The sequence below is a fragment of the Emys orbicularis genome, chromosome 11 (assembly GCF_028017835.1).
Source record: "Emys orbicularis isolate rEmyOrb1 chromosome 11, rEmyOrb1.hap1, whole genome shotgun sequence".
Lineage (NCBI taxonomy): Eukaryota > Metazoa > Chordata > Testudines > Emydidae > Emys > Emys orbicularis.
The window spans coordinates 54,545,350-54,617,438 of NC_088693.1; positions in this window are offsets into that span (position 1 = coordinate 54,545,350).

The following is a 72,089-nucleotide window of genomic DNA, read 5'->3' on the forward strand; positions in this document are numbered from 1 at the left end:
GCTTCTTGGCTTGTCTCTTGTATTCATTAAATGGAGCATCTCTTGTCACTGTCCAGCAATAGTCTGCAAGCATTGATGGGCTCCATTTGCCCTGATAGCGTTTCTCCATTGTTGCAATGTCCTGGTGAAATCGCTCGCCGTGCTCGTCGCTCACTGCGCCGCAGTTTGGTGGAAAAAAATCTAGATGAGAGTGTCAAAAATGTATCTTTAGTGACATGTTGCAACCAAGGCTTTTGTATGCCTTGAGGAGGTTTTCCACCAACAACCTGTAGTTGTCTGCCTTGTTGTTTCCGAGAAAATTTATTGCCACGAACTGGAAGGCTTTCCATGCTGTCTTTTCCTTGCCACACAGTGCATAGTCAAATGCATCATCTCGAAGAAGTTCACGAATCTGAGGACCAACAAAGACACCTTCCTTTATCTTAGCTTCACTTAACCTTGGAAATTTTCCACGGAGGTACTTGAAAGCTGCTTGTGTTTTGTCAATGGCCTTGACAAAGTTCTTCATCAGACCCAGCTTGATGTGTAAGGGTGGTAACAAAATCTTCCTTGATTCAACAAGTGGTGGATGCTGAACACTTTTCCTCCCAGGCTCCAATGACTGTTGGAGTGGCCAATCTTTCTTGATGTCGTGGGAATCTCTTGCACGACTATCCCATTCGCAGAGAAAACAGCAGTACTTTGTGTATCCAGTCTGCAGACCAAGCAAGAGAGCAACAACCTTCAAATCGCCACAAAGCTGCCACTGATGTTGGTCATAGTTTATGCACCTCAAAAGTTGTTTCATGTTGTCATAGGTTTCCTTCATATGGACTACATGACCAACTGGAATTGATGGCAAAACATTGGCATTATGCAGTAAAACAGCTTTAAGACTCATCTTCGATGAATCAATGAAGAGTCTCCACTCATCTGGATCGTGAACGATGTTGAGGGCTGCCATCACACCATCGATGTTGTTGCAGGCTACAAGATCACCTTCCATGAAGAAGAATGGGACAAGATCCTTTTGACGGTCACGGAACATGGAAACCCTAACATCACCTGCCAGGAGATTCCACTGCTGTAGTCTGGAGCCCAACAGCTCTGCCTTACTCTTGGGTAGTTCCAAATCCCTGACAAGGTCATTCAGTTCACCTTGTGTTATGAGGTGTGGTTCAGAGGAGGAGGATGGGAGAAAATGTGGGTCCTGTGACATTGATGGTTCAGGACCAGAAGTTTCATCCTCTTCCTCTTCCTCTTCCTCGTCTGACTCAAGTGAGAATGATTCTGGTGCATCAGGAACCGGCAGTCCTTCTCCGTGGGGTACTGGGCGTATAGCTGATGGAATGTTTGGATAATGCACAGTCCACTTTTTCTTCTTTGACACACCTTTCCCAACTGGAGGCACCATGCAGAAGTAACAATTGCTGGTATGATCTGTTGGCTCTCTCCAAATCATTGGCACTGCAAAAGGTATAGATTTCCTTTTCCTGTTCAACCACTGGCGAAGATTTGTTGCACAAGTGTTGCAGCATATGTGTGGGGCCCACCTCTTGTCCTGATCTCCAATTTTGCAGCCAAAATAAAGGTGATAGGCTTTCTTAATCATAGTGGTTATACTGCGCTTTTGTGATGCAAAAGTCACTTCACCACAAACATAGCAGAAGTTATCTGCACTGTTCACACAAGTACGAGGCATCTCTGCTCACTTTGGCTAAACAGAAATGTGTCCCTTTGCAAAATCAAACACTGACAAATAAGAGAGCACGACACTGTATGATTTCTAGAGCTGATATAGGGCAATTTGTTCGGCAGAGTGATGTAAGCTTCGTTATGATTGCATCATCCATGACTTCTAGGAATAACATGATGCAATTCATATCATGTATGACGCAATACCAGCTTCAGATTGCATCATTCATTGTTTTGCCTAAAAAGCAAGTACTGTCCAAACCCAGTCATAGATTTATTCATAGCTCCAGTCAAAGATGTATTTTAGTCATTTCTGGTTTAAATTGAGATCCCTTCTCTTTATAACTCACTTATCCTCCGCCATTCCCAAGTCAAGGGTCGTATATACTGACCCAATAGCATATCTTGAAAACTAGAGCCAATCAACAATTTTAAGCATCATTTTCGTTCTCAGTGACCCAGAATTAGTAAAGTTTGACTACATTTATTTCAGAAGCGTTTTGGCTGTAGAGCAGTGTTATTAATCATCCTCCACCATTGCCAAGCTCCACTTCCCACAGTGAATGGAATGAGGTACTCCCCAGTCTATATGTTTCATTTTTTAACATAAACAAAAAAATATCATTAGCCTTGATACTTCAGAACCTTCGAGTCAATTGAGGCCCATTTATAAAACTCTTACTCATGCTGAATTATATTTACTCCCATAACTAGTCCCACTGAAATCAATGGAACTCCTCAAGTGAGCAAGTACTCCTCAATGTGAGTAAGGATTGCAGAACTGGGTCCATAATGACTGACAACAGATCTTTCATCTCCTGAAATAGATTTAGGATATGATGTTTTTCAATAATATGTTTCTTGATCATTTCCCCAACTCTTTAAATTCACCTTTGCTTTAAATAGTCTGTCTATAGACTCAAGCATGGGAAGCACGGGTTTTGTTTTTTGAAAGAAAACAAAATTATTTGCCAGATTGGATTTCTGTCCTCAACCCCAAAACCTTCCTGATTAAAATGTTGTGGAAACCAATACATCTTTGTAAAATGTTTCACAAAACATTTGAAAAAACAGTATATTTTGCTTGAATTTCATTTTGGCCAAAATGTTTTGATCGGCTCTATTTTCCTGACAGTTCCTGTAGTCTTTAAAATAAAAAATAAAATAAATAAATAAAAGCTACACAGAAGGAGAAAGAGTACACGTAATAGCCATCAACTTGAAATCAATTATCGGTTCATTCCATCTAGTTCAGAAGATTAACCAAGAGGTACTTTGAGGAAGAATTGCTGGCCCTCTGGCCAGTATCCAGAACTGCAGATGTCTCTTGGGATTTGTCTCCAAGCAGGCAACAGAAAAGTTCTGTCTGATTCAGCACCTATCATACCTGCATGGGCATTCAGTAAGTGGTACCATAGCTCCAGGGTCCTATTTGGTCCATTATGCTTCTTTAGATTTCACCACCTCCTTAGTAAGGATGTGTGGACCACTTGCCCTGCTGATGAAATCAACTTTGAGATTCTTCGTACACCCTTCTGATTTCAGTTTACTAGGTGTTCAGTCTGAGGGACAGTTTTATTTGGATAAACCATGTTTAGGGGGTGCTCCATCTCAGGTGTTGCTTTTGGGAAATTTAGCTGTATGATGGAGTTGGTGGTAGTCAGGGTAGCTGGCTTAGACAGACTGTTCACTGGCTGCACAACTTTTTATTCCCAGTGTGGTCTGGGATTGGGGAGTGTTCACAACTGCTGATAATATTCAGTCATTTACAGATGCATTAAGGGTTCTGCTAGCCAGTGAAAAAAAAGAGGGGCCCACTGCCATGCTGACATTCTTGGACACTGAGCTGGATACAAAGCAGTGGTTCGTGGTTGCCAGAGGATAAACTAATTTGGAGAAATGCCAGTGGGCATAATGAGGGCCCTTCAGTAGCTCCAGTCTCTAGCTGGCCATTTAAACGTGGCCTGCCACATGGTTGCACCTGGCTGGATAATTTGTGCCTGGCTGTCAGCAGCTATAGCAAGAAACACCAGTCCACAGCATGTCTTGTGTTGCTAAATTATAGAGTGCACCAACTATAAAGTACGGTTCAAGACAAAATTCTGTGTAGGGAAAGATTCTTGTACCTAAAAAAAGAGGACAGGAAGAAAACAATGGAATGCTCTCCTTGTTTTGCAAAGATCTTCACCTGAAGCAATAAATATTATCCTGCTCATCAGAGAGAGAACAGAATTTTTTTAAACCAGTGATAGCACTATAAATAGACACCAAGTCTAATATGTATCTGCTTCTACTTTTCCTCAGACAATTTTTAAAAACAAAACTATCTTCCTTTTTCTATTTTGCAGATGCTTCAGAGATTTTAGAGTTCTCTCTCTCTCTCTCTCTCTTAGTATTTAAAATAATATAAAGCACTCAAACAAAAAGTAAAAAGCTAATAAAACAAAAGCAAAAAGATTCTAACTGCATTAGATGGAAATTAGACTAAAGTATTACCTCAGGGAACCTTATCTGCCTATCTATGTAGTTGTTTCTATCATACACATCAATGTAGTATCTGAACAGCTTCCAGAACAAGATAATCACAGGTGTGTAGTTGATAATACCACACTGCCTAAACCAAGTATTCTGTGTGGACAAAATACTCCAGTTTTCTACAAGCTTTCAATCCAGCACCTTTCAGAAGCACCAAAATATGGTTGCAAATTAGCATAGTTCCATTGACATCAATGGCTTTTTAATTCTTTAATGTTAAAAAGATGAAAATAAGAAGACAGCTGATTTTGTCAGTTTGATGTTATTAGCTGACTACACAGATGTTTATGCAGTATAGAAGTTAAAGAACAGTTTGCCCATGTCTTCAATTTCAAATGCACCCAGAGTGGTTTTAATTAGTTTGCATCCTAACTGATTATTAATTATTATTATTATTATTATTGTATTTCATGTGTGAAAAATTGGGGTTTGAAAACAATATGTGTCTTTGGGGCAAAAGAAGAGAATCATCTGCCCAATTTGGAAGACTTACTGGAATAGTATTTCTTTACTTTGCTTAATCTTGGGTCAGCTTTGGGATGCTGAGTGCATTGTTAGCTAAACACTAAGGAAAGGGCCCGATTCCCCTACATACACTGAGGAATACTATTGACATGTAGTCAGTGGGACTACCTGCACAAGTGACTGCTACTCTATATGAGTAAGAGTTGCAGAATTGTGCCATAAGACTGTGAAATTGCCTTCACCTTGAAAACAATCTTTCTATTTCAAATACTTTTTTCATCAGAAAAAATGCTAAATAGATATGTCAGGCCAGATTCTTTGCTGTGTGAGTCAGTGCTATTGAAGTAAATGGAACTACACCAATTTACAGCAAATGAGAGTCTGGCCCATGTGCTATTTTGACCATCCACTGTCCCTCCTCCCGCCTTTACATTATCCTTCCTAGAGATGGAAGATTAGCAGAAACGTTCACAGCAGGTTTCATCCTTCTGAGTTATCACTTGTTACAATCAGATGTGTATTTTTAAATAGAGTAGAAGATCTCCTTTGCCAAGTTATCTAATGGATGAACAGGTGGCCACATCATTCATCTGCTTCCTCTGTTTAGCCTTCTGACTTTTTGTCCTGAAAGACTTGGCACCTTCAGGCAGTGTCGGTCATTGCGACTCTAATCAGCTCTATTTTATTATTATTATTTTGCACCAGCATTGATCGCTTATGCTATAGCCTGCTACTGTGGTTGTATTTTGGCACCGTAGGCCTGCTTGGGTTCTGCCCTTATTCCCACCTTCTCTATGCCCTTTTTAAAGGCTTCCAGCTCAATTGCTCTTAATGATAATAGCATGTGTCAGAATAAGAGCTTTCTCCTAATTTATTTCAGTTTCATTTGCAACAGATCTTCAGGATATTTTCCCCTCACTCACCTGCAGTTGTTGGTTTCCTTTCATTAAAATAGTTACACTATTTTTAAAAGGTTCAGCTGTCCATCCTTCACAGTATGCAGCTATGTTCTTTTCTCTCCACTACCTCTTTAATGGCTGCACAACAGAATAATATATCACCCTGCTTGCTATGACTGCAGCTGGTCAGTCTGTTCATAGCAAATCATTTATCCAAAGAACTTAACTGACTTTCAGGTTTTGCAAAGTCTCCACAAAAAGGATGAGCCTTTTATTCCTTCATTCCCTATTTACAATGAATTGTTTTTTAGCTCATTCAGCTGAACAAATTCTTGCTTTCAGACTTTGCAAGATGTTCAGCCCAATTATTCATTCTTCACCTGGTCAAGGCTTGGTACTTTAGTCACATGGTATTATTTACTTTTTATGACGGCCTCCCCATACAGGCATTGAACCAGGGACTTCCAGAGCTAAAAGCTTGGATTACTTCAGCTTGAGCTAGAGATCCCGGGCTTGGTGGGGGAAAGCTCATATTCTTTAGAAGGGACACTGAGGGAGGCCTGTAATGCACACATACCCGTAGGTTACAGTTGGATGACCTCCAAGCTTTATAACCAGGGAAATGCTTGAACAAGCCATTCAGGTTTTGATTTTCTCAGGATAAGGGTAGCCTCGGGAATGCAGCAATTTCAGGAAAGATAGAGTGAGCTGCCAGGAGATAGTCAGGTGTAGGGAATTGCAGGACTTTACTAAGGAATTATAGGACAAATGTAAATGTTACCCCTTTATCTTTTGCACAGCACAAAAGCATTATATTTGTCTCAATATGTGCAGACTTTAAAATAGTTTGATTCCTTTCTGAGTGAACAAAAAGAAATGTATTTCCTATCTAGGAGATTTTCTGTTCAGTTTTCTGTTTTCATATTGACATCAGATAATTTTGTGCTTGATCATGCATTCTCTATGAAGGTTACAGCTCCTTGTCTGCCTTGTGTAACTGCAAAATACTAGGCCTAGGGCTGGGAGCATTCAGGAACAACATAGACTGTAAAACAGCATATGCTATTTTGCAGATCTGCTAAAGGCATGGATTTAAACCCACTGGTCTTTATTGTTTGTCACTCTGTTATTCATGAATCATTAGTTATAGTCATATTGTTAGTGCATAGTTTTGTTTGCAAAGGATATGTTCACATTCTCTTGTCTGTCTCATTACACTTACTGTATTTGTGTCAGGCATCTACCACTGAATTCATTGTTCTGTCAACCACTCAGAAAGATGGGTAAATGCATTTATTTGTATGGTCCTATTTGCAAAAGGTCCAATCATATATGCATGGCAGTCTAATTTGATTAACTGTGTTAATGTGCCCAAACTCTGGTTTTGGTTGAGGCATTTCCATCACTTAATTGTCATCTCCTCCTACCATTAATATAAAAATATCTAATATATAATATATTTTTCTACCAACTGCACTCATTTAGAATTCACAAGACTTGCACTGTCCATAAACATTTTGCTCTGCTCTTCCACACATATGCATTTTGGTTTATGGACCAGGTTTAGTTATACAATTCTAGAAGCATCTGATAGACATAATGTTTGAAGGGCCAAATTGATCCCTAAATAAATCACGTGAGGTCAGTGGAGTTACACCAGAGATAATTTGGCCTCAATATCTTTATTAAACAATTCTTGCAAAATATAGTACAGAATATATGTACTGTATATTCTACAATCTCTGGACCTGATTCTGATCTCTGTTAGAGTGATGAAAATCTGACTTCAGTGTGACCAGGCTCCTAATCTGTCTCTGGGGGTCGTGTAATATACTGCTTCCTCTAAACTTTATAAATACTACACTGATAGAGCAAGACAAACAACTCCCATTCCTGGAATTAAAAAAATAACACAGCAATAGCATATATTTGGAGTTTACTATTCACAAAGCAGAGTCAACCAAAGATTAAAAAGTTTGTACTTTTGTAGTTCTCTTCAGGACTGATTAGACAGTTCATTGACTTTTGAACTTCAAAGGAAAGAAATGGCCCCTTCGATCTTTGAAGGCAAAGGACTGGGCTTTGATGCTGTTTAAATGTGAGGAAAGCTTTGGAGGATGTACCTTATTCACAGGTTGCTGAGATTGCTGGGCATAGTCAAGGCCGGCCCACAACATTTTGGCACCTGAGGCGGGGAGCTCAAATGACGCCCCTATACCCCCACGCTTGGGCCAAAACTTTGAAAGATCTCAATTCTGCCTTCTTCCTATTCTACTCCTTTCATGGTACTGCTCTGCTACCTACCCCAATAAAGGCGAACGAACAACTTAAAATGCCTTGTTCAAAAAATTTAAGTAACACTTAACTTTCAAACGCCTGAACAGCAAATGTAACTTTTCTTGTCTGCATAGTAAACGCTGGCATTTTTATCTGTTTGAATAATCAAAGTGGTGCTTTCTGTGCCGCCTTGGTTGCAAAGATTTGAACTGCTTCCTGAAGGTCCACAATCTGGGCCAGCTCATGCTCTATTGAGATGGTTGCAAGGCCAACCAGCCTCTCCTGTGTCATTGTGGAGTGTAGATGTGTTTTTATTAACTTCAGCTTGGAGAAGCTGCGTTCTCCACTGGCTACTGTTACAGGAAGTGTTAGAAGTATGTGCAGAGCAACAAAAGCATTTGGAAAGAGGGGGGTCATCTTATTTGTGCACATATATTCCAGAACAGCCTTTGGCGTTGATCCTGCTGAAAGGTATCTTGAAAGGGCTTTCAGTTCATCACCTAAATCACTTGCATCAATATCGTGCATGTCATCATTTGTCAACACTGTCTCTAGTGCCCTGCATTGCTGGTGTAGGACTTCTTCAGGTATAGTGAGGAGTTTTGGAATATCATACAACATCCCAAATATACTGCTGTGTTCCTTGAGCTGCATTAAACATTCTTCAACTGCCTATACTGCACAATCTAGCACCTGGTTAAAGAATTCAACTTTGAATTGTTGTTTGGAGTCTCTTATGGGATTATCCCGTGCCTCGTAATCAAAATGTCTTCTTCTTCGGTGACTCTTGTACTCTTGAATGGGTGGGAAAATAGCTTTTCAGTGTGAAGTTCCTCTGCCAACTTCTGTGCACTCTTCAGAACATTTTGAAATCCCTCATCTGACCGGTAAGACTGTAGGTTTGACTTTGCTTTGTCCAGTTGTTCCATTACTCCAGATATATCAAGGTCAACACCTTGGAGTCTCTTGCTTACAACATTTATTTCAAACAGTATGTCATGCCACAACACTAAGCCACACAGAAATTTGAAGTTATGTATATTTCTGGTGATTCCATTTCCCTCTGCCACTGTTCTCCCATGAACAGTTCCTGTCATAGTATTATCCTCCATAATGGCAACTATGGCATCATCTATTTTCCCAATTTTGTGTTTGATAGGCTTTATCGCCTCCACTCGACTTTCCCATCGTGTGGCACTCAGTTGTTTCAGTGTCAGAGAGGATGTTCCCAGATGTTGCTTCAAAATTTGCCATTGATGAGTTGATGCAGAGAAAAATACATAGATGCTTTGAATTACATTAAAAAATTCAGCAGCCTCACTAGAAGCTGATGCTGCATCACTGACCACCAAGTTCAATGAATGAGAACTGCATGGGACAAAGAAAGCTCGAGGGTTTAACTCTCAGATCCGTGTGTGCACTCCTCTGTTCTTTCCTCTCATGTTGGCACCATTATCGTAGCCCTGACCTCTCATGTCAGCTATTGCAATTCCCATATCTTCCAGCTTTTTAAGAAGCACATTTGTCATACCAGCTCCTGTAGTATCATCAATGTCAATAAATTCTAGAAAATGCTCTCTGACAGTCACCATTGCAGGGACATTTTCACTTGGTTCTGTTGTTGTTGTTGTTACAAAATGCACCATTAAAGTCATTTGTTCCGTATGCCTGATGTCAGGTGTGCAGTCCAGAATAACAGAGTAATATCTTGCTGACTTCAGATCTGCCACAATCTTGTTTGACTTTTGTTGCCAGTAACTGTCTGATCTCATTTTGAATTGTTTTTCCAAGGTAGTGGTGTGTGTACATTTCTTGGGTGGTGACTCTTCTTAGATGCTCCTGGAGTACAGCATCAAACTCAGCCATCAGCTCCACAATTTTAAGGAAGTTTCCATTGTTTGGCACATACTGCTGATCTGAAGTGCCACACAGTGCTAGGTTTTGGGTAGCAAGCATTCTCACAATGGCAATGAGCCTTTTCAGAACATTTTGCCAGTAAAGAGACTCTGATGCAATCTTTTCTTAATGCTGATCATCTATGGTGGCCTTTAACCTTAGTCTCATCTCAAGCTCTTCCCACCTATGGAATGCTCTCTGGAGATTTTCTGCCTTCTCATGGCATGCCAGATTTCTAGCCAGATTTTTCCAGTCCTTTGTTCCTGTAGAACCCAATGTGGCTGGAACATTAGACAAAAACAGTATGCAGCTTTCTGGGTTTTTGAATACATAAGCCCTGGCCTCTCCGCTTTGTCACCATTGGGGATTTTACGCCAATAATGTGTTGGATGGAAACATCTATTTTCATTGTCTTTGGGAAACATGAAGTTTTTCACATGCTGTGGCCCATGCAGTACAAGGAAGTCCCTCAGGCTACTGCTCAAGTGGGTCCACAGTCGTGGATCACTAGACTTAAGGAACTAAACTCAGCAGCAGCTGTTTCTTGAGCCTCCACCACACTCTTCTCTGAGCTACACTTTTCTTCAGGAATGTGCATGGTTACATCCATTTGAGATGGAGATGTGGATGCTGCAGTAGCTGCCAGGTCATCTGCACTCCGACTAACTGGAAGATCAGGCCTCTCCTCACCACTCACATCCTCACTGGGGCCGGAAGGCTCACCTTGAACATTTTTGTCTGTGTATCTCAGGAGAGCTCCTTCCTGCTTAGATAGAAAAGCTTCCTTTGCTTGCTTTCTTTTTCTGAATGCTGCCCCAGAGGGGCGTTTTCTTCTTTCACTCATGACTGTTGTTCTGTGCCAGCTATAGTGGCTCTCAACACTCAATTGAAGGGAACAAATAAGCAGGCTGGTAGCAGGGCCTGAGTGAGGAAAGATATTACTAACTGGCTCCTACTACTTCAGTTGACTGCTTGTTCTTCTCAAGTGGGTTCAGGGAAGCAGCAGGAAACAGGAAGCTCCCTGAGAAGCTGGTGTTAATCTGTCCAGGCTCCTGGGGGTGCTAGAGAGGTACATAAAAGGCTCCTCCTCCTCTCTCTCCCTGCAGCTCCTGCAGCTTTCTGTTATTCCCTCTCACCTTTTCTCCTGCCTGCCTGTTATGTCTCTTGTGCCCTCCTTCCTCCAGCACAGCACTCCACCATCTCTGTGCATCTAGAGCAGAGAGAATACATATGCACCAGCAGCAGACACAATTTTCGATACTCTGGGTCCTAGTGGCGCCCCCCCCCCCCCCCCCCCCCACACACACACACAGTCTAGCACCTGAGGTGGCCGCCTCAGTTCGCCTCATGGTAAGGCCAGCCCTGGGCATAGTTTGTATGCTTACACATAAATTCACACAAAGCTTCTCTTTAAACCCTTGTTGAAGCACCTGTTTGTGAGGCAGCAAAATTTCAGCCTTAACACTCATTCAGCCTTTGGCTCCCAGCATTCTGGCTGCTATTGTGATTCTGTCCTTAAAGTCCATGTATTTGTTTGTGTTGACTAATTTAAGAAATGTGCTTTACTAACAATCTCTGAGCATATGTATAAACTAATTAAAAGCTTATTAATATCAAACCCAGAGGATTGCCTGCATAAATATCTTTGCATCCTCCCTCCCTCATTTACCCATGACAAACCTGAAGGAATATATAAGCTAGATCATGAGAAAGATAAGAATTACAACAAAAAGAAATCAAGATGTAATTTTTATGCACATATGAGCCATTTGTTAATTCTTGGGGTTTTGTTTGTTCACTTCTGAATTAATAAATTCAATTTCTAAGTAACAAAACTAAGGAAGAATTCAGGGGCAGAGGTTAGCTCTGGAACAGGAGTGGCTCAGGGGAACAAACGAGATTTAAGCAGGGATTTAAAGGAAGAGACTGAAGTTGCATCCTATGCATGATTCAGGATTGCAATAGATGGATTCTTGATGAGAGGCCTAACAATCACTGGTCCAAATCCAATTAATTTTATCCATGAAGTTAGCAAAAAAGTCCTCCTAATGAGAAATAATTGATTCTGTCCTGGACTGGGACATTTTCTTCATTACATGCCCAGCCACAATATAGGAGTTCATAATTCTTGTGTCACAGTACAGTCAGACTAAGATTGTGATATCTACCAGTTCTACAATCTATGACTGAAACACATACAATGTGAACATCAGGTTACTTATTAGAACGAAAGCTCTTTGGACCTGCCCCAGCACTCACTAATATCAATGGCGGGACTCGAATTGAGTCAGTGGAGGTTGGATTTAGCTCATTGGTTTTAAGGACAGGGACTATATCCTCCTATGCGTGGACAGCACCTAGCACCAGAATCCAAATAATTTTGCAAGAGCTTTCATAGTTCTTACATAAATGTAAATTCATTTAGTGTGCTCTTGAAACAGCAACATTGCCATTGCTCTCATTTTGATAACTAACCTTTGCTGTTGTAACTATTTTTAAATTGCGTTTCCTGCTTCTGTAAATCAGATTAACATATGTTCTCCATAATGAAAATCATCAAGCTAATATAGATGTATTCATTTTTATTGGATGCTAGCCACAGCTCTGCTTGCTCTGCAATGAGTCATATGAATATATTATTATATGTGGAAGGTCAGTTAAGACGGACAGCCATTTGTGTTATAACTACCTACATAAAGTTAGCCTTTTAGCCTTCAAATTTCTGTGCTGGTAGGTGGGATCTGCTTCAGCATCTACTGTTACTTCTTCTAGCATTGGTATAAAAATAATGGCAGAAGCTAATACGTTCTCCTGAAATGAGTTTGATGAAAACACTCTTTGAAGCAGCAAAGAGATTTTTACTTTTAGATCACAAACACATTCGGGGGCCCCCTTTCATCAGAAACCTGACAGATGCACTGTCTAGTAGAATTTTGTTTTCTTCTTTTTTTTCCTCTCTCAATGCCATCAAGCAGAAATTACAATAAATTTTTCATTTACTGTGTCAGAGAATATACATGTCTTGGGTTGGGCCGGGAGGGGAGTTGACCAAATGTGCATACTTCTGTGGAACAGAAGTTTAGCTCTTGTGATGAAACCCCTGGTTGTTTCCCCACACACATATTTCTCCCGTTTGATGTATAGTTGCCATTCAGTCTCTGCATTGATGGGTGTAAGGGTTACACAAGTGGCAACTGTCAGATAAGTACTAGGACAGTGACTTAGATGAAGGTTAATCATATAAAGGAAATAAGCCCCATCAATCAGGATGTTTTAACCTTTACCATGCTATACCTCATGAATTTTAAAGATGGGCCTGCTATTTTGGGGTTTGGGTTTTTGGATTTGATGTTTGATTGTTGTTTTTTCTCTATGGAGCAGTTAAAAAGCTCTAGGATCCAATTAGATCAATAGGATCTATATAAAATGACTGTACACCTAACGGCAATCAGGAATTAGTTGGATAAACAAGCATTCAAGATTTCACTAGATGGAAAAAGGAATGTTTTCCTCATCTGGCCTTTACAAAATATTTCTGTAGTGTTACACATTCTCTCTGCCTATAGAAAGGTCTACATGAAACAGCACAGTTGAATGACCACAAGTTCTCTTGAAGTTTAGAGGCTTAATTGCTTATGGTTTATCAAACTGGAAGAGAAAATAGATCAGGTAATTGTTTTCTTTATGTCATTTCTTTTAATCAATAAGAACCCCATTTGACCACCATTGCACACGTTGGTCCAGATCTTCAGCTGATGCAAATTAATTTAAACTCCCTGGACTTTGAAGGAGCTATATCAAGTTATACCAGGTGAGGATCAGGGGTTAGAACATGAGCAGTCTCATTGAAAACAAAGATAAAAGGGGTTTTTATCTATTAATGTTGTTTCCTATATATAATTTTCTTTAAAGTGTATGCTGCCATTTCCAATATAATCCTCCTATAAGCACACCACAGTAAAAAAAAGGTTTAGAAAGTATACTGACTGAAAGCTATACCTAGTCAAAGAACAATTTCAAACAAATTAATTATCTATTTTCAGTGTTTAAAAATCAGAAGATAATGGATTCCAACGATACCATGTCTGTGCAATTGTATTAAAACCAGCATTTTATAGGGAGAATTTGTCAAAAAGAGCCTACAATTATAAAAATGAGGGGTCGTTGCTCTAGAACAATAAGTGACCTTGCCAGTTCAAATCACATTTGAAAAAAATGTGCCACTGAGAATATTATATCAAGTTTTAGTCTGAAGTGAATTCAAATGACTGAGCTGTAAATTTCTATGAAAGAGGGTTTGGAGAAAAAACTGCTGACAGACCCCCTATATCCAGTGATGCTGTCAGGTGCTGTTATAATTAGATAGTTCTTTGCTTGCAAAGAACTGTTCATTTGTGCAAGCAGAATAAAAGACCAAGTCTGTTAATTTGAGATGGAACATTATTTCAATGCTTGGTCAACTGAAGAAGAATAAAGAGCTTTTGGAGCAGTTCTTTGGTGATGAGTAAACAGCCTCAGGTCTTGATTTTGGACTCCTGTAGTCAGCAGAAACTGGCAGTGTTCAGAAAGATCTAAGACTTTGCAGCTCAGTTTAGATTTATTTCATGAACTGAACCTACCAGATAGACTGTTTGAGAACCAGAAAATGGAAGAGAATAGTGAATTATCATTCAGTGACAGTGGAGTCAACAACAAGGGAGGTGCAATGTGAAAATCAGCCTTTTTTCCCCCTTGTTAATGATGAAAACAGAGGAAAGTAAGGAGAAAAACACAATGAAAAAGAAAACACTAAGGTAAAGGAAGGTTCCAAGGTAAAGTAGAATGCTGTAACAATCTACATCTTCCGTTGGTGAGAGAGACAAGCTTTCAAGCTCTTTGTAAGTTCAAAACCTTGTCTCCCTCACCAACAGAAGTTGGTGCAATAAAAGGTATTACCTCACCCACCTTGTCTCTCTAATATCCTGGGACCAACATGGCTAGAAAAACACTGTGTATAACAATATACAACAAATTCAGAAAAGAATGGGAGGTGCAGTCTTTTGCCAGTGGTAACAGCAAGAAACTGGATGTTAGCATTCCTGGGTTCTATCCCAAGTTCTACTATATACTCAGTGTGCAACCTGAACCTCAGTTTATTTATCAGCAAAATGGGTATAAAATGTTTCCCCACTGGGGTAGTGTGGGAGCTTTTATTAATAGTAGTGTTTTTCCAGTGTTTTGTGATCTTTAATGTAACACACCACTTAAGTGCAATGTATTATTTAAAAAAAAACACTTTAAAGAGGTATCCATATATTATAGTTCAAATTCTGCTGCCATTACTCTCACTCAGAAGGCCCACTGGATGAATAAGTTATTAATTGCAAACCCAATTTAATCCAAATTTAAGAGTTTGTGAAGCTCTCTTTGTAAGAAATTTCAAAATTCTATACTGAGGCTTGACTTCCAGAGTGTTTGTGATGGGTGTGCTTAACAATTGTCTATCACCAACTGAATGGGGCTAGTTAAGGTACATTTTTCTGACAATGAAAAAAGTAGACCTGATACTGATCCACTGGTTAATATCTCCAATGTGGAGGAAAACACAACCATCCTAGCGCAGAAGATTGCTAAAAGTGCTAAAAAGTACTTTGGCTTGGCTGAGAATCAGAAAGAAGAGGAAAAAATCAACAAGCATTTTGAAATGGGAGCAGAATGAAAAATATACTGGACTGATTTTTTTTCTTACTCACATCAGTTTTACACAAGTGTAACTTCCTTGATATCTGTGGGGTTATTCCACATTTACACAGATGAGAGATGAGAATTAGGCTTTTTATGAGGCTATCAACAGATTGATATAGTAGGTAAAGAAGAGCAAAATCTAGGACAGAGAGGCCCAACAAAGGAGCAAGATTCCTGAAAATAATGGGTATATTTTAAGCTGCACTGAGCTCTGTAACCTTTACATTCATCTGATCCCGGGGTCTCCAGGAGCCAGTTGCTCTAAGGCCAGGTCTACACCCAGCCGCTAGTTCGGCGGCTGGGAATCGAAGTTCTGGGTTCGATTTATCGCGTCTGGTCTGGACGCGATAAATCGATCCCGGAAGCGCTCGCCGTCGACTGCGGTACTCCAGCTCGGCGAGAGGAGTACCGCGGAGTCGACGGGGAGCCTGCCTGCCGCGTGTGGACCGCGTCTGAACCGTGGTAAGTTCGAACTAAGGTATGTCGACTTCAGCTACGTTATTCACGTAGCTGAAGTTGCGTACCTTAGTTCGAATTTGGGGGGTAGTGTAGACCAGGCCTTAGTTAAACCAGCTAGAGTGAAATAAGTTCTGGCCCTGTTTCCATCTCCCACCAGGCAGTGGGAATGTGGGAGCGGGTGACATAAAAACATCTCTGTGCCACACAATGATTCCCTTCAGTCAGAGGAATCCCTGGGTGCCCCTTAAAGTCATCTTATAGCTGCTTTGCACTTCCTCAGAAACATAGAGCAGCCCGAACACGGTCCGAAGTTATGGCCCAATAAATTACATTCGAAGAAGAAGAGCTAGTTAGAAAACTGAGGCAGGGGAGGAATATGAAAATGTTTTCTAATGAAAAGAAGTTCAATTTTTTTTTCATGTAAAGCCAGGGTTGCTGGAACAATATGTATAGTGGGGGGGTGCTGAGAACCATTGAACCAAACTGTAAACCCTGTATATGATGGAAACCACTTCAAAACAGGGAGTGCTGCTGTACCCCCAGCACTCCTAATTCCAGCACATATGTGTAAAGCTTTCCAAGCAACGGTAACACAGAGACACTGAGCTAGGCCTTCTCTCCACTGTTTATAAGTTGTCAATATAGTTCTTCTATGAAGTGATGTCATGGACATCTGAGGCCATTAAAATCACTCAGCGCTATGGAAGGATTTTCCCAAAGGTCTCCTTCATTTTCTCAAGGGAATTGGGAGGTGGCTCCTGTAAAAATGCTGAGGGCTATTTATTATAGTTATACTGATGGTTTGAGTGTGTGGCCATTACTACTGCGGCAACCTCAAAACAGTTCTGAGGTTTGTGATAGATAAGTTCTCATAATCATCTGAACTTCTGTATGCTTAACAGAATCTGTTTCATAAAGAAATTGGTGTTGCTGTCTTCAGCCGGCAGGAGGAGGGAGGATTTTTGCCCTTTTGACAGCAAAGGTACACATTTAAAAAAAATCAAATATAATCAGTAAAAAGTTGAATGTTTAAAAAGTTTGGGCTTGGTTTGAGTTTTGGCAGAAGATCATATTGGTTCTTGCTTTGTCCAAATTAGTTTGCCCATCTCTACTCTATAAATGTTCCATTAAGAAATGTCTTTGGTATCTGTTAGCACCATGCTATGAATTCTCTGCTAACTCCTGAAGTTCACATTCATCTCAAATTGCACCTAATTTTAAGACTTCTTTATAACTTATCTTGGTAATGATAAAGAATTGTTACTAGTAGAGCTACTAAATGACAAATTATTGTAATGAACCCCCAAACCAAGTGAATTTTCCTGTTTTAATATTTTGATACAAATTTGGGTTCAGTTTGCTAAGACTGACAAAACAACTGGCACATCTTGGCCAAGTTTTGAGCATATTGGGGGTAAATTCTGGTTTGGGGTTAAAGACATGTAGAATGCAGTGATTTCACTTAAAAAATGGCCTGCCTGTGGGATTTAAAATCAGACTGAAAAAAGTTGTTGCTTTGTTATTATTATTATTATTATTATTTACCATGGTGCTTCAGTTCACCTTACCCAAAGCAGAAAACATGTCTCCCCAGACCCTCTCCAGAGAGGATCTGTCTGAAAATCTTTACAAACTAAAGATATCATATATTCTTTAAAAATCAGTAATTACATGAAACAATTAGAAAAAAGGTTTTCCCCGGAAATGATCAGCACAGCCTGCTTCCTTCTAAAGCTCTCTCTAACTGTGAACTCCCCTTATTTCCCAGCATGTCTTGCACCCACTCAGGATTAATGTCACAATTGCCCAGGGACTATTTTACAGCCTGCTTTGATCTCCTGGCCTATGAGGGAGAGACTGGCTGGAACCACTAAAGGGAGAGGGGAGTTCTACTACTCATGGAATTCAAGACTCAGGCCCAAAAGCTGGAACCAGCACTATAGGCTTTTTATAACTCTACACAGCTTCCCTGAGACCATTTCCTCCCACTCAATGATTTTGTGATTTTGTCTCTTGGTTCCTCCAGCTATTTTTAGAGGCAAACCTGCAGCAGGGGTAGTGTTGGCCTGGGAAATATTCCCCACACCAGACTTGTTGCTATCGTGGGGGTTTTATTTTGAGTCTGATTGACACTGAAAACTCACAGAGAAACTCAGGGGATGAAGGAATCACATGACCACCCTCTCCAAAAAAAGATTGCCCTGAAGCCATTGTGAACAGAAACAAGCAGGATTTGACCACAACTTACTTGATGGCTTTTTATTTGAATTAAGTTTGCATATGCTTGAATCCTTTCAAACCTGCAGTGTTTTCCCCACTGTTTGAATATAAATCATTCTGTCCCACTCCTGGTAATGCAGCTGACAGATCCTGTGGCTAAAATTAATAATGAAATCATGTGTCTTTTGAAGTTAATTATCTTAGCCACTCTTAAAATTCCAATTAAATTCCTGTCTCCCCAAGAAAGATTTTTTTGTGTGTGGCCACTTCTGTTTATAGAAAAACTTGCTGGGGAAAGAGTGGGAGGCCACAAAGGTTATAGTTGGGAAAATAAAAAGACTGTAGCTTCAGATGAGTGTTGCACATATGCATGCTGAGAGGCAATGTGAAATGTCTCTTCGTAACAGAGCTGACCATCTGTTGCTCCATGAACAGTTATAACATGGAAATAAGGTTTGTTTTTCTTTCTCCGAAACAGTCACAAGGCATCATGATTTTCCACTGATAAAGCTCCTGTAATTTTATTCTCTATTTTTTCTTTTATATTTGTGAAAATGTGTGTGGGGAAGCACATCCTATACAGCAGTTCACAGAACAGATGAGATCCCAGGGGGCTTAGCATCTTAGGGTTGGCAGATTATAAAGAAGGAAGGTTGCTTTGATGAAAGAATTTGAGGGAGCTGAATGAGTAATGACACCTACCACATACAGCAAGCAGTCTTTTTTCCCCCATACACTTTTTGACCATGCATAAACATGTTCTGACTTGTCATCAAGATAAAGAGCTTCAAGCTGTATTAATGATCAAAGTGAAATGAGAACTATAGCAACAAAAACTTGCATTGTGCCACTCTTTCCTTGAAGTCATAGCAAACCAGAAAGGTGATGAATGAAGGACAAGAACAGAGAAGATGGAAGATCATGAACAGAAGGAAACTAGATATAGGACGGTAATGGGGAGAAAAACAGGGTTTAGTGTCAGTGAAAGAGCAGAAGGATTGAACTGGGAGGATAGTTATATGTAGCACACTTGAAACACAATAGTGAAAATCTATCTTAATTTGGAGCTTCTAGCTACTTTAAATGGTACGAAGAATAAGGAGCCAAATATTGGATGAAAGGAGCAATAACTGAAGAAGAAATGATGACGAAATGGGCAATTCTGGTAGCTGAGAATGGAAACTCTACAGCAATGACAATAAAAGGATAATAGGCAAGCAGGAAACAGAGAAATAAGGGGGGGAAAGATTTCATCAAATGAAATATTTCGTCATTGAATTCCTTCAAGGGGCAGATCAGAATGGGCTTGATTCTCTCCTTTCTTACACCAGTTTCACACTGGTGTGACTTCAGTGGGTTACTCCTGATTTACACAGATGTCTGAAAGATGAAAGTCAGGTCCAATATAAATAACACATTTGATTTTTTTTACCCTCTTGTTTTCCCAACCAATTTGCTTTGAGGGTTTGCATGAGACAAAGTGAGAAATAAAGATTATTGATGTTAGGCTTCTGTTCAAAGAAACAGGAAACAATAGTTTGGAGCTATTTCTACCTCTAATTGCTTTAGAACCAGCTCTGTGTTTTGCTTATTGTGATGTTATCCTTTTCTATTTCAATGTCATGTGAATTGACCCATTTTCCATATAATTTCTTATTCCCCCAATCTCTTTCTTTTTTCCATCTTCAGTCTTTCCTATGCATCCATCCCCAGCTTCTCTTCTCTCTTGCCTTATGAAACTCTGCTAGCTTGTGTTGATTTGTTAAACAGAGCCTTGGAAGCTACATATCATCTTTAACCTTATTTTCTATTCCTAATGTGTAATTTTAACAATTAACCTTTTTGTGCGATGAAAGGAAAGTAATGCAGCAGAAGTGGCATTAAGAGAAAGGCTCTGCTGTTACTAAAATGGCTATAATGATAAATTAGTATCTCAGCAGATAATTGCTTTAGTCTTCTGGGCCTTCTTTTCCTGAAGAGTGAGCCCCCTTCTCCCCCCCCCCCCCAGTACAATGGAAATCTTTTCATTAACTCTTTTGTGAAATAGCCGTGCGAGTGTCACAGCTTTCATGCTCTCAAGCAATGAGGTACATATGATTATTTCTGAAACTAATAATTTGAGTTTGAATTTATTGTGTGAACTCAGTTCCGCTGCATAGTGTGCCAGTGCGAGAAGTACAGACAATGGCTTTGTAATAATTTCTTACATCGATGTTCAAAATAAAAATGCCAAGTCTTGTTATGCTAAGGTCAGGTTGTAATTCTGTAGTAAACCGGTGTTTTAAAGGTCTTTATAATGCCCAGATTGTGGAGCTGAAATGCAAGTTGGAACACATGCTGCTAGTGGAGTTGGAGGACACAAGTTATGGGACCAATGTATTGTACCTTGGCCAGGCATGCAGAATAATAAGAGGAATTATTATCAGAATAATAAGAGGGATTTAATATTTCTCCCTACAAGCCTACAAGGGCCATGTCTTTGAAGGTAGAGCCTTAAACAAACAAACATGTTGTGTATTATTGCATATTTGCCAGGAGTGCAAGTGATCAAAAACCATTACAAGAACAAAGGCTTTTTTAGGTTTTGAGGAAACAAAATGCTAGTGTTGAGCATCCAAGGTGAACGGTATCATTAAAACAGAACATAATATTGCAGGAAGAGCAATGATGGGAGGAAGAACAGCTATGCTGCATGGGAGGCAGTAATACAGTGGACTCTCTAACTGCTCTAGCACCTCCTAGTGGTCCATCTGGGGATTAGCTCACCACAGGGTCTGATGCGCCTTCCTTCAACCCATCGTCCCACTCAATTAGTGGGTGAGGTAACTCATGTTCCCAGAGCTGCAGCGCTTTCCTCTTTGTGGCTTAGCCCTCTGGCCAAGTCACACTGAAGTTCCCCAACAGCTGGGGTATTATGAAAGTCTCCTTTCTGTACTGCCTCTGGTATTCCACTCCCACAGTAGCTTGTAGGGGAACCTGGGCCCACCCTCTACACCAGGTTCCAATCCAGGGACCCTTGATCCAGCAGTTTAGGTCTTTATTCTCCCAGCCCTTCATGCTCCTTTTCCTAAACTGCTTATCGCAAGCTCCTATTCTCCCTCTCCTTGTCCTTGCATCAGGATGTGTGACTGCAGACTTCTGTTGCCAGCTCCTTGGCTTTATAGAAGCCTTGCATGTTTCTGCTCAGGTGAACTTCATCCCCAAATAAGCTTCTTTTCATCCTATCTCCCCTCCAGGTGCAGCCTTTGGCTAATTGGCTTCTCTTGCCTACATTAACCACTCTGGGGCTAATGTGGAGTGAATTCCCCATTGCAAAGCCTATGGAGAAATTCTGGTTAACTCAACCAGATTTTCTTCCTGGTGCTCTGTGGGAGTGCACTGTGAAGGAGAAGCTCTGCTTTTTGAAAGGAAGCAGTATATGCTCCTCTCTGTACAGGCTTATGGCTAGTCTATACTACTGCATTACATCGGCACAGCTGCACCAATGCACCTGCGCTGCTGTAGCACATCTGGTGAAGATATGTTATGCCGATGGGCGAGTGCTATCCCGTCAGCATAATTACTCCATCTCAATGAGAGGCGGAAGCTGTCAGCCGGAGACTGTCTCCTGCCAACTTAGCGCTGGTGTGGACAGTGCTTAGGTTGACGTAACTTGTGTCGTTCAGGGGGGTGGCTTTTTCACACTCCTGAACAATGTAATTTACATCGACTGAAGTGGTAGTGTAGACAAGCCCTTAGATCTTCTGGCTGGAGGATGTGACAACGTGGGCCTGCCCTCACTCTGGGCCTCTCTCTCTCTTTGGTGAATGTTACCACTGTTCATGATGTCCCTGTTTCTTACCCTGCTTGGAAAAGTAGTGGGGGTGGGGGGACAAATAAGATGGAAGGCTCCTTTCACCCTATCCCTGCCTCTCTTGTACACCTCCTCAGGGGCAATTGCATTGTGGCCCTATACTAAAATGAGTGTTTATCCATTCCTATTTATATAAGATTACTAAACTGTTTTGGGGGGATAACAGGAGGGGAGAAGAATCTAAAATAATTATGTACATATCTCTCTATGACAAATGCAATGGAAGGCGTTATATACCTGCAGTTCCTTACTGTGACAATTATTTTCAAGAAAATTGAATCCAGAATCTTGTCATCATGCTTTACGCTTTTGACTTTGCACTGACAGCAGCTACCATATGCCCAGATTTCTCAGGGCTTTGGCGGTATCAGTAAAGTAAAACTTTCCATACACCCCCAATGTAGATAACTGCCACCTTTCATTGTTTAAAAGTGATCAAGAAAAGTGTCAGTATGTTGAAGACACTTGAAACTGAAGTCCTGTATTTACCGTTGGAACATACACAGCATGAGCACTGGGATCAAGTGATGGAGATTTTAGGTAAGCTGGTCTAGTGGTTAATTTCCCTCACTGTTAAAATGTATGCCTTATTTCTAGCCTGAATATGTCAAGTTTCCACATAGGATATCTCCACGTTGCAACTAAAAACCCACAGCTGGCCCAGCTCAACTGACTCAGGCTCGTGGGCCTTGGGCTAAGTTGCTATTTAATTGTGGTGTAGTCATTCAGGCGCAGGCTGGACCCCAAGCCCTGGGACCCCACAAAGAGAGAGGGGTTGAAGCCTGAACATCTACACTGCCATTAAATAGCACCTTAGCCTGAGCTCTGATCCAGCTGAGCCTGATTCAGCTGAGCTGGGCCAGCCATGGGTGTCTAATTTGTAGACATACTCATAGTGCCTCAGTGCTGAAGGGGAGGGAAATCCAAGCTAGTGTCAGAGTAGTTCAGTTTATTTGATGATTCAGTCCTGGCCTCTCATCCACTTATGATGCATTGTTTTGTTTTGTTTTTATGCTGGAGACCTGTCCAGTAGGTTTTGGACAAAAAAAACACTTGTTTCTCAAATAGTTTGTCAAATAGTGGACTAGCTAGAGCTCAATACAGGAAAAATATGTAGCTTACACTCTGAAGAACCTACAAAGACTACAACAGAACTTGGTAGGTTTGCTTGGCTGTTTGGTTGCTATAGAACCCAGTTCACTAGCCCAGCCTACTTTCCCCATGGCGGCTCATACAACTAACTGAAACTGTTTCTCAAGTCCTGGGAAAACTCCATTCAACTTAAATGACACTTGGGGCTGTCACCTAGTTTCCCCTCTCCCCCCCACATACACATTATTTTAACGTGGGTGATTTGTAATGACACTGAGTTTGGATGCACACCATACTGGATGTGTGCTTGGTTGTAACAGTGTTTAGCTTGGTGCACATCACTAAGTATCATCGTGTCTGGATATGGATGGCAGTTATCATGTTCACTGATATGCTGCTAAACATGCCTTAGCTGTCAGTGATACACCAGCACAAATTTTGTAGTATACACCAGCTTATTGAAAAACGCTTGTGTGGCCAGAATCTATCATGGTCACCAGTGTAAGGACATGCTAGAGAACCAGGTCAAGGCCCACCTCTTTCCAAAAAGTTTCACTATGCATGTGACCATAGAAGGAAGATTTTTACAATGAGGCAGTACAATACTGGCATTTTAAGTATATACTAGGCACGTAGAGCCTGATCCCAAGCACACTGAAATCAATGGAAAAACTATTGACTTCAGCAGGCTTTGGATGAGCCTGTTACTCAGTAAGGGCTTGCTCATGCTCCCATAGAAGCCAGTGTCATAACTTCCATTAACTTTAATGGTTCAGGAGCATGCCTTAACTTTAGTAGCCTTCTGTTTATTACAGTATCCATGCCAGGTCATAGCATTTGTAGTTTGTTCTGTATTAATTCCATAAATTTTCTGGTTTGATGCTGCAGGGATAAGCTAAAAAGCTCTGGAAACATTTTGCATCTGTGAATTATTTGTGAAGACTATGATTAAATTCAAAATACGTTTTAGGCACACAAAGAGGTTGAAAATCAGAGAATGACTGAATAATGAAAAAGGATGCATAATAGCCAGATTTAAAGTCATTTAGAGGAAAAAAAGATTTTGATACAGATTTGAAATGAACTCTGAAGTGTCAAACTAGAGCGTGTTAGGTTTAGGTGTGAAAATGGGGCATTAGGAGTTCAAAAGGAAGCAAATTCTTTTGATCTGAGAATGTTACTGGATTATCCTTGTCTTCACAAAAGGCTTCATTTGGAAGGGATTACGAAATGTTAATGAGTTCTGATTTTCTTTATTGTGTTATTTTCAGCTTCTTTTTAAACTGGTTAAAGACTTTCTTTAAATAATTAAATTTCTGTCCTGTTACAGCAATTCAGTGGCTGCGAATCATGTTGAGACAAAACTAACTTTGTAGATAGGCTGAACATTACTGCTGCACAGTTTGCAAAACAAGTAGGGGTACCTGTTCAGCCTCAGAAGTGCAGAATTTGCATTCCAATTCATTTTTAGCATTAATGACAGTTTCAAGGCTAATATTAATATTTCAGGGCCAATATTAAAACAATATTCTCTTATATTTATTAAAGTTTAAGCAAGATATGTGGTAACCTATTTAATAGCTCCACCTTGCTTATTTACATGAAATTAAACTTTATTTATCAATATCAAGGGCCCTGATCCAATAAGCATACACATATATGCTTAACACACATGCATCATACCACTGAACTTAACTCCAAGTCACTCCCAGGGGACTCCCAGGCATGAAGTTAGGTATGTGACAAAGTGCTTGCTGAATTAGAGCTATGCTTTGTAGGTTGTTGGGGGTTTTGTTGGGTTTTTTTTTTATCTGCATAAATGTAATCAGCTTGACTGTATTGCTCCCTCAATGAATGGACCTTCATTTTGTTGACATCTCTAGGAACACTGAAGAAGAAAAAGCCATACCAAAGGCCATTGAATAAATATATTGTGTGACTTCCCTCTATTGTATGTAATAAGGGCTCTGAATATTTCTGGTGTATTTAGTTTCTCCAAAATTTAAGCTTTCTTTAAAAGCCAGAATGTTTCTAGCCATTTTAGTAATGAATCTAACCTTCTGGATGTAAACCAGTGCAGTGCTAGCTTCCTAAATCGTCTAACAAATTGAAGCTCTGAGAGGTTCAAACTGATGATTCATCTCCAAAGTGTGTTGACTCTGATCCCTAATGGTGACAACTTAGATGTCAACATTTCTTAACTAGTTTCTTGTTGATCATTTTAGAAGAAATATCCATTAGTATGTGTTTATTAGCATGGTTGAAGCAATCTGAAAGGATGTTCCACAGAAATAAACTTGTCAACTTTAAAGAAGCAAGTGTCTTTAAGTGCTGACAAATAATAAGACAGTCTGTGTCTGAAAGAGCTTTTAGTATTGGGACTAATTCCTGAATAGCACAATCATTCTCTGTCATGACTGTCAAGCCCACTGTCTCTTTGTTGGACAGCTATTGATCTAAAACTCTGAATAATCCTGGATCTAGTCAAAATAGTACTTCCTATGTCCTTTCTCGTTATGAATGTTATTGCCAATCTGGTAACTATGCTGGTAGAAGGAGGCACAATAGCCAGTGCAGTGGCTTATAAAAACTGGTAAAATTGTGAGAAATGCACTTCCTTGCTAAGCTTGGATTGAGGAAAAGAAAATATAGGCAAATAATAATGGAGTGGGTGCATCTCTCACAGGCTGCTGAGTTTTTGTCACCAGCAATTCAAAAAATCAGTGACAGACAAAAGAAGAACAGATGAACAAGCAAACATCAGCACATGATAATGAGTCAGAATGTGTGGCACTTTAGAAGAGCAGATGTGGCCATTTTACAAAGTCATAAGCTTTTGTCCATTTAGAAGCAAATCTTTCACTGTTCTCCCTAGGCTCAGCCTGACAAGTGCCACACTGTCCATGGTCCTGAAAGACGAAATGGTGGTGTAACTGGAGAGCATATTGTAATCCTTATAATAACAGAGCACAGCCTGACTGTCCTGAATTGTATAGAGCAGTCTGAATTTCAGCCACATTGAGAGGGAGAGGCAACAAAGTGCTGCCACCATCACCTCAACAGCTTGGAACAGCAGCAGCTGACACCAGCTTGAGCAAGAGGGGTTATTGAGGAGAAGTGGAGAGTAATGCAGGGGGAAAGGAGGCATAATGAAGTTGGAGTGACTGGAATATTGTGGAACACATGGAGACCAAAAATAAGTCTCATTCTGTCCCTCATTTCTTCTTTATTTTGAGTCTCATGGGAGCTTGAGAGGTCTGACCATTATAAGTCTATATATCAGGGAAAGTCAAATACAACTTTTGATAGAAGGGAAACATCAGGTTAGTAATTGAACAATGCTCGGAATATGTTGGATTTCACCAGAATTATTTCATTCATAATGAAGATTTTTCTATCCCCTGAGACCTCAAGCTCATGCTCCAAAATGCTATGTAGAGGCAGGATCGGCTCCAGGCACCGGCGCAGCAAGCTGGTGCTTGGAGCGGCCAACGGAAAGGGGCGGCACATCTGGGTCTTCTGCGGCAATTCAGCGGCGGGTACCTCAATCCCGAATTGCCGCCAAAGAATGAAGCGGCATGGTGGAGCTGCCGCCGATCGCGGCTTTTATTTTTTATTTTTTCTACCGCTTGGGGTGGCAAAAACCCTGGAGCCGGCCCTGTGTAGAGGGGGTACAATATTGCAATCTAGAGAGAGAGGGATGTCTAATAATAAATTAGCTAATATAATTTCTACTGGATAAAACCATCTGTGTACATTTCCATAGTCTTAGCAAGCCTTTTGAATAGCTAAGACATTTTCAGTCTGAGAATACTATGTCAGCATCATTGGGATATACACTGTTTACATGGTTGGAAAAATGCAGCCAGCAGAAAGTTACTCTCAACACAGAATAAGGGTCAGCTATATCTTTCTCGACCACAATAGCAAAAATGCTGGCTGTTGGATAGGATTCTGTCTTATAGGGCAACTTGTGGACAATCTGGTTAAGCTGTCTATGGCTATAAAATATTGAATTAATCTAATGTTAGAGCTAAAAGGATTGGTTACATTTGTTTGCATGAACTTACAAGTGAAAATTTAGTACCAGTGAATTAATTTTCTTGCATGAAGTTGGTTTTCACCGATTAAAAAAAAGATAGTAAAAGATTTGTCCTGCAGCCAGGGGACAATCTGAAATGGGTATTATATAACAGATAATGTCATAACTATCGCATGGAACTTTTACTGAACTGATAATGGAAGTTGTTTCCTTTAAAACTACTATTAATGGCTTATAACTGTGACTGAATTTAACACCTTCTCTTTATGACAGTGACAAGTCTAATACCAGTGAGTGGGTTTGCATGTGTTTTCAGCAATGCATTGACACACTAGCTGCGTCCAGCATTTGTGTTTAAATGTCAGATAATGTGTTCCTTAGTGAGTCATGCACATTCTGCCAGATTGGCAAACCAAAATGACTGAGTCCAGGATTTTCTTTGCTCATGGTGACTCAATGTGGGAGGAGGACATGGTTGGATTCTTCTCAGTACGTTTTCTTTATAAAGTGCTTTAAGCCTCCAAATTTGCAAGAATATCCCAAGAAAGCCCAACATTTGTTTTCCTTTTACTGAACTTAATGAAAGCGGGCTAAATTTTGCTATCAGCTACCGCAGTGTAAATCCAAATTCACCTTTAGTTACTCTGAATTTACACTGGTGTAAATGAGAGAAGAATTTGTCCCACTATATTTGTCTTGCTTTCTAAATAGGCCTGTCAATTTTTTCTCTGTTTCCATAAACAAAGAACAAAATACATACTTTCAAACTAAGAGTTTTAGTTTAGATTAAGGAAGAAAACAGAGAGAGAATAAAAGTAAATTCTCCATGAGTGAGAGGTCTGGTTTGGGGGGTGGGAGGGTGTGTGTGTGTATATATATATATATATATTGATGTGTGCATGTAAGTAATAGCATTGACCAGAAATCATCTGTAATGACAAATGGACACAGGATCAAAACCCAAGCAGGGTATTACCCCATTCTGAGTGGATCTTACTTATCTCTGGCTAATACCTGAGATGGTCTGTCCATTGTACAGTTCAGCAGCTTTTTTATAGCTCGTCATGCCGATAAAGTCTTATTGCATTGAACTGAATTGTGTGTGTAGGAGGGGTCTCATTTTACTGGCTGCAGCAACGCTGAGAACATGATGGCTGCTGAACAATGCACACAGGGAAAGTGCTTAGAAATGTAAAGTACAACACATAGAAAACAAAAATGTCAGTGCTTCACATGTCACAGTTTGTTTCTTTGCTAATATAGAAGCCAAGTTAGAAAATATGGAGAGAAAGAAAACTAAAACTATGAAACACTAGAGTACTAGCTAACAAGGGGAAGGATATGATATTCAAAACATTAAAAATGTTACTTCGGTCATTATTAAAAAAAATAACATAAAACAGAAATACTACTTTGTGTGAAATAAACAAATTCCTCATTTTGCCAATATCACATGCTCTCTTATTCTGTATACTCCCTCTTTCTTCTTTGTCACTATTTTTGTCTATAGTTTATTTTCCAAAAAATAAGAAATATTAAACTCTTGTATAATGCTAAGGTTTCCCAGCAACCATGCTCAGTAATAGCTGAATGTTGGAAAGTGGACTGCGTAGCTGTATTTTGCAGGCTGGGTTGCATTTTTGGATAATCTGTTTTATATTTAACTTTTATTTCTAATATAAATATTACATTTGAAAAAATGTACACAGGCAAAATGTGCACAAGCGACTACTGCAGATGCCTAACTAATTGATTACTCCATCCATTCTTGCTCCCTACTCAGCAATAAACCAATTTGAGATGTTCAGGGCCAAATTCTGTGCTTGTGTAAATGTATGAAATACCACTGAAGTCAACGTAGCAGCACACATTTACATCAGCAGAAAATTTAGCCCTCAGATAGATCTACATTGTGAACCCAAGATTCTGCTACCATATCGTTTGGTGAACCTTACCCCTCTCTACAGGGAAATGAACCATTGTTGACAATAGTTTTTAGTCATGGGTCTACCTGAACTGGTATTGAAAATGATTTACGTTTTGTCCTGTGACCACTTAAATGGTTTTCAGCTACTGGTTCAGGGGAACAATTGCTGTAAAACACCATCAGCAGTGTTTCAGTTTTCTAATGGACATGGGCCTTTAGATGTGTTACCAGATAAGCATGAATCCAGTACTATCGGTCAATGTGCTCAATATTTGTGTCAGACATAGGCATCATTGCTAAGCAACACTTGTTTCTTGTGTTGTTCTCTTTTATTTAATACTTCTTACTTCACATTTTTGTTCTTTCATCTCTGAAAGCACAGCTCATTATCTGCTGTTTTTTCAGATCTTGGTGTGTAGAACATCATCATTCAAAGGATGTCTGTTAGAGTCAGTCAAAAACACTTTGCTAGCCAGGGACATCTGTGTTTTCTTTATTGATGGTGCTTCTCTGAATTCTTTTTAGGGGCTTAATGGGGCTTTTTAAATGTTCCTGACAATTTTATACTGATAAACTCAGATAAAAGAAATCCCCATCATTATATTTATTTATTTCTGTGAGGAACTGCATTAATCAAGCACAAAAATTAGACAGCCAGTACTTTCTAAATACCTGAAAACTCTTCCATGAGCTATGTGGATTTCTTATATTCAACTATCTCCATTTCATACATGAGCAAAGGGAGGAGTGTTTTCTGGCACTCAAATATTCAGTCTCTCTCTGTGTGTTGCTTTATGCATATAAATAGATCATCATCCTGAAACATCAGTGAAACAAAGAATACTGAACATGCAAAAATAAATTTTAAAAACATTTCATTTTATATTAGTGATTTTAAATAGAGATAGAAAGATATAGATATCAATTATGGTTGGGTACAGTTGTATTGCAAGCAGATACTGTTGAACTATGTAACCTATCAGCCAATTGGCTGAAAGAACATTTCACAGTTGTTCAGTGTAAACCTATTGTAGCCCACTTTTCAGCACATGTTACCAGTTTCTTTCTGTGCCTGGCCTACAGGGGATGTAATTATGTTGCAGCTCCATCTAAGAGGTCTAGTCATTTGGCTCAAAAGACTCATGATATTTGCTCGGGAGTCCCCAATTCAAGCCAAGATGATTGCCAAGAGGGTGGTTCTTACAATTACAAGGTAACTCTTAAGTTTTAATTTCCCTTGCACACAGCAACTCTAGGGACAAGTCACAAAATATATTAAAAAAAATCTCACTCACAGGTCTGTTAAGTAGCCTACCAACAACCTACAAATGTCTAATGGTAAAGGTACATTATACCCTATCTACAAAAACATTGCATATTACTACGAGATAAAGTATGGGTATTCACTGGAAATATATCCAGGATCTTCTCTGTATTACAGAGCAAAGTAGCTGGCACAGATAGATTTACATTGTGAACCCAAGATTCTGCTACTGTTTCATTTGGTGTATCTTACCCCTCTCTACAAGAGGAAAACAAACCATACAAACCATGACCCAACATACAGACACATATGTATCCTCTCAAGGGATGCAGATGGCAAGGAGACAAGAAATGAATCCAGCATTAACTTCCACAAGAACATTCTTAAGGGTTTGGAGAAGGATGCTGCTCTGCAGAGTGTCCATCTCCCACCTCTGTCCATGTCCAGCCATATACCCCCAAACCCAGTGAGCACCATCCCCCACACAGGTCATACAGGCAGGCTCCTGAGGGATTTTGGGGAAGAGGAGTGTGCCCGCAAGGGGGGCCGTGATACCGGCGAAAGAATGACACTCAGTGCCTGAGAGTAAAAAGCAAGGCTTTACTGAAGGAAGAACTTACACTCCAAGCTGTGCGGGGAGTCCCAGAGGCGTGCGGAGGGGCTGCAGGGGATTCTGACCATCCGGGACAGCTGGCCAGGCAGGACTCCACTGAAGGGAGTCCGCTGCAATGCTATATCCCCCCGCGCTTATCTCAAGGTTACATGGGGTCAACAGCTGGCTACATTCATTGCATTCATAAATCGTACTCATTATATAAGCTAACTTGTTTACAGACAAAAACATGCTGAGCTATACTAAACTACATTTTGGCAGGATCTGCCGAACAAAGTTCACTGCATGGCCTTCAACTGCTTCCGCCTGCTTTCAGTCACATACTCGGTCTGCCACTTAGCTCCTCGCCAAGCTTCCGCAACCTGTCCCCTACAAGGAGGAAGATACCATTTGGATTTCTCTTTCCTATGTTAGGCGTGTCTAGCATCTGCTCTGTGCAAATATGCATAAGGCTCTCTGGTTTGGGGGTTTGTTTGTCTATTTGTTTGCTTATTTTGGAGTTGGGTGGGGTGTATTTTTTTTAAATCCATGCCATGGCTTTGTCCTCATGCTATCATGCTCAAGTTATTGATTTCCCTTAGCGGTCTCCTATTCACAATTTAGCAAAAGTTTTCTGAAGATCCAAGTAAATTGTGTTTACTAGATCTTATCTTTTGTTTAGTTTCCTATACCCTCTCCCCACAGAAAAGGACTCGGGCAGTTTATGGAATATGAAGCCATGGTATTTTTGACCTCATCGGATTATACTAGTTCAGCTCTTTGTTACATTACATTAGCCTTTATTAGATATTTAGTCAGTTTCACAAGAGTAAACATGAGGCTCACTCTCCAACAGCTCCTGGGATTTCCCTTGGCTGCTCTTTTTAGAATATAATCACAATTGGGGCATCTTTCTATTCTTCGGGAATAGTTACTGGTTTGCAAAAATCTATGGTATGTCCTTGTTCTTAATTGGCTATTTCAGACTTTTGCTGGATGAATATCTTTTGCACTGTGTTTTCAAGTTACTCAATAACTCCCTCTGAAGAGACTTCATTCTTTGTTTAGAGCACATGCTGAATTTGGCAGGGAAGTAAGCACCAGCACACTTTTGTAAAGTTCAGCTAATGCGATCACATTATAGGCTGCAGGAATGCTGCTTATAAAAAAGTCAGAGGGTTACAGGTAAGACTGTAAATCTGAAAATATAAGTAGGCAGAAATGTGACAATTAACTACTCACTGCCGGTGAGCCCACTTGGCCCTTCATTTTGCCTTCCTATAAAATTGCTTTACAGGAATAAAAATGGTTTCCAGGTGAGAATATGATGGAGCATTTGATAATCATTTCAGCCTCTTCATCATTTAACGCCATTGCACAGTTCATGGTAAGATAGACAGTCTAATAACATTTCTGTTAAACTTTAGATGCAATATAAACCTGTTAGTAGCAAGGGAAAGCTGGTATTTGTTGAGGTGGCAGCTTGTCTAACTGGAAAACTGCATCAAAGTGGTTCAGCATTTGTGCTTTCTCTATTATAATGAACCTATCCCTGAGCAACTATGCAGTGAAGTTGTAGCCACATCCCAGGATATTAGAGAGGCAAGGTGGGTGAGGTAATATCTTTTATTGAATAAACTTCTGTTGGTGATAGAGCTTGCCATTAATGAATGTACATAACACAGAACATCCTGTAGTTCTCTCTCTTTACCTTCTGTGGAGGAGAGGATCCAGGTTGCAACAGATCCACTGACCATCCGGATGTTTTCTCATAACATCTGCTCCTCTTGCACTTTTTAGCACAGGCAGAGTGAGTGGCTCTTGTGCCTTCACCTCCCTCTGAGGGTGAGCGCATGTAGTCACCTTCGGTAGGGTTCGGATGGTACCGAGACCAGCAGAAAGCTATACATGATGCAGCACAAGTTATGCTGCTTTAGAAGAGGAATATGCCACTCAGTTTTCTGACCTTTGTACTCCTCCGTCCCCCAGTGGAGGATATACCTTGATGACATCGAAAGTTATACAAGGGGAAGGGTACATGCTACCACACTTTCATAAAAATTACAACATGTAGTTTTGTGCAGAGAGCTGGTATGCAGGGGTCACAGAACAGCCCAGAATCGGGCATATATCTTCTCAACATAAGAACAAAGAGAAAGGTGCCTTATTATCAGCTTGTTTTATTTCTTTTTGGTTTTGGAAGCAAATTCTGATCCCAGCTAGATCCAGAAGATGGATATGCAACCATAGCACCAATCTATGCACTATTAAATATTGCTTTATTATGACAGTGTGCTCTTCTGCACACATTACCTCCTATTAGTTGTTAATTCAGAACAAAAGGAAGGTGACCTGACATACTGAGATGGTGCTTTTGCAAAAGAATATCAGAAGATAAAGCATAGTTCACTAAAGCCCAGTCACCATGCAATGAATCCATAGATAATAATGAACAATGTCCTTAAGAATTCTACATTGGAGGATTTTTTAATAGAAATTTACTAATGGGAGGCTAATAATTTTTATTTTGATGTCACATATGCTGCTATGCTGTGGCTACAAAGATTGGCATTTTCCAATAAATGCATTGAAAAACACTGTTAAGTAACAAGAATTACATTCCCAATAAAAACTGTATAAAACCTTTGAAAGACTGAAGGTAAAATTCTGGAAGGAAGAACAAAGCAGAAAACAAAAGCCAGCTCTAATCTTTGTTGTTTATGTCATCTGATAAGTTGGCTGAAATGTGTGGCAGGCTGGAGATTTCCACAAATGAATTTCTCAGTATATTACACCACCAGTTCCCTTTGTACACAAGCAAAGTCATTTACTCGCAACTGCTTAGCAGTTAGAACAGCTCAGTTTAGGCAGTCCTTTATCTTTCCTTCATCACTGCAGGTTTTAAAAAAAATCAGTGGTATCAAAGGGGAAACCTTAAAGAGAGATTTTCACATTGGGAAAAATTAATAAAGGGAATATTTCTACAAATATTGTAGCAATCGACGTAGCTTACAATCCCTTGTATAACTCACTGTATTAATTCTCCTGGTATTAGTGGTTTTGTGATTTCAATAAAGCCTTCCTTGCTCAAAAATCAAATCACTTCTTCAAGCTGGTTCTGTAAGGAAGTTGCAATTCTGTGTTTAGGATATTACTAACTGATATCATGGAAGCAACCGCAATGGCACCAATTCACATTAGAGGAAGATGGGCTGTGAGGGTGAAACTTGTTTAAATGTGCAAGTCTTATATAACACACTTAAAGGAGTAAGCTTTTTCATTTTTAACCACAATGTGTTACGTTCTTCTCAAGGTGAAAACACTTGGGGCCAGATCCTCAGCTGGGTGTGCGTCAGCATAGCACCATTGAAGTCAGTGAAGCTACAAATTTTTACTAGCTGAAGAGCTGCGCCTTTATTTCTTCTCCTTTGTTTTGAGCTTTTTTCTCACTATAGGTTGGCTTTGGCTTCCAAGCCAAGGTATATATTCATTTCTGCTACATGTCACATAGTGACTAAGAGTATAAGGACCAGATTTTCCATGGTGCACTCCAGTCCTCAGACACACAGGCACAACCATTGCAAAGGGGGAATGTACCCCACGGGAAACAGATAGCAGTATCACCACTGTGCTCTCATAAGGTATTTCCCGGGGCAGGACGGACTTAACCTCAGGCTGGGTGGCAAATCACTATATCATCTGCGCTGCCCTCCTCTCCCTTCCCCCCCACCTTTTAAACTGAACCAAAGATACCCAGTAGGTTATCTGTGACGCAACTTCAGGCAGGCTTACTGCTACCAGGGGCCTGCCACCCAGGGAGTGAACTGGTCCCTGAGAATGCATCCGTGATCATTACAGATTAATGACCAAGTTACATAATAATACAGGTCTGTCTCATCTTACGCGGGGGTTCCGTTCCGCGGTTAGCGCGTATAGCCAAAACCGCGTATAGCCAAAACCCCATTGAGTTCTATGGCGGGCGAAATCGCCCGCACCACAGGTGTAGTATTAAAACTGTTGTTTTTCTCTCTCTCTCTTTTTTTTTTTTTTTTTTTTTTTTGCCGACCGCGTAAAGTTGAAATTGCGCATGTTAAATGCACGTAAGATGCGACAGACCTGTATTCAGTCATCGGGAATGAAAGTGATTGTTATTCCCGCTGAACCATTAGTAATTTGGGCAAGCATGTCACTGCTCTGATGATTGTTAATAATCAGTGGTTAAAGTAAATAACCACACAGCCAAGGAGGAGGGGTGAGGTGCTTAGCCTAGTCAGGAAAGAGGATGGACGCTTTTCCTCTGCTTTAGCAGATGCCTGGGAGCTATGCTCCCCTTTTGTTCAATGTGTTGTAATAAAGTAATATGGATATTGCATTTTAATGCTCAGAATCAATGTGGTCGCAAAACTCTATCATCTCATCAAGCAAACTACTAACATGAGACTTCTCTTTGGCCATCGTACTTCATAATAGCTGGTTTTGGCTCCCTGGCTGTCTTGGGACCCAATCAAAGTCACATGCAAATCATCAGTGGAAAGACTCCCTTTGACATCCATGAGATTTTTATAAGGCACTTGATCATCTTTCCATTCCCCCAGTCTTCTGAGCCTCACCCACTTTTTCTGTTACAGATTCCACCAGCCATGTCATGAAAATAGATGTCATATTAGAAAGGAATCAATATAGTAAACATTTGAGATACTGCAAAGGTATCCAATAATTTCTGATAAGCAGCCTTGGTTTATTAAAAATAGGTCATGCCTAACAAATCCAAGAGCCTTCTTTGACTTAATTACTGATTTAGCCAATACAGTTAATGCTGGTCAGATAATACACTAAGAGTTTTGTAAAACATTCAGTGTTACTCAATGTAGTAAAGTTATTAAGCAAGCATACTAATAAATTACTACAGTGATTCTCAGCCTTTTTCTTACATTTTGGGGACCCTCCTGACATCTAGCCATAAACAAAGGGAGTGTGGTTGTGAGTCTTTGAAACCTAGTCATTACCCACAGGTTAAGATCCCAAAAACTAATATAAATTATTCATCATATTAAACATAGCCTTTATTTATACTGTCCCATGAACTGAATAAATTGACAAACAGGCCAAAACAGCATAAACATCCAGGTGAGACATCTGAGGAGCAGTCAAAAACGGGGTTCTGTTTGCAAAAGTATTTAATGATAGTAAAAGTAATAATAATTCACTTTTACTTGTTATCTAGAGCAGTGGTTCTCAAACTTGAGCCGCCGCTTGTTCAGGGAAAGCCCCTGGTGGGCTGGGCCGGTTTGTTTATCTGCCGCGTCCGCAGGTTCGGCCGATCACGGCTCCCACTGGCCGCAGTTCACTGCTCCAGGCCAATGGGGGCTGCAGGAAGCGGCGCGGGCCGAGGGACGTGCTGGCCACCCTCAAACAAACCGGCCCAGCCCACCAGGGGCTTTCTCTGAACAAGCAGCGGCCCAAGTTTGAGAACCACTGATCTAGAGGCATATGGAAATGCAATTAAATTTACTGTTCATACCAATAGGGTAACAAAAATTGCTTACTTTGTTTCTAAAAATCATTAAAAATATACTGACTATATTAGCATTATTTTACATATTGAGGAAGTGGTGCCCCCAAATACAGGAAGGAGGTTGTTATTCATGATATCAAACTTCTTATTTCCTATGGCAACTTGAAAAGCAACGTTAAAGATTGATGTCCAAGATTGTCATCCACTCTATGGCTTCCAGTGACATGGAATGAATCAAAGCTGTCCCTCCAGAGAAGGATTTTAGAGGGCAGCAGTTCATAGTTGTTCCATGGTCTGGATGTCTTCTCCACATTCACATATTAGTCTGTCCTTCATTTTCCATTTGGCTAGTAGGCAACTGCAACACCAGTGTGAGGTTGTTATGAGGTTCACTGTGTCATGAGTGTCATGGTGAAGTCAGCTGGTTGGTCTGAAGGATCCATGATCAGGTCTTGATTTTTGACACTGCTGTTTTCCCACAGCTTCTGCCCCTTGTCTTTTGGTGATAGTTCTGGGGTTCTGAGAGCTTTAGCTGCTAAACAGAAGGACCTAAGATGGCATTTGAGGCGGGGAGGGTTGGAGATCTTTGTCAAGTCTGGAGTCGTTATTGCGTGATTGTATTCTCATATCACTGCTGAGTCTCTTTGGAGAGATGGTAGTAAGATATGCATGAGGATGGGGAGCCAGACTGTCAGTGCTGCCTTCCGCATTCCTGTGACAATTCTCAATTGCATGTTGACAGGTTTCATATGTATGCTACCTGCCCATACTGGCATGCAGTATTCAGCCACTGAGAAGATGAGGGCCAAGGTGGCTGTCTACAAGGTGTAAGCAGCTGCTACCCAACTGGTCCTGGTTAATTTGTGGATTATATTGTTCCTAGCCTTTATCTTGGCAGTGGTATTCATTAGATGTTGGTGATCTGTGAGGCTTTGATCCTGAACTACTCCAAGGTATTTCAGGAAATCCGCGTGCCTGAGTTTGGTGTTGCAGAAGGAGACATTCAGGTGCGACTTTGCATTACTGTAATATTGGTATAGAAGGGTATATAAGGGAATAGCTTGCTGAGGAAGGACTGGCAGGGAAACAGGGAGGAGGTGTGGCTTTGTATATCAAAGATGTATACACTTGGACTGAGGTTGAGATGGAAATAGGAGACCAACTTGTTGAAAGTCTCTGTGTGAGGATAAAAGGGGTAAACAAATAAGGGTGATGGGGGACTTCAACTACCCATACCTCTGTTAGGAAAAAAACACAACAGGGCACAGATTATCCAACAAGTTCTTGGAATGTATTGGAGACAATATTTTATTTCAGAAGGTGGAAAGAGCTACTGGCATGGGGCTGTTCTAGATTTGATTTTGACAAATAGGGAAGAACTGGTTGAGAATTTGAAAGTGGAAGGCAGCTTGGGTGAAAGTGATCATGAAATGCTAGAGTTCATGGTTATAGGGAATGGTAGGAGGGTTAGGGATGGAGTCAGTACAATAAAGATAATGGATTTCAAGAAGGCAGACTTTAGCAAACTCAGGGAATTGGTAGGTAAGATCCCATGGGAAGCAAGTCTAAGAGGTAATGATAAAAGGGAGAGTTCAAGTGAGTTGACAGTTTTTCAAAGAAACATTATTAAGGGCACAAGAGCAAACTATCCCACTGAGTAGGAAAGATAGGAAGTATGGTAAGAGGCCACCTGGGCTTAACCAGGAGATCTTCAATGATCTGAAACTGAAAAAAAGAGTGTCCTACAAAAAGTGGACGTATTAACAGGAGTGTTGTAAGCAAGACACAAGGAGAAATTCTTCCACTCTACTCCAGGCTGATTAGGCCTCAATTGGAGTATTGTGTCTAGTTCTGGGCGTCACATTTCAGGAAAGATGTGGACAAACGGGAGAAAGTTCAGAGAAGAGCAACAAAAATGATTAAAGGTCTAGAAAACGTGATCTATGAAGAAAGATTGAGAAAATTAGGTTTTTTTAGTCTGGAGAAAAGAAGATTGAGAGTGTGACATGATAACAGTTTTCAAGTACATAAAAGGTTGTTACAGAAAGGAGGAAGAAAAATGGTTGTTCTTAACCGCTGAGGATAGGACAAGAAGCAATGGGCTTAAATTGAAGCAAGTGCGGTTTAGGTTGGACATTAGGAAAAACTTCCTAACTGTCAGGGTAGTTAAGCACTGGAATAAATTGCCTAGGGAGGTTGTGGAATCTCCACCGTTGGATATTTTTTTAAGAGCAGATTAGATAAATACCTGTCAAGGATGGTGTAGATAATACTTAGCCCTGCCTTTGGTGCAGGGGACTAGATGACCTCTGACCTATGATTCTATGTTGGTTGCTCTGGTGGAACATGGAGACAGCTGTTTATAGAGGATTCAGTCAGATTTGCCATAACTCCTCCAGGTTTTTCAGATCTTCTGTGAAGATGCATCCACTTGGATGAAAGTGCTTATTTGGATGAACGTGAGATCGTCCACATATCCAAATTTCCATGACTGGGTTGATGGGATGTCACTGACATAAATTTTAAAGTACGATGATGCCAACTTGGTGCTGTGGAAACCCATTGTTCAGTAGATTAGGACGAGGTCTGCTGGTCTGTTCCATGGGATGTACAGAAAAATTTGAGGAAGGTGAGCATAATTGTCAGTAGGAGCAGTGTCGTTCTGTAACACACTCTTTTCAATACTTTCAGAACCAAGATGTCCTGCCAAGCTGTGTTGTATGCTGAGGACAGGTCCACAGAGACCTCTCCTGTTTTGAGCCTGTCTCCAGTGTAGCTTTGATTATCTGATGGGAGGTGCTTCACTCCAATCTGAACCCAGATTGCACTTTAGGGATGCAGTCTTGATAAATGTTTGTAAGTCTCTGGAGCAGCATCCTTTCCAAGAGCTTGTACATTAAGCATAATAATGATAATAACCAGTAGTTTTGAGAATCACAAGCTGCTCTCTCCAGTTTCAGGATGGTAGAACTTTGCCTGTTCCTGTATGTTGGGACATGTTTGGCCAAGGGTATGCAAGTTGGTAAAGAAGCATCAGCAGTAGTGGCCATGCTGACCTAGATTTTTTAAGAAATTCTGGGACGATGCTGTCTGGGCCTGCAGCCTTGCCAAATTTAATGAGTGTTATGGCCTTGCCCATTTCTTCTTGAGTGAATGATTTTGATAGATTTGATGTTTCTGGGCAGTCAGGTAGGGAGCAATGATGCTCTTTCTTCACTTTCCTTTCATAATGACAATCTGTTTGAGCTTTGGAGATCAGGAGCATTTGGATAGCGATAGTGTGGGCTGTCACATGTGGCATTTTTCTTTAGGGAGGTTTAGCACTGCCAAGGTTATGGAGAAGCCTCAGGCTTTCCTGCTTGGGTAGTAGGTGAAATCTCGACTCTGCATAGCTTTTGCCCATTGCTATTTTTGAGCAAAATTCAGTGATTCCAGGAGGGTGGTTGAAGCAACAGGGTAACCTGTTGTCCTGTACTCCTTTAGGAGTGCCGCATCATCTGCCAGTCAGGGAGTGCAGGCTTTCTTGTAGCCATGGGGAAATGTTCCTTTTCATGGCCACTTTAAGAAGGTTGATGAACCTGTTGTAGTTCTCTGTGTTCACAAGTATTCAGCAAACTACTCCTATGGTTTCCATGTAGCCACCCCAATCAGTGTTCCTAAGGTTCATGCAGATGTAATTAGGGGGTCTTGGAGACCAACATATATGATGACAGGATGGTGTTGGCTATGCAGAAAATCATCAAGGACAGTTGATTCTGCCACTATGTGACATGCTTTCCAGTCACAGGACATGAAGCACAAGTCCAGCAAGTAGTCTTATATTCATTTGCAGAATAGAAGGTTCCTGGCTGCTTAGAATTGAACAGTGGGTACTTGTCTTGATTTGAGGCCCAGTCAAAAAATTGTTCACCCATGATATTGTTGTTGTAACCCCGGGATATATGATAGCTATTGAGGTCCCTGGCCCATCCTGAAGGGTGGCTGTGCTTTGGTAAAACCAGTGGAGGCCAGGCAACAGGCTGTGGCTTATAGATATTGTTGATTGTAAGCTCACTGATTCTCATTGTGGTGGCTTATGGTGTTGAAGAGTTTGTGTCAATGGACCAGATGCTCCAGAGCTCTTGCCTCATTAACATTGCCAATCCGTGTTTTGGCAGGCATTGACTCACCACTAAGTGGTATCCTAGAATGTGACACTTCAATGCTTTTCCATTATCCAATAAGTGAGTCTCTTGTAGTGTGAGAACATCTTCTGTTTGCATAATAGCTTGGTCAGGTGATTGAATTTGGCAGCTGAGAGGTGACATGCGCATAAGTATGAGCCTAAATTTGTCTTTCAATGTTTGCTCTGAAAAAGTCCATTTTGATTGAGATTCTTGCTTGAGTTGCTTTTGGTCACTATGTTGATGATGTTGATCATGTCAAAACACTTAACAGGGAGGACCATATTGAGTATTTCAAACTAAGCTGACAAAACAATAGCAGACATTCAATTTGATGTGCATCGTAAATGCAGGCAGAAAGAGGACGATGTCCCTTGGAAAAAAAAAAGGGTTCCCAAGTATTGAGAAGTCCTATACCAGTGTTAATAGATCAAAATAACCCAAGGCTCCCACCACCATTTACCTTGGCCAGCTAACACAGGTTAAAATAACTACCTTGGCTTTCCTAGGATTGTAACAAGCGTGACCTTAACTGGGGTTAAGTGTACATATCTTTTTTAACTAGCGAAGACACAGCTTAAATGACAGACACAAAGTGTCCACACTGCAGATATGTCAAAAATGCCCTGGTATGGATAGTAAAAAAGAGAATAGTTAGGAATCCTGAGCTAACTATACAATATAGCTAGCAACCAAGACAGCACCAATATCTTAACTACAGAATCCAGAAAACTTGAGCCATAGCATACAAGGTATGTGCCTAATGCTGTATACTCACAGTTACATGAGTTGACCCACTGAAGCCAATGACACTACTCACATGGATTAGAAATGCCTCTTTGTTCTAATCTTTTGCTTTCAAGTATTTGAACATTTCACTGGGAAACTGGCTGGCTTTCATAGACTCATAGACTCATAGACTTTAAGGTCAGAAGGGACCATTATGGTCATCTAGTCTGACCTCCCGCATGATGCAGGCCACAAAAGCTGACCCCCCCCCCACTTTCCCTTAACTCAGCTGTTGAAGTCTCCAGATCGTGATTTAAAGACTTCAAGTCGCAGAGAATGCTCCAGCTTGCGACCCCTGCCCTATGCTGCGGAGGAAGGCGAAAAACCTCCAGGGCCTCTGCCAATCTACCCTGGAGGAAAATTCCTTCCCGACCCCAAATATGGCAGAACCCCGAGCATGCAGGCAAGATTCTCCAGCCAGACCCTCATTTTACCAGCGATGGCACGTTAGTGCCTAATTGACTAAAACCACTTATCCCATCAAACCATTCCCTCCATAAACTTATCTAGCCTAATCTTGAAGCCAGAGAGGTCTTTCGCCCCCACCGTTTCCCTCGGAAGGCTGTTCCAAAATTTCACCCCTCTGACGGTTAGAAACCTTCGTCTAATTTCAAGCCTAAACTTCCCCACGGCCAGTTTATATCCATTTGTTCTCGTGTCCACATTAGTACTGAGCTGAAATAATTCCTCTCCCTCCCTGGTATTTATCCCTTTGATATATTTAAAGAGAGCAATCGTATCCCCCCTCAGCCTTCTTTTGGTTAGGCTGAACAAACCGAGCTCCTCGAGTCTCCTTTCATAAGACAGGTTTTCCATTCCTCGGATCATCCTAGTGGCCCTTCTCTGTACCTGTTCCAGTTTGAGTTCATCCTTTCTTACCACTACCAATGCTGCTGATTGGAGAATCCATCTGTTTTCATAAGACTGACTACTTTAGGTATTTATATGGCATTTTTGGATCAAATTAGTCAAATTAGCCTGCTCTTCCATACAGTTTCCTTAATATATGAATTAATAGACTAGATTCCCCCAAATGGCCTTTCTCTGTTAGGATCCTACTTAAAAATAAATTCAGTGATGGAATGAGCATACAGGATAATAAATGGAGAATAATAGTGATCATAAGTATTATTAGTATGGCTGTTTTTTCACAAATAAATGCTTTCTACTTTAAGTTTATGGTTATGAGAGTCTTCAGTAAAATATTTCAGGCCAAAGAAAAACTCTTGGTTCCAGTCAATTTCCTAAATCACACTAGTATCATCCTTGCTAACTGTTTAGGAAGTGAAGTCAAAGACTGAACAAGGATTTAACACCATTACCATTGAACTTTGCAGGACAGGATTGAGATGCATTAGCAGCTTAGGGTCTGATTTTTAAAAAGCCCCAAAGTGGTTTAGGAGCAAAGTCTTCTCAGTGGGACTTGTGCTCCTAACTCATGTAGGTGCTTTTGAAAATCCCATCTATAATGCAGGATGTAACTCTCACCAATATCCATAGGAATTTGCCATGTGCAGCAAAATAGAGAATAATGCCAAACATTATTTGTTCTAGTTTAATATTTACACTCTTCCAGTCTGACAATGAGAAGTTTGTGTTCTAATGTGGGGTTGGAATAGGAGTGAATATATGTATTAAAGTGATATTTCTAAGCAATATTGTACTCCCTCAAATTTTCTGTCTTTCCATAAGAGCAACTTTCCACCCTTTAAATCTCACTGTAAAGTGAGCTTGCTTGAAAATAACAACCATTGTTCTTACAACTGCATAATCCCACACTGTTTCCTGTCAAAAAGTTTATTAATATCAAACTTCCATTGTTCACCAACTCTTTGCTATTGAATTCCTTAGTACCAATTTACAAATAGATTAAAAGTAGAATAGGTAAGTAATCTCTTTTTAGTCTCCTCCTCCTCCCAACTGTATTTTCTCATCCTCTTTATTCCCTCCATTGTTTGTACACACATATTTTCATATTTAAAAAATAAAAAGCTATTCCTCCTAGACCTTCCTCAAAGCTGGCTGCTGCTCCTCTGCATTGGTTTATTTCCACTGACTGCCTTAACTTGGCACCGTACACAAATGGCTCAGTGATGAAGTATAGCTGGAGCATTAATACACATTTACTCAGCACAGCAACCTAAGTGTAAAGCCAGTTGTCACAAGGGATTAATCCTGGAATCCGTACACTGCCTGAGTGTCCATGTCTGAAAGCAGTATATTGGTATGGGGGATGGGAGAGAAAAAATCCTCCTGCCAGCTCATGGAGCAGCCAAGACACAGCTCTGAAGCTGCAACCACAACCGCCTGTCAACAGTAGCCCCTATGATGAGTGTGTTTCTCTCTGTGAGAATAGCTAATGGATCTGAGCTGCAGCAGAACTACTGGCCTACCCCATCCCTCAGCCCAATTCAAGTAACCTCACTGTGCACTTGGGCACAGAGAGCCTACTGAGATCAGACGTCTTATGGAGCACAGGGAATAGGATCCCTAGATCCTGCCCATGCCTCCACAGAGGAACCTTGTCTGATGGGCCTAAGGTAGCATGTTTCTGAGCCAAGTGTGTTGACTGAGACTGACATAACTAGAAAACAGCTGTCTACAGTGATGATTTCACCTTCATTTTTCTCAGCTCTTTAATCGTTCAGGACAAAGGCATTTCTGGACTTGTCAGGAAAAGAATTGCAAAGGAGCAAGTTGGAAGATAAAGGGCAAATATAGGCTTTACTTTACATTCATTTAAATGGCTGCAACAGGCCTAGGTTTTTGTTTGTTTGTTTGTTTTCTAAGTGTTTTGAAGACCCATCTATTTTTGATCTTGTATGTGATAAAGGCAGGGCATTTGTCTTCCTGCAGTAGTATACAGTAATTATTTTGGTTCTGTTTTAATATGAACTGTTTTCTGTAGTCTTTCTTTTAATCTTACAAGCTATCCACATTTCCAGATTAAAAATACAGGGAAAAGGGTTATCGTCTCCCTGCAGCTCGGTGGAAGCTGACTTTATTAGGTGAGTTGATGTGTGACACTGTTACAGTCAGTAGTCCCCTTGCAGTAAATTGATTGTTTGTTGACAGCTTGCTGCTTTTCTACCTTGTCACCTTTAGTAGGTTTTCCTGTGTTGTTTTGTCAATGGCAGCCTGGTTTCATGACTTACTAAGACAAGGAAAGCTAATAACTTTCTAGACCAATATATCATAGATATCTCACTGAGAATCCCTTTCATTTCACTTGGAAACACTGACCTCTATTTATTAGCCCATGCCAGCCATTTATTGATAAATTACAAAGTTGCAAATAACAAAACATTTTAGGTACCATTTTCCCTTCACTAATAGCATTACTCCTGGCAACACCGTATAGTCATTAGAGAATGTGGGGATCCATTATATAATGCTCAGTGAATAGTTAAAATATTGACTAGTACCAAAACAACAACATGTAATATAAAAAGAAGGTGACACAAGAAAAATTATATCATACAAGTTAGCATATTATGAAGGGCTCACGTAATATGAACAGCTAGGGCCTATCTAAATGACTGGCTTAGTATGTATATGCCCTCTGGATGGAGTCAAATCTGCTTAACTGTATTCCAGAAGTGCTGACACTGCTTGAGGTTCAGAAGATGAGCATAACATTAAAGGAAAAAGTCTGCAGAGGACGTATAGACATATCGTGTAACTATAATTCTTGTGTTCCAACACTTCTGGCCCTGGACAGAACCAGAATGGCAAACAAGAAAAATAATGGGACAAAATTATTAACCAACCCTTTTTGAAATTCAAGTTTATTTCATGGTTTAGACAAAATATTTCCTCATTTGTAGACATGCAACTGCAGTGAAATCTAAAATCTGGAGTTTGATATGGCGATTAACAAATGCATTGCTGGATGTACAATCCAAACCTCCATATTTTTGTTCTATTTTCAGTTTTGCAAGTTGCACAGAATAACTGCTTTAGGACAGGTCATTAAAAAGGCTGAAGCACTGGTGTTAGCTATTACAGAATGCTGCAACCAGAGGTTCTCACCACGCTTTACTCACAGGTTTAGAATTCTTCACTGGTTGTCCATTAAATCATATATACAAAGTTGCCGTATTGACCCTCAAAGCAGGGCACTGACTTGTTCCTGCTACTTCACAGATCTGCTGTGTGATTATATGGTTAGTTCTTCCCCAGGGTCAGACAAAGTTTGGTCTCGTGTCAACTCCAACTACTTAACTGAAATCTTTGGGATGCTATGTCTTTATAATGTATGCTTCATGTTTAGAATTCATTACTGGGGAAGAGTGATCATGCTGGTACTACTACTGCTGTTGCACTTTTCACTTGTGACTGCTTATTTCCAGGTTTGCAGTGTGCCATCGGAAGACAGGATATTGAGCTAGATGGACCTTTGGTCTGACCCAGTATGGCCGTTCTTATGTTCTTATATAGACCACTATTCTTTAGTACTATTTACTATAACTGATTGCCCAGGATTCACCAGGTAAGGAGAATAAGAAAGGAAAATATTAGTGTAAAAATGTTTAGGGCTATGATGGGTCTTTAAAGTATAACCCTCCATACTGGGCTGCATAAGTGTACTTCGCCAGTGGGAGCTTCCAGAGACATTTGGCCTTAAGAAAGCACAGATCCCCCTAGGGCTCTATGGGACAATGGGCCAAATGGCTCCTTCTACAGCTTTTCACAGGATTCAGCACATGCTGGATCAGCTCTGCTGGCTTGTGTTGGGAGTTTGACAATAGTCTCTTTGGCCTTACCATGGCTATGATTTAAAGGTGTGTTGTTAGACCAGGTTAGCTAACATGGTCCAACACACATTCTAAAAGCCTAGTGTACACAAGGCAGTATGTACTTTAATACAATCTACCCTAGCCAAGTTGAAACCTGGGTTGCCCTCTACACTGCCCTGCCTAGACTAGATTTTTGGCAAACATGCTAATAACATCCAGTACTGGTTTCGGGGCTAGTCTTGGTGCTCTGAGTGTGAGAAATGAAATTCTCCCTGGTCTTTGCACAGTGGCCCACGGTGGGGAGAAAGACTATGGCCCACCCAAGCAGTTTTCACTCCTGCCCCCACAGCCTTAATGAACCCCTCCAGGGAAGGAAGGATGGGACATTCCAGTTAGCTCCTTGCCAGGGTTGCTTACCCCTGTGTAGTCACAGGAGCCCTCCTTCACATTAGAAGCACACCAGTCCTACTATCAAGGATGAGCCTGAGGCTGACCATTGATACAGAGGTAGGATTTGCCATGAGCTGACTTGTAGTACACAATATGTCTGATTTTAAGAATTTCACAGCTCTGAACCGATGCCCAATGTAAAATTCAGCTGTTTTATTTTATCTGTTTGTTCAGCATTAAACATTAGGAAGGGCAACTCAAGTCCTGGCTCTCCATAGTCCTGCATGTAACTCTTCTCTGGTTTTGGCACATGGTGTTTGCAGTGTGGAAGCAGCACATGTACTGAGTGAAAATGGCAATTGTACACAAAGACACAGATACTCACACAGACAGAGGAATTAAATCTGATTTTGCACTGAAACTCAGATGAGGTATATTAAGAGAAAGCATGTGCTTTGATGCTTTAGCTCTAAGAACATTGTTCTACGGGGCAGTTAATCATAACACTAAATAGTAAGTCCTACTTGCTACGTTTGCTTTTATTTCTGAGTGTGGTTAATTATTTTGTGGCTCTCTGAAACTATTTCCTGAGAAAGTGTCTTTTTCTGCTATTAAAAGAGGAGAGCTGCTGCTCTGGGGATGTCTGCTAGTTGGCTACAAATTTTACAGTCGGCAGGATCCTTGCTATTATTGAATAAGTATGTGATACCTCATAAAGATCCAAATCGCTGTTTCCAGCCTGACAATGCCCATGAAGCTCTTTGTGACAAGAATCAAAAATATCCAAGATTCTGATTTGACAGAGGCTTGTAGGGCTAGAGTTGTTCCCTGGTCTCATTCTTATCCATATATTTTTACAGATGACTTCACATTTAGCCAGTACAGTCACAAGAGACACCTTCTATCTGAAAAGCACCTGTCATGAAGCTTTGTCATTTTTTTTTTCAGCAGGTCCTTTCACTACCTTCTTTATTGAAATGGGGGTGATTTCTGTTAGCCTTGTAATAATAATGGTACCACATTTGACTGTAATGTTTTACAAAGACCAATCCCAGCCCTTCGCCTGGTTTCGGAATGCATTAATTTGATTACCTGAGGACAGAACACATGCCGGGTGCATTGAGAAATGAAGGAAAAATATATCTCTAAATACTGAACACAGAAGGCAGGTGGCAGGCTCTTGTTGTTTAATTTCACAGTCTGGTATTTTCATTGCATGAGGAATTTAATCCTTGGATTTTTACAGTTATTAAGCACTTTAGGTAATCAAAATCAACTGTTAATCAAAATTTGTTTGATTCTGACATCTCAGTGACATCCTGTTCTAAATGATTTATTTTTGGTACTCGCTTCTTGGCTTCTCTTGTAATCATTTCTAATTATGTAAGAACACGTGAAATAAGTAATTAGCAGGCAGTTTTGATGTATAATTTCTGATCTGTCAGGAAAAGGTAAGTTGTTATTTTGCCCTCACCCAAGGATCCTCCATAATGCAGAGGCAGGTAAAGATGAATCCCCCAACTTTTTCCTGCTTATATCCCCTTTGGTTCAGTCATTGCCCCTTTGGCTGGGAAGGGCTGGATGAATCACTCTTCAAACCTCTATATGCCCTAATTTTCTACTTAGCTAATGTACCCCCTGCTACCCCTCCTATATATCACCTTAGTATACTGGCATTGAATGCAGCATGAAAATGTGCATAGCTTTGTTCACAGTGGAGACCACTCTTGGCCATTTCTCAGATCATTGCTTCAGTTTTTCTTAAATTCACCTGCTTATTCAGTGTCCCATGCCCAAGAGCTGCACCCAGATCTTCTATACAGAAAGACTGAGCACTGCCATTAAGATACCTGATTGGCCAAAGTTGTGTATATGGTAGAATTTTCAAAAGCACTCAGCATTGGCTTAACTCTTCTCCCATGAAAGTTTAGGGTAAATGCTTCCATTCTTGTCATATCCAACTAGCACAGTTCAGCCATAAATGTGCATCATGCTTATTAGCAGAAGACAGATGTGATTTTTTTCTAATAGATGAGCCAATCACTAACCCAGCAATACAGACTTTTCCAGACATGCAAAGAAATTCTAATTCCCCCTTTCTGTTATTGTTTTTTCTATGTGACAATTCTTCTCAGCATGTTGCTATGATGATCTATTCCCACCCCCTCTCACACCTGGAGTATTGAGTCATGACCTCCTACCAAAATGCAGAATTATCATACTTTCCACTTTTTTTGAGCACTTCAGTAATAAAAAAACTAAGCTACCATGTCACAGGATAAGTAACCTCCCGCCCACAGCTTGTCAGCTCACTATGGTGTCTTACCATCAAATAATTATAACACAAAACATTCTTTCCAAATGGGGCCTGTAGATTTTTTTCACAGTGAAAATCATTAACAAGGATAATTAACTAAGACTGTAGTGATGAATAGCACTGCACTACTGATCAGTGTAATAAAGAACAGAAGCCACTAATTACAGATAGTGAGCCTTGAAGCCAACGAGAAATTTAATTTAATGTTGCTGCACAGACTCCACACAGTCTAATGTAACTTTGAAATTATAATAATAAGGTCTTGCCACAGACAATGCTTTTGGGAATTTTCCAGGTACAAGGCAATGTGCCCATCTGAATAAAGTGGTTTGTGATCTATCAATTACAGTATCTTGGGAGAGTAGTTTTAATAAAATGTAGTCTGACTAAGCATTTTGTTTTGGAACTTTCAAACAAACCTCGAATTTTGTACTACATGGATTTCTCTTGGCAACTCCAAAAGTTTAGATGATTCTGAAATTTTCACAGCAGTGCCCACAATGTTGTCACATTCATACATAAAGGCATCTCAAAATGTCTAACTCACTGTGTCAAAGCTATTTTTCATTTGATATGTGTCACATTGTAGCACATTAACATGCTGGATGTGCAGTGTTGTTGTAGCCAGGTTGGGCTCAGGATATTAGAGTGTGGAGTTATGTGAGGTGCCAAGACGCAACATTATTATCCTACATACACATATGTAATGAAATGTATGTGACACTAACTATGAAATGTCCATTGGTTACTGATAACTTCATGTTGTAATTAATAAACTTGGAAAGAGTATGAAGGATGAATTGAATACCTGCTCTAGTAACCGAACTTATGACAAGAATACTTACTACAAACTTAGGCACGTTATATCTCTCGTCAGCTATCCAACATCCATTTCTTAAGGGTAAACACTGCACTGAGTGAAGAAGAAAGAGAAGGTTTAATACTTTCTAAAGCATCAAACAGCATTCCTCATTTTTGTGCCAACTGCACATTGTCCTTGATCTTGCAAACCCTTAAAAATGTGAGTAGTCTCATTGGGTCTACTGACATACTTATTTTTATGTGAATAGGTGTTTGCAGGATCAGGCCTGAATACTTTGATGTGGATGTGAGACGGGGTATTCCAGGATGGCACAGTTCACATATTATAATTTTTATTATTTATTATTATTATTATACAGACCACAAATAACCTTTGATGTACCTGCAGTTTTAGCTGTTTCAATCCAATGCAATCAGTCTGCAAGTTAACTTGGAATGGCTAAGCCTGAAAAAAAAAAATTAGGAAATCAAGATTAAAAAGGGAGGTAGCATCATCTACTGGCTAGTAGTGGTAGGCAACCTGCGGGCCATGGGCTGCACGCAACCCGTTAGGGTAATCCATTTACATTGATCATCCGCAAGCACGGCCACCCACAGCTCACAGTGGCCGTGGTTCACCATTCCCGGCCAATGGGAGCTGCGAGAAGTGGCGCGGGCTGCAGAGACTTGCTGGACACCGCTTCCCGCAGCTCCCATTGGCCGGGAACGGTGAACCACGGCCACTGGGAGCTGCGGGCGGCCGTGCCTGCGGACGGTCAATATAAACAAACTGTCTCACGGCCCACCAGTGATTACCCTGACAGACAGGTTGCCCACCACTGGGTTAGGAAGTCAAAAACTCTGGGTTCTATCCCTGGATCTACCACTGACCTGATTTGTGATCTTTGGTAAGTCACTTCGTACCTGTTTACCCTCTTGCTTATTTCAATTTTAATCTCTTCAGGGCAGGGACTGTCTCTCACTACATGTTTGTACAGAGCCTAGCACAATGGAATCCAATCTCAGCTGAGTCCCTAGGTGCTACCATAGTTCAGATAATAATAATAAATTCATGACCTAGATGGTGCCCCCTAGTTTATGATTACTGAATTCCTTTATCTATATAGCAAATGAATAATCCTGACTGAGCAAATATAGGGCTAAGTGAAGAGCACAGTACTTGCATTCACAACTGTACTCCTGTTTTTTCAGTACTCTTCCATGAGTCTGGAAGTTGCCACAATCAAATAGTAATGATCTCACTGTTGGTGTTATTCTGAAAATATCATTTCCACTGATTTCTGCTTGCAGTGATGTTTCTGAAAAGGCAATTCCAGGAAGTTTTAAAAAAAGAAATAAAAATAGAAGGCTAAAAATTCATAATTGAATTAAGCTGTTAGAACTCATTTAAATTTGAAAGAAATTGCTCCGACAAGTCAGGAGAAGGTACAGATTGAGTAAATTATTAGCTTTGTCAGCATAAGATATTAAAGCAATAATACAAATGGATTTAGCACTCATTAGAACATGAGAAGGGCTAAAGGTTTGGTTTACTCTTATATGGAATTTATTGTAATAAAATGGAAAGTTATAATGCAAAAGTAGGTTAGTCCTCTACTGTCTGCACAGTGCTCATCTGGTAATTATTTAACAAAAAGAGTTACCTTCCCTTTGGTATTCTCACTATTCTTTCTTTATTTATTATTATTATTTATTATTTATTATTTATATAGCAACAGTTATGGATGACACTTTAAGGAAAAATCAGATTGGCAGGTCTCTGACCAAGGGAGCTTACATTGTAATTCAGAAATAATATTGCAAGGATGACAAAAAGGAAAGGGCTGTGAAGCATTGAGGGCTATGCCTAGAGTTGGTGGAAATCTGTGAAAATGTTTCATGTAAAATGCATCATTTTATTCACTGGAAAATTTCAGATTTGTAAAATGTTGGTCAGATCTAGGTATGACAGTGAAGAACTATAAGTTATGTTTTCACACACAACTTGGCCCAGAACCTGCAGCTGGGCCCATGCAGCTGAACGTATGCACCTGTGCAGAGCTCCATTAATTTCATTGCTCTCAAGATACTATGACTACAGCTGGTTGGACCTTTATCAATTAAATGTTGTTAAAATTTGCTGTGTCGTGAAGCTGAAACATTGCATAGGGATGTGTAGCTGATGCCTGGCCCAACATGAGTAATCAACACATGGAGGGAGACCTCATTTTTTGGAAGATAGAACTAGGGAGGTAAATGAATCATCAGGTTGAAAACAGAATGGTTGTGCTAAATAAGATAAGTAAATAGGTCACTAGGCTAAGAAGACAGAATGTTTGAGTCAACTAAGATAAGAGGGAGAACACCCAGGAAACTATTTACTATGAAGTAGATAACAAGGGACAAAATAAGTTAGGAATATAGAGATGAGGTAAAGAGGAAGTTGTACAAGGGACAGCGTGTGGGCAGCATATGCTGCATAGGATTCGTTCCGCAAATTAATCAAGCCAATGCAAAAATATGTGATGCGATGTATAGTAAATCCAGTGAGATGTATAATTTATAAAAAGGGAGAAGGTTTCTGTGTACCTTTGGAGCTGTGATGTACCTGCATCCACCCCCACCCCGCGTCTGAGTCTGATCAACTCAGCATAGCCCTGCTGTATGCCAAATAAAGATACATGAGTGACAAGCGCTGGAGTCAAACTAAATTCTTGAGAAGCCAAGTGGAAAGAGATCTCGGAGAGAATCCCAACAGGATGTATTGGTTTTAATGAAGTTCTCATCAAAAAGTGTTTTTGTTTTTGCTTGTTGAGAACAGAGAGACTGGTGGCCAGGCCACTGGCCTGAGATGTGGAAGACAGGTTTAAGTCCCTGCTCTGCCTGACTCAGAGTGATGTGAGATGAAAAACTGCTCCGAATCATGGAGAGCAAATACTGGAATCCCACATCTTAGGCCAGTGTTGTAATAACCAGGATACATATACATACCTCTCCCTTCCTGAAAACAGACATTTTCCCACAATTCCATTATGGCAAAAATGGTCAAAAGCTTTTGTTTTCATTCCAGTGTAGAACAAAACTAAATTTCAAAACCTTGAAAGTTGCCACAAAATGGAATTATCAACCTCTGATCAGCTCAATAACTGAATAATCACAAACCACTTTATTCAAATGGGCACATATTCTTGTATCTAAAACATCCCCAAATGTGTTGTATTTGAGAAGACTTTATTATTCTAATTGCAAACTTACATAAGACAGTGTGGAATCTATGCAACAATGTTAAATTAAAATTCTTGTGGTTGATCAGGGTATAAATCACTGCATTAAAAGACTATAGGACCTTGTTATAGTCAAGCAGAGCAAAGCTAACATACCTGCCAAATATTCACAATATAATTCCAGAAATGGTTTCCATATGAGATTTTATTTATTTTTTTAGGTAGGTAGCCTGAGATGACCTTGAAGAAATTACAAGATTGTTTCTTTTGGTGGATTTCACCTCTAAATCCTTTTCTCTTCAATCTATTTCTGGATTGGGGTGGCATTCACATAAAATATGATGTTTGGGCCTTTCCACAAATAAGTGTTTCAGATCCATTCCATTTTTCTCTCTCTCTCTCTCCATTGTTTTTGTAAGCAAACACACACACACACACACACAAAATGATCTGGAGCACTTAAAAACTGAAATATCAAAGTTCAAATACCTTAAAGGGCTCTAATTTTCAGAAAGTACTGTGCACCAATCCTTTACAAAATGAGAACCACTAAGGTGCCCTCAAGTTGGGCACTTTATAATATAATATAATATAAATGGATGTGAAATATATATGTAGCTTTAAATGCATTGAATATTGTACAAAGAAACTAGCTGTGACTACAAGAAAGTACACTTTTCTGTTCTCTAATCTGGTCACCATTTGGACTTTGCAGCGGCTTTATTCAAATTGTTATTTGACTTGAATCAATAAAATAAAAGAATAGTTGATTTCCCTCACACACATATTTTGTCTTTGCAGTCACCCACAATTTCCTTTCTGCCATCACAGATACAGAATTGTTGTTGTTATTTTGTCAGTTTAAAGATTTTCTGCTGGTGCACATAAACAGAAGTCAGTCAGGGAATACATTTCTTTACCTGGAGGCTGATCTGTGTTCTTATTCATACCTCATTATGACAGGTAGATCTTTTGGCTGCCTTATAGCTGAGAGTTATAATGTCATAAATAGTGAGGTCATGATACTGCTGAAAACAATGGATATGCATATTCAAACCTATGGAAACCCCATTAGGCCATGCAGACTTCTGTTCCTGAACCCTAAAAGGCCCTTCTCCCTTTCAGCCACCTCCACATTGTGTTGTCTTCTCTGGATGAGGGCAGAAAAGATGGGTGGCCTGCTACTCCCACTTGGCTTCTTAGTTTATTGACAGGCTTATTCTCCCTTTTGGCATATTGGATGATAATCCAAGAGGGGAAATATTCAGCCCTCCCTTCAACCTTGTTGCAAAGAGCTGCTAGCAACTATATGACTCTCCCCTGTGATGGAGATGAACCTGTCTGTGCAAGAGGATGCAACAGAGTCAATTGTCTATGCTTCCAATCTTCCTTTTACCCAGGAGAGAATTTTTTGTCTAGTGATATATTTTGGGGGTGAAAGGGAAAAATTCTTTCAAACAATAGAACATAGCAATGGATGAAAGTTTGTTAGTCTTTTATTTATATTTACCATGTAACAGCAGTTTTGGAAAAGTGGAATTATCAATGAAAAATGTATAAAATAAAGAATTGCTCTTCTCAATATCTTACTTTTTTAATCAGTGATTCTCAAAAGTCTGATTCACTATACTCAGCTGAACAAATGTTACTAGGGATGGAGAAGACATCCATCGCATCTCTATAGTGTCTATAATGTTAGGAATCTCTTGGGTTGATTTCAAGAAAATCTGCATTATTATGATCTATGGTTTAATTTAACCAAACTCCATAAAGGTATGGAAGCTAACAGTTTAAATGCTTTTTTTGTGCTCTCTGTTTAAATTGCAATTAGATTCCAGCTGGAGGCTGCCAAAATATACTAGAACCCTTACAGAGATCCTATTTGCTTTGTTCTATTTTGAGACTCTTAAGCAATATCACCTTGTAGCAACAGCTGTTGAGAGGGATGGGGTTGGTGTGAATTTCTCCTCCATTGCCTGGAAAGTTTAAAAGTTGTAATACATTCTCAGTTCATTCTAGGTTCAGGTATCCCTAGGAGCAATCTTCTTCATGTTCATCAAAAGGAACGAGATACTAAGATTGCAAAGCAGAGATTCAGAAACTTAATGCAAACTGCTCCCAGTTGGAAACCTCAACTGGGACATAATTGCAAAAAGCACCAGACATTAGAAGATCAGTTGTTAAATTAGCCAGAATAAACGTCCTGAGGTATAAAGCTACTGCCAACCCATTTATCTAACAACAAGATGAGTGGGTTGGCAACAGGCCTGAGTAAAGGCCTGAGTTAACACGGTCAAATTCAGTACCTGTATTGTTTGAATGATTTACTAATCCATGATGTCTTTTGGCAGCAAGATCAAGCGTTAGCTACTGTTTCTTTAGCCGTGCTTTTGGAAAACTGATGCTCTCAATTACAAAACTGAAAGCCATGGTAAATAAGCATAACTAAACTATGTAAGAAGAAAGGTTTCATTTGAACCCCTAGTGATTAGGCTGGCAACCACAAGTGATTACTTACATCACAGTGAGTAATAACGTATGCAGACATCCCGTCTGTACAGTCACTTTCTCCGGCTGTCCCCATTTGTCCATTTAGTCATCTGTTGAACATTACCTATGATAAAATTGTGAGGTCTCCGAAGCAGGGACTGTGTTATTGCTTTGCACTGTGCTTAATGTAATGGGGCCCTGATACTGTTTGGGGTCTCAGATGAGATAATAAAATTATTGTTATTAATAATTACCATTATTGTTTTTAATTTTAAATTGCCTGGTCCAGTTGTTAGGTAACTAATTTCGGACTTGAGAGGCCTGGGCTCAAGACACTGCTTTACCTTGGACACCTGTGTGACCTTGGGCAAGCAACATAGCTAATTTAGAGGCAGAGCCAAGCAATTCTAAAATATTCTGTTGAGTTACCTTTGCCCTTGGAGTTGCTGACCCTTGATGCAAGTTTGAAACAAACATTTCTTCCTAGGCTAATCACTTATAACTAAAGAGGATGAAACAAAGGTTAGTTACTGTGACCATCTTTTACTCTGTGGGGTACAGCACCTAGCCCAATAGAGCCCAATCCCACATGAGGATTTTTAATCACTAACATAATACAAATAAATGAATATTAACAATAGTACTAAAGCCCAAGAGAACACACATCCTGTATATTAATGACTGTACATACTATAATTATTGGTGGATTGGTGGAACTTTGGCTTATTCTTTAATACCTTTAAATCTATTATATGTGATTTTATATGGATATTGTTCCATATAACTTTTTTTCCATGCTGCATCAAGATGTTTTTTTATTTTCTTGAGAACAAAGGAAAATAGGTATTCTGAACATATGGCTACCATGAGGTGGTTTCCCTAGCAACAATAACCTGTGAAACCTCTTAAAACTTTTCCCGTCTATAATCATGTGGGTTTTTAGTGGTTTGATTCACAATCCTATCATCTCATCTGGAATCTTTGCAGTGGATAGAAATGGAGTGAATTGTGAAGCACCTGTGCTGTCCTTGTACCAGTGAATAACCTAGTTTGCAGAGAATCTCAATTCATTTGACATGGCTTTAAGATCTCTCTCTGTGGACTTTCTAACCAATTTGCTATTACAGGAAATTTCATGTTAAAACTCTCCTTTAGGAATGAGTGGATGTTCTTTACATAAAACTCTGTTAAAAAAATTACCAGATGTGTGATTTAAAAAAAAAAAAAAAAAAGTCACTCGTTCAATCTGAAGGGTTAAATATTAAATCAATGGGGCTACCCTCTTGGAGCAACTTGCAGGATCGGGAGCCAAGAAGCCAGTTTGCTGCCCAAACCATGGGAGCTAGGTCTGTATTAACACTGTAGGCGAACCACACTGTAACATGCTCTTCACCAATCTATACATAAGGAAGCCATAAGAATCACTGTTCTTGTGGAAAGGAATTCAGAGGGAAGTGGAAAAGCAAATGACAATTCCTTCCTCAGTAGGAGGACATGCTTCCAGTATTGGTTGGGAAGTTTTCAGTGAAACATGTTTCATCTAAAAGACATGATTCCTCAAAACGGAAACTTTTTGTGGAAATGTGTTGTTTTTGATGGAATGTCTGGTCAAAAACTAAAGAAAGAGAGACCCAGACCAGTATAGCCAATAGCCCAGTGGGTCAAGGCACTCACCAGAGAGGTAGAAGACCTATTTTAAGTCCCTATTCTGCCTGCTTTGAAAGGTGCTCTGCTGGATTGATCCTGGCCTCCCACATCCCAGTTGAGTACCCTAAACAACTGGCTATTCTGGAGTGGGTTTCTATTTTCTGTGATTTCGTTAGAACAAAAATTGAAAGGGCCCACTTTTGTTCTGATGTGGAATGAAATATTTTTTGAAACCTCAAAATTTGTCACAAAATGGGTTTCTTGTTTTCCGGCCAGACATACATACTTCTGCCTTTGCAAACACAATGCACACCACACCTCCCTCCCTTCCCCCATGTAACACTATTTTTGAGGAATAAAATGACCAATACCAAACACACTGAGCGAGCACTATCTCTCTTCCCCTGTTGCAGTTTTTGAGTCTCCTGCCATAGCGGCTATTGGAAGCAGCGGCATATATTGGGTCCCATTTTTATTGCATATTCGGGCACTCTCTTTCTGTGTATAGAACTCCCATTGGCATTAATGGGAAATCCAAAATCCAGATACCTAATGCACAATAGGCTGTCCACAGTAATCATAACATTGATAACAATCCTGGCATAAACAACTAATATTTCCTCCTTTGCCCCTTTCCAAGGGCCTGCTCAAAAAACAGGTGTGTGTGTAGTGGATAAAAGTAAAACACAATATTCTGCATGTGTGTGCTTTTTGCATAATAAAAAGGTCTATAATTTCATATCCTTTTTTACTCTTAAATAGAGTCATCGGAAAGAGGGGGGGAATCAAAATTTTGATTTCAATTCAATTTTCTGAGCAGATGAAGTGTGAAAACATGGTGGATGCATACACAGGGACTCATTAAACTACAATGAGGAACAGAAGAGTATGTTCTTCCTTAGATCCTTCTCCTCCCATCCCAAGTCCCCTTCCTATAGTTCATTCACTTCCTCTACCCACTGTGCTGCACTCTTTCCTTTCAACAGTTTCCTCCTGGATCCCTAACGTAACATACTTCCTGTCCTGACAGCTAGGTTGTCCTGTGGGAATCACATGACTGGGATTATCTACTGTTTCTGGAAACATTTGGACTTTGCAGCAGGCAAGAGTCCCAACCTGCCCACTATCCCACTTAACAGCCAACCTCCTTACCCATCCTCCAGCATTAGTGGCCCTCTGCCCAAACCTCAGAAACAGCAACTTCCTACATTTTATTTGACAGAAAACTGTCCAGGAACCATAAACTTAGGTTTGAGTCTCATGTCTATGGGAAATTTCAAAGATGGACCATAGTGTTGCAGAGTTTGGGTACTCCCTGACCTAGAGAGATACAATTGGCCTGTGTCTGAAAGGGTTCCCTGGCTATGTTGCCTCTTCTAGTACTGTTCAGTTGTCTCACGTATTGTTTGGGTGACACTCAGTAACATGAACTGTCGGTAAATATTTCTTGGAATCACCCAACTACTAAATGAAAACACTTGATAATAATAATAGAGCACTTAATACCAACAATAGCCAAGAACATTTTATAATCCCACAAAGAAACAGGCAGGAGAGACAAGGACCTTTATGAATGTGTTATAAAATATTGAAACACAGAAAAATATGTGCTATTTTGAAAGTACATTTCTTTGTGAATGAGGAAAAGAAATAAACAGCCATTTTAATGGCCCTTTAAGTTTCTATTAAGATCTACAGAAATGTCCCAAACATTGTCCATTTCTCTTGGTACCTTTTTGAATATGGATATTCTACAACATGAGGCAGCAGCTGTATGGACACAAGGAGGAGTGTCAGTTTGCCCTGTGCTGTGTGAGATTGGCTGAGTTTCAGTGCTTCATAATAGTGCAAAATATCTTGTGTGATGAAAGTAGAATAGTTGCAATAAGAGAAAGTGTAATAGCCCTGCCCTCAGCACAAGCACCTGCTGCAGTTTTGAGTTATTGAGGTGCTAGTGAGGCCTGCAGCTGTGATGCAACAGCATGGAATGCTGTTCTGGGAAGAGAACAGCCAATGGGAGAGCAGCTCGAGCTGCGGGAGGGGCTTGGATGATGTTGGAAGCAGTTGGAAAAAGTTGCCAGAGAAGAAGAAGTATCTAGATGCTGAGCTGGTGGATGAACCAGAGCTGGGGTAGGAGGAGCTGATAGAATGAAAGAACAGGAGAATAAACGTAGAGGACTGGAAAGTGAAAAAAGGAAAATAGGAAAGATTTCAGGAGACGGAGAAAGAACAGAACTGGGCATGTGAGCAGACACTATTGGAAAAAGGAAGTTGAGGGAATAAAATCTATGGGATGTACCGGAGAGAGAGAATATCGAGGGAAAAAAACTGAAAGGAAATGTAACTGGTGAAAAAGAGAATTGAACAAAAAGCTGTGTTAGATTAAAAAGGTCCTGAAAACAGTAAACAAGAAGCCCAACCATGAAGGACACGAAGTATTTGAGCAGAGAGAATGACTGTTGGAACATCTGTTGAAGGAATACAGTTCAAAGGTACCTAGTGACGGCCCACTAGGTGAAGAAACCTCACTTGTGGATAAACTCAATGAAAAGAGGTACAGCAACAGAAATGTTGACCCTAAGGAGCACCTCAAGCTGAAAAGAAGCAACAATTAGGACAGCAAGAGAGGAGTTGGATTTACAAGCTAGGAGAGGAAACATTGATCCTTCTCTGAAATGACACAGTATACCGTCAAGGAATTTCTTTTGTTCTTGTTAATAATGATGCCTTTGGTGTTATATGCACAAAAAAAGGAAAAGTAGTGTGTACAAGCTCACAAAGGTTAATGGGTTAGTCACTTCTGGTTTATTATTACAAGTAGTCAGGATTTAATAATATTTTATATTATTTATGTTCCTGCTTCAATTTTGGGTTTTTCCTTATAAAGTTCTAAAAAATTTAAATGATCCCTTTTGACTTGGTTTGCCTCTGCCTCACCTCCCATTGAGCCCTTGCCTCACCTCACCCCACCCCACCCCACCCAGGGTCACTGCAAATTGGTGTCATGAACAAGACAGGAGAAGTCAAAGCAAGAGGTAACCATCTTAAAACAACGAGTCAGTCAGAGGATTCTGCAGGAGAAAGATTGACTGAAGATTGACTGGGGGGAGGGATAGCTCAGTGGTTTGAGCATTAGCCTGCTAAACCCAGCGTTGTGAGTTCAATCCTTCAGAGAGCCACTTAGGGGTCTGGGGCAAAATCAGTACTTGGTCCTGCTAGTAAAAGCAGGGGGCTGGACTCAATGCCCTTTCACAGTCCCTTCCAGTTCTAGGAGCTAGGCTATCTCCATTAATTATAAAAATTAAAGATGAAGACTTGCCTTGACACCCCTAACCATGCCATATTTCTAGCCCTGGTTCACTGCAAAACCATCTTATAAAGTCAAATTTTACTCTTCTGAATCTAACAGATCTGATATGGCCTGGTGACTGTAAAGGCCTATGATGAAATGCTATTACTGCAGAATAACATAATCCTACTGAATGTGTAACATCTTTAGGGCTCAGGTACCTTCAGGGCACAACTGTGAGTAAAGGGCTCAGAACAATCCAGATGTTACAGGGAGTTCAGTGATCAGACCCTTCAAACAATGTTCCAGGGTCCCTGTCTCAAATCCATCAAAATATGTCGGGTGGGATGGATGGGGGATTCCCAAAACAAATATTATTGATTTCCACCTTTATTCATTTTTCTTACTTACTTGCTTATATTTCCTAATAGTGTGATGCTCTTAAAAACATGTTTGGTGGAAGTCACTTGAGTTACTCAATGTATTGCCAGCAAACACATTGTACCATTCAAATATTAATAATGTTTTTAACTCGCTTCCTATTTTCTTTCTGAGGGGAACCAAAAAAAAAAATCTGCTGTAAACAAGTCTCACAAGCACTCACCGTTAGACAGTAAAACAAGTAGGACAACAGATGCTGGATCTGAATTTTTCCAGGATAAATAAATGCATAAGAGCAGATTTTTAAAGAATATTTTGTGAGATCACTAAATAATTCATCACCAAAACCTTTCTCTTCTACAATTTATGCATAAAGCACCCTAAAACACTGAAACAAATAGTCTGAATATGTCAATAAACTAGGGGTGTCATTTTCAAAAGCATCTAAATGACTTAGGAGCACAACCCCCACTGAAAGTCACTTAGGTGATTTGGAAATTCCCAATCTAGATGTTTAAAAAACTAGAAATATATGAATTAAAAAAGAATCGAATCACAATTTAACCCTTTTTGTGGATATCATCCCATCAGCTGTAGGAACATGATCAAATTTCTCATCAGTTAAAAGTACAATTTTCTCCAGTAAACTTCAAAGACAACTTCATAAACTGGAATTTTCAGTGCCAAATCTCATTTTATTGCTGGTGTTTAGAGATTTTCATACACATTCTGGTAACATTCTTCTTTAACAATAAAAAAAGCCCCTCCGTTACCTGATGGCTTTTTAGACCAGCTTTTAGACTTATTTTCCTTTACCTTGTGGGACTCTGTCCCGGTTTCTCTTTCTTAGACCTTAGCCACACCGTTGACCAGGGTTTTTTGCACAGCCAATGGGATGTGATTTCCACCTCCATCCCTGTGAGCTGTAATACAGTCCGTTGGACTAAATTTACCTACCATGGCCTGCTGCTAGCATATATTAATCTTTTTCCCTTTCTCTCTCTCTCTCGCTCTGCCCTGCAGACTCACTTGTCACTCCCTCTTTGACATCTAAACTAACCTAGAGTGCTATACTCTATAAGATGAAAGTAATCAGAATACCCCAAGAGCTAAAAAGGGACAGCATTTGATTGTAACCTCAATTATTTCTGAAAAATTTAATCTTGGAATGTAATTGAATGCTGATTTTTTTTTATTTTTTTTTTATTATTATTATTATTTTTAGCCAAGATGAGAAAATACCCACAGAGTCAAGAAAGACATGGAAATTTCAGCCCATGGTATTTTTATAGGGCACTTCCTGCCTGCTCTATGAATTCAAAGAGCTATTCAAACAACTTGATCCACAAGATGTGGGCTTGGTGTAGGAATTCCTGGGTGAAATTCTCTGGCCTGTGTTATGAAAGAGGTCAGATTAAAGGATCACAAAGGTCCCTTCTGGCCTTAAAATACATTAATCTGCAAATTGACATTTAACGATTGCCCAGAAGATGAAAATTAGCTAACCTTTGGCATCAGTTTGGTCAGATATTTAACTGGTGAAAATCAGCACAGTTCCTTTGAAGTCACAGAATAAATCCCTATGGAGATGGATTAGAGGGCAGAGTGTAGGTCAATCAGTCAAAGGATGGATAATATGACCACATCTGTAATGTGTGTGTGTGTGTGTATTGACAGATAGATTGATTTAGTCTGTATATTGCATTCCTGTGACATCAGTTTATTAGATGAGGTTCAAGCAGTTTTATAATGTTAGGCCTTAGAATACACTCTCAAACTGTTAAAACTATGTGATCCTCTAGGGAAGAAAACAAGGTAATTCTACTCCTTTCAGTCGTGGGCTGTCAGGTTTGTTAAATGGTATGTTTAACACAAGAGTTTTTCTTAGAAAGGAAAAAAAATGGGTTGAGCTATCAGTCCTGAAAGTTTGTTTGTTTATGGCAAGTTGCAATGGGATTTTTGAAAATGACAGTATTTCTCACCTGCTCCGACGGTGCCCCTTGGTGTAAAGCTGGAAGATGAATGTACTGCAGTTTCCTACACCCAATTTACTTTTTTTTATTTATATTTTCAGCAGAAATCACAGAAGACTTCATATTTTGTGTGGAAAATTCACATTGGCTGTGTAGTCCAAAGCATTGTTTAAAACGTCTTTTTTTAAATCATTTTGATTTGTTTATCTCTTTGTTTCTGCACATACAGAAGGTTTTAGGGTTTGCTAATGTGTGCTCATCTTCCTATAGCTGATTGGCTGTAGGCTGAGTTCTACATAAATAGCCATTGGGATTTTGTGTTTGTTGTCATAGTTCATTCAAAAAAATGCAAATGTATGTCCTGGAGGATATTCCTCATCTCACCAAATTATAATGATATTAGGGTAGATCAAGCTTCATTTCCATTAATGTTTCTTTTCTAAAAATAAAATAAAATAGACTGATATAATATATAGTGGGCAATATCTCAACCTCCCCTCTTATACAATTTGGTTTGTAAGGTCAGCTGTGAGTGGACAGGTGTGATATTGTTTTGATCTCATTTGTTACGATGGCACTGGCAACCCTCATTGAAATCTGTTGAATAGTTTCTTTCTCTCTTTTGTTCTTTCTCTCTTACATTATTGAGAGTCCTTGGTTCTGTTACTACTTCTGGCACTGACTTGTGTGACTTTTATGTCATAACCTCATTTTGCCTCAGTTGCCATTTCTAAAATGGGTATAATAATTATTAACAATTTATGAGGCTTTCTGGATGTTCGGGAAGTGCTCTAAGACCTTTGCAATTTTCAATTTTATTCACGTTATTTAGAAATGGATCAAGTGCTGTAATGAAATTTGAATGCTAATTTCACCCCAGGGATTCATAGACTAAAAAAAGCCTCACAATTATAATGTATTTTAAGATTCTTAAAAATGAATGCAAAGAAGCCTGCAGAGAAAGATCCATTAGATAGAGAAATAGCCTTGCATGTTAACACTACTGGTGTGTGACAGGGTGGTCAGTCTGTTTAAGAGACTTTTTGGATTTGGGGTTTTCCTTTCATGTTTGGTTCTCTTTCCTGATGTGTTTTTTCTTGTTTTGGGGGTTATAAGTATGTGAGTGAATGGGATCTGAATGAAGGCTGAGAGTTTTCTTTTCTTTTTTAGTCTTTAATACTGTAGTGTTCTGTCTCTCTATCCTTCCCAGAAAACTAGGAAAATGACAAGAGGCTAATCCATACAGCTGTGCAAAAGCTATTGTGTATGGTTGCCAGGCCACTAATGACTGGAAGAGGCAGATTACTCTAACTAGCTAGAGGGACAGGTGCAGGAAGTTAGCAAATCTAAACCTGAGGCACAGGAAACAGTATAAAAATTAGAACCCACAAAAGAGAGAGTTTAGAAAGGGAAGTGGAGCTGGTATTTCCTGTGCTGGTCATTTAGTTTACCTAGAGCCTCAGTTACAGATCTATGAAATGGGGATAGTACTTACCTTCCTCAAAGGGCTGGTAGGAGGAAAAAAATCCATGGATGATTATTAGGAATTCAGATTCTACAGTGGACCATATAAGTACTTGGCTATGATGCTGATCCAACAGCCTAGTCTCTGTGGTGAAAAGACCAGTTTTGATGGCTTTATTTCTATATAGTTTGTAAGCTATTCCTCACCATGATATCTAGGCAAACTTTACATAGCTTAAAAAGGGACTGTTTAAATCCCTAATAGAATTCTGCAGCTTTAGAGTCCAGGAGGCAAGAGAGATTTAGTCAGTGAATAAAATGACCATATTTTCATAGCTGTTCAGTGACCAGTTTAAGGCTGACGTCTCTTCCTTGCAGAAGCACATTCCTGAGTATTGATCATAAGTGAGGTTTTAGTGTTACTTATGAACATATTTTATAAGTAGGGTAGAAGATAAAGAGGTGCTTTCTAATGCAGCCGGAGCCTAGACTATTTAAATCTTTGTAGATATTTACCATTACTTTGAATTTCATCTAACCCTTAACATGCAGGCAGCGCACAGAGCAGGGTACAGCTGTGATATCCTTACTCCAGCTTGCTACAGTGAGAGGCAGGTGCGCTATATTTTGCCCTTCCAAAACATTCCAAGTAGCTTTCTTGCTCAGTCCCAGGTAGAGTCCTTTGTAGCAGACAAGCCTAATAAGGCATGTGTGAAAACCTGAGACGAAGGGGCACATCTCTTCATCATGTGTAGTATGAATGTGGTGCAACCCGAGAGCCTAGCAGCAGTGAGTGATCTAGCAGATCATATTAACAATAGTCAGGCAGGTGCCTTGAATTGATATTGTAGGCATAGGTTTTTCCAGGTCTCCACAGTGCTTCCTACTGCCAATCAACATCACTTCCATCTCAGCTAGGATGAGCTCCAGCCAAGTCTCAGTCTTTATCAAACATTATGAGAGCCCAGCAACAGCTGTGCCTGATGAAAAGGAGAGAGGGAATTGAGTACACTCAGCACACTGATGATGCTGTAGCCCACTTGCTCTTTTATTTCTTCCATCAGCTTAGTATAGATGTTGTACATCATAGGCAACGAGGTTGAGCCCTGCTTGATCCCAGAGTTGACAATGAGAAGAAGGAGAAGCAGTCACCTAAATAAAACCTTCTAAGATTCTCCTGAAAGGAATAAGGGAAACAATTGAAAAGGTCTGTCCATTCCACTAGGTGCTGCAGTCAAGACAGCAGCAGCCATGCTCAATGATATCAAAGGATCAAGTAGCATTAGCCTAAGCATCTGTCCTACGTCCCTTGTCCCAAGGGGTCTGTAAGCCACCACTCTTTGTGCAGTCTCCAAGACATTCAGTGGTCTGAAGCCTGATTGCATGAGGTTAAAGGGACTTTCAAATGCAAGATATTATGAAGGTTGCCCTGCCATCACATTCTCAATAATCTCCTTCAAAAAGGGGAGGTTCAAAACTGGGTGATATCTGGAAAGTATGTTAATAACCAGAGTGAGTTTCCTAAGCTGAGGTCTGACCACAATTTGTTTGAGGGTTATTGGCAGGTTGCTGTTTGAGATGGACATTTTAAAATCTTTTCCAATAGAAGACTTATGCATTAGCCACAGGGTATCAGTATTCACAAAGGGCATGTCCTGCTGTGCAGGAGATTAAGTGGACTGCTCTACAGGGCTATTGTCTGAAACATGGATGAACCGGTAGCAGGGTTTTGGTTGTTTTTTGTTTGTTTGTTTGTTTGTTTTGCTTCTGTTTGCTCTTGTTACCGTATTCAAAGAGGTCACTCTGAAGATGGTCAAACTCAACTAACCAGCAGGATTTTATGTGAAGTATCTTGCACATTTTCTGTAAAAAAATATTTCATGTACAGCTATTCCACTCCTTGCCTTGCTTTTTATTTCTTAAAACAAATACGTTTGCTGCTAGCACAAAATGTCTTAATCTTTTCTGTTGCAACCAAAACACGTTCCTTCTGCCATCATCTTCTTCCCTCTTGTTCACCCACTGTCTCCCAAATTCAGTCCATGATTTCTTATTTGACTGCCTCTTGACTGAATGTTGATGTGCTGATAAACAAGTCTGCACTGTACTAACATTCTGACCTAGCTGTTATGCTAGGTATTGTGACCAGAGTAACACATCTATCCTTTTGAAGCTCATACAAAAGTTAGTAGCTTATTAAGTCATATTAATGTTAAATGTGTGAACAGGCACTCTGGCATTTACTGTTATCAATTTAATAAATTTGTTCTTGAATTCACTTATATGAATATTTGAACCCAGTAATCAAGTTTGCTTTTACATGTCTGTGTCATTATTCTCAATAGTTAAACCTTAGGAAATTCCATAAAACCGATTAAAAAAATAAGTTTTGTCTAGCACATGTGACTGGTTCAACAGTGTATAGTAAAACAGCTGGGGTACCTGCCATGTTCTGAAGTTCTGTGAGTGCATCGTAGACACATTTAAAATCGTGGGTTGTGCATATTGTTTGAGGCAAAGATTTACTACTTCTCTAAGATAGCAAAGTTTTTTCCCACTGCTCTGTTTGGACGGATGAATATCTGTATGAATCTGGGCTGCCATGATCTAGAAATAGAGCCGAGCATTCACGTCTTGATGAGGTTTTTTTTCTCATTTTTGTTGTAAATAGGACCACTTGGACTCAGATTGGATTGACCATGTCTATGAGAAGAGATCTGTTTCTGGAGGAGACCAATGCCATGTCTAGTTTTTAGTTAACACATTTGTTGTAATAATTTATTTTATAGTTATGCACATGCAGCCAGAGATAGCAATTTTGAGTGCTTTAAAAAGTGTGCAGATAAAAACACTTTTGAAATGGAAGATTGTATGAGCTATTTCTTTTGGGACTTGGCTTGGTTATCCTGAAACCTTTAAAGGAATGGCTCTTCAAATGTTACTCAGAGTAGTGGGGTAGTTTGTCCCTGGGCTGCTTTTACTTAGAGAATTCTGTCTTGATAGGTTGAGAATGAGCAAAGCACAGTTAATTCATAGTTGTATTTTATATTTTAAGGTTCATCTTGGGATTCTGTGCATAACAAGATTGCAAATGCTTACTTATTTCAGTGGGCAGTAATGTACATCAATACATGAATCTTAGTGGCATTTAAAGCCTGTGATGAAGAGACTCAGGACAAGTACCAAGAGGTTTGCATTGTGGTATAGAGAACTGTACCTTTAAGTGGTTTAACAAACAGGAAGCCTGGAGGAGATGCTCTGCAGAAGTCCATGTTGTGTTATGTAGAGACAGTTGGGAATGGTGAACAAAGAGGATCTTTTCAAATACCTTGAGCCCACGGTGATTAGTGAACACCACATACATCACTTCTTACCTCAATAAGAATATGCACTAAGGGCCCCTGAAAGAGTGCACATAAACTGTGTATTTTGCTTGTGAATGAGAACTTGCCTGTGCAAAACCAGATCATGATATTATCACATTTAACAGCCTGTTCCAAAACACAGATATGGGTTTTGCATGTACTGACAATTAAACACAAGAACTATGGGTAAAGTTGCAGAGACCACATTACGCAAATTTGTCTCTCAAGATGAAAGGGGAAGGAAATTGATAGAATAGTAAAGGGATGCTGTAATGTAGTTGTTGCATGATCATGGAATGGATTATTTGTTCAATAATATCCATTCCTTAATCTTCATATACTCAGGTATTAAATCAACATTAAGAATAAAGTTGCTCTCAATCAGACATAAACTATTGCATTTCACTGTAGTGATGAAATCAAACTTTTCAATAAATCTGTTAAGTAGCCCTTGACAAAATGAGACTGATTCAATTGGGTGAAATTTAATTTTTGTGTGTGTTGGCAGAATCTCAACTTGATGGAGGTTTTCTTTAATTCAGAAGTTCTTGGCAGAGGAGTGCTCCTGCAAAGGAAGGATGGAGTGCTCCTAATTATATACACTATATTGGAATGAAAGACAAAGTTGTTTTACTTCAAAGTAAATCAAATAGTTTAGCAAGAGACATGCTAGCCTAACAGACTGTGATAGTTTAAGGGGTTCTCAATGGCTTTTGTTTTATCCATTTTCAACACTTCTCTAAGCTCTGTCTGTATATCTTGCATTTCTCCCCCTTTCACAAAAATGGATACAAGTTCCTTGACTGCTAGAGCTGACCCTTGACATAGTTTTAAATACCATTTCTGAACATTGATGGAAACATGGAGGAAACAGAAAACAGTAGGTGTTGTTTGTTACGTGCATGTTTCATAGAAATGCCACTGCCCCACTGTGGAACAGCCAATAGACAAAAGAAGAGATGGCAGTAGCAACCAACCTATAGTATCAGAACTAATAACCTCTCCTCAGCTTCAATATTTGTTTTAAGGGTGCAGATGCATTTCTTTTTATCCAAATTTTTCTTCCCCTTAAAAAAAAATCACATGCTTAACTCTTCTTGTCAACATCTTGCTCTCTTTTCTTTTTGTCTCTCCCTTCATTTTTCTAATTCAGATTACACATCGATGGATATTTCCCCCCATTATGCAGTGTATTAATGTGATCAATAAGCAGTTAAAATTCAGTTAAGTATTATTTTTCCTCCCACAGCTTTCATGGAAATCATTCAGTTGCATAAGATTATGTGGCTTACATCACAAAAGACCCAAATATTTTCCTTTGAAGTCAATGAGAATTTTGCCATTGACTTTGGTAGGAATCCGAATAGGGCTCAAAATGGTGAGAAGAGGTGAAATCCTGATCTGCTGAGTTTTGCAATTAACCTCAGTGATCATTGATCTTCATCCAAGATCTTGTTTAGAATATGATTCAAGAAATAAAAAGTAGACATATCAGGTTTTAAATGACCAATCTGAGAACCAAAAGGGAGGGTGTTGTGTTCAACATATTTTCTTAAAGATTGCTTTGCCTCCAGTGTCCCAGTGCAGCCTTCCTGTCACTCCCTTCCAAAAAATCTCAGAGGGTGGAATCATAAGAACCTCCTCTCTGTTCCTTTCTGGCTTCTTCCACCAAAGGCTCACTTATCTGAGGAAATTAACAGCTCCATAACCACACAAGACTTATTTGTGTTATCAGCCGTTTACTTAATCATTTCCAGAGCCAACCAAAATCTAAAGAAAAATCTGGCCAAAGATGTAGCTGTCACACTCCAAACAATCTATGACATTTGGTGAAGTTTAACATATCTTTACAGCCAACAAGGAAACATCTGGGAGATATGACAGTTGTGATCCATAAGGAATGTTTCATTGCTGATGTAGAATTTTACTGGCCAACGATGCAAACAAGTATTTCATTATATAAAGCTACGTTTGCATTGTAGTAAAACCTCGCCAGTTAAATGAACTCCTGGTTTAAGTTCAGTTGTATCCCAAATTATACAAATACCCTATGATCATCAGCTGTGTGGACTTCTAGAAATCTGTGCAGTCTCAGATTGGGCTGTTACTCTCTTCAGTGTGCTCTGGGGGTGATGTCCTGAAGCACAGCCTTTAAACAGCAGAACAATCAGAGAGGGCTGTCCAACACTATTTTACATGATGCCCCACATGTGGATGAAGAAGCCCAGCCTTTTTTTAAGTTTGGTAGCTGGTTTCCTTCCTCACCTGAAACTTGATTTTAGCTGAAGGTTTTGTGTATTGCCTAAAGACTCTTTAGCTAATTATCAAAAATGCATTTAATTGGATGGATGTTTTATTGGCTCTTTTATGGATATGTCTAAAATGGGTCACCATTTTGGGAAGGCTGAAGAGTCAACAGGAATAGCATCGAGGATGCCCGCTCTTGACGTAGACTTGGTATTCACTAGTTACCGGTAACAGTCCCTATTTGTTTGATGTCCTGTGATCATACCTTGAATTGGCGTGTCAGATCTGAGGCAACCAAGAAAAGTTTGGCCCATTTCCAGTCACAATCCCATATAATCAGATAGGGTGAAACTGATCCCTGGGGCAACTTTTTTGGATCCAGTGGGAGAGGCTGGTTTTCAGCACTTTCAGGAGATGCTCATCATCTTGCAGAATTGAGCACATAAGATCAGCTTAGTTAACTCATGCAGTAATGTAGCAAAGTCTGGGGTTAGACACCGTGACGGTAGCCATTAGGACCCCAATGCTGCTATGCAATATGTAGTTTCATAAGGATTATCCATTGAACAGAGTTTTTTCTACACATCTTCAATGATCCCAATCCTTTTACTACTGAATTAAATTAATTTAAAAATGTTTAGAGAGAGAGTAGAAATTTCAATATATTGGAAAATTGTGATTGAAATATGAATCTCAACTATAAATACTAATGATTGTTTTAAAGCAATAATGGTCTATTTGGGAAATGTTTGGGGGCAAGTTCTGCTGGCCTAACCCACCTGAGTAGCCACATTGATTCCAATTCAAATATTTAGATATATGGAGCAATAGCAGCCTAACATAAATTATTATAGTTATTATGTAAATTCTCAGATACTGCCAGGAAGTGTTTTTATTTGGGTGTCGTTTTTTCCACCCTACTCTGTCATACTGGCTTTTTGTTCTTTTTATCCAATATAGAAAGGTAATTCAGCTAAAAAGAAGTGTTGATTATCTGGTTCAAGAAGCCTATCACCAGAAGATTCACAGGTAAAGCTAAAAATCCATTTAAAATGTCACATCTCAGCATTGATCACATGGGAAGAAAATCTAAGGAAAAAAGGAGTGCAGGAGATCTGGCAGTTTCTCAAAGAGACAATATGAACAGCACACTATTGTGAAGAAAGTTACGGAGACAAGTAGGAGATCAATATGGCTCCTTCAGGAGCTCTTTAATGATCTGAAAAACAAAAACAAAAAAAGTGGAAACATGGACAAATGGCTAAGGATGAGTATAAAAGAATAGTACAAGCATGCAGGGACAAAATCAGAAACACCTAGCAGGGGACATTAAAAGCAATAAGAAGAGGTTCTATAAATACATTAGGAGCAAGACAAGAAAGACAAAGGAAAGTGTAGCACCTCTACTTAGCGGGGAAGAAGAGCTAATAACTGATGACATCAAGAAGACTGAGGTGTTTAATGCCTACTTTGCTTCAGCATTCACTAAACAGCTTAATTGTGAATAGATTCTCAACAGAATTAATATTAACAAGAAGGAGGAAGGAACACAAGCCAAATTAGGGAAAGAACAGGTTAAAGATTATATAGATGTATTCAAATCTGCAGGGCCTGATGAAATTCATCCTAAGGTAGTTAAAAAACTAGCTGAAACAATATTGGAACCATGAATGATTCTGTTATTGATAACTCATGGAGGACAGGTGAGTTCCCAAAGGACGGAAGAAGGACAAACATAGTACCCATCTTTAAAATGGGGAGCAAAGAGGACCCAGGGAACTATAGACCAGTCAGCCTAACTTGGATACCTGAAAAGGTGTAGGAACAAATTATTAAACAATCAGTTGGTAAATTTAGAGGATAATAGTTTATAAGCAATTGCCAACATGCATTTGTCAAGAATGACTCATGGCAAAGCAACCTAATTTCATTCTTTAACATGGTTATTGGCCTACTAGATGTGGGTGGGGGGGCAGCTGCAGATATGGTATAACTTGATTTTAGTAAGACATTTGACACAGTCCCACAGTCTGATATGCAGAGGAGGAAAATGTGTCCTAGATTAAAATATTATACAGCAGGTGCACAATTGGTGAGAGAGTGTACTTAAAGTAGCTACCAATGGTTCACTGAAAATCCTGGGTCTGGTATTAATTAATATTTTTGTTAATGACTTGGATAATGGAGTGGAGAGTATGCTTATAAAATCTGTGGATGACACCAGGCTGAGAGGGGTTGCTAGCATTCGGAGAGCAGCATTAGGATTCAAAATTACCTTGAGAAATTGGAGAATTCATCTGAATTCAACAAGATGATATTCAATAAAAAAAGTGCAAAGTATTTAATTTAGGTAGGAAAAATCAAATGTACAATTAC